This window comes from Phalangium opilio, unplaced genomic scaffold, assembly GCF_054372755.1.
Source record: "Phalangium opilio isolate 3A_F unplaced genomic scaffold, DU_Popi_V2 ptg000009l_1, whole genome shotgun sequence".
Taxonomy (NCBI): Eukaryota; Metazoa; Arthropoda; class Arachnida; order Opiliones; family Phalangiidae; genus Phalangium; species Phalangium opilio.
The window spans coordinates 15,938,138-16,010,226 of NW_028324146.1; the positions used below are offsets into that span (position 1 = coordinate 15,938,138).

General features: G+C 38.6%; 6 protein-coding genes across 6 annotated transcripts; 5 read left to right on the top strand and 1 right to left on the bottom strand.

Annotated features, from left to right (window-relative positions):
* Positions 1–7,354: 7,354 nt before the first annotated feature.
* LOC149716519 (uncharacterized) lies at positions 7,355–8,937 on the top strand. The gene is made up of 2 exons (XM_089849314.1): positions 7,355–7,613; positions 7,791–8,937. The coding sequence occupies exon 2, from the start codon at positions 7,836–7,838 to the stop codon at positions 8,676–8,678; it is 843 nt and encodes a 280-aa protein (XP_089705440.1). The 5' UTR covers positions 7,355–7,613; positions 7,791–7,835; the 3' UTR covers positions 8,679–8,937.
* Positions 8,938–23,896: 14,959 nt separating this feature from the next.
* Positions 23,897–25,378, top strand: LOC149716520 (uncharacterized). Its single transcript, XM_089844886.1, has 6 exons — positions 23,897–23,941; positions 24,252–24,366; positions 24,429–24,564; positions 24,620–24,691; positions 24,907–25,050; positions 25,114–25,378. The coding sequence occupies exons 1-6, from the start codon at positions 23,897–23,899 to the stop codon at positions 25,376–25,378; spliced, it is 777 nt and encodes a 258-aa protein (XP_089701012.1).
* A 247-nt stretch (positions 25,379–25,625) lies between these two features.
* LOC149716521 (uncharacterized) lies at positions 25,626–26,207 on the top strand. Its single transcript, XM_089843946.1, has 3 exons — positions 25,626–25,683; positions 25,746–25,802; positions 25,862–26,207. Exons 1-3 carry the CDS (start codon positions 25,631–25,633, stop codon positions 26,106–26,108), a joined length of 357 nt encoding a protein of 118 aa, XP_089700072.1. The 5' UTR covers positions 25,626–25,630; the 3' UTR covers positions 26,109–26,207.
* Positions 26,208–40,963: 14,756 nt separating this feature from the next.
* LOC149716522 (uncharacterized protein F54H12.2-like) lies at positions 40,964–42,721 on the top strand. Its single transcript, XM_089843947.1, has 2 exons — positions 40,964–42,456; positions 42,543–42,721. Exon 1 carries the CDS (start codon positions 41,050–41,052, stop codon positions 42,352–42,354), a length of 1,305 nt encoding a protein of 434 aa, XP_089700073.1. The 5' UTR covers positions 40,964–41,049; the 3' UTR covers positions 42,355–42,456; positions 42,543–42,721.
* A 261-nt stretch (positions 42,722–42,982) lies between these two features.
* LOC149716523 (uncharacterized) lies at positions 42,983–47,913 on the bottom strand. The gene is made up of 4 exons (XM_089849315.1): positions 46,084–47,913; positions 44,204–45,900; positions 43,845–44,134; positions 42,983–43,752 (listed from the first exon to the last, which is right to left on the bottom strand). Exons 1-4 carry the CDS (start codon positions 47,776–47,778, stop codon positions 43,289–43,291), a joined length of 4,146 nt encoding a protein of 1,381 aa, XP_089705441.1. The 5' UTR covers positions 47,779–47,913; the 3' UTR covers positions 42,983–43,288.
* Positions 47,914–58,148: 10,235 nt separating this feature from the next.
* Positions 58,149–63,419, top strand: LOC149716524 (uncharacterized). The gene has a single exon (XM_089844887.1). It carries the CDS (start codon positions 58,149–58,151, stop codon positions 63,417–63,419), a length of 5,271 nt encoding a protein of 1,756 aa, XP_089701013.1.
* Positions 63,420–72,089: the final 8,670 nt, after the last annotated feature.

Genomic DNA, 72,089 nt, shown 5'->3' on the forward strand with positions numbered 1-72,089 from the left:
TTTGAAGAATACTGAGTCAGAATGGTGAAAGAGTGAAGGTTTTATAGTCGAGAAAGAAATATCTACCCCGGGGAGGCGGGCTCGCCAACACGACACTTGTTTACTTTGGGGGCGTGGTTGTTTACTTTTCTCTTAAAGTACAGGGTTTAACTACTTCCGAGAACACATCAAGCGCAAAATCTAATTAATAATTAAATACAATAATAGGCTCTAAACTAAAATTGTGAATATAAAAGTATTTTTATTGTATTTATTCACAAAATTTCCTTCATTCCTTAAAACTTCCATATTTTCAGCCCCCGTCTCTAAAAGTAATTCCAATCGGAAATTTTCCACTGAAAATAATCTTATCAGCTCTTGAGTTTATATTCAACGAGACAGTCCGGTGCAAAGAGCAGCTGTCGACTCTTAAGAAATAATGTAGTCATTTCCATTGAAAACAACCTTGTCAGTTCTGGGCCTAAATAAATAATAATAAACACTTATAACTATCATAATTTTGAATTATTTATAACTATCATAATTTTGAATTATTTATAACTATCATAATTTTGAATTATTTATAACTATCATAATTTTGAATTATTTATAACTATCATAATTTTGAATTATTTATAACTATCATAATTTTGAATTATTTATAACTATCATAATTTTGAATTATTTATAACTATCATAATTTTGAATTATTTATAACTATCATAATTTTGAATTATTTATGTCCTTAATTATTGTAAGAAAATTTTTTACATGGTGGCCTTTTGGGAAGAGATATTTTGAAATTAAATTATGTTTGTATTAATTCAATAAAAACAGTTAATTGACGCGAGGTGTTGATCTTTGCAATAAATAGTATTTTAACTATAAAATTCCATTTATTTGAACTACAAACAAATTTAATTCTCCGGTTTCTAGGAATTGTTTAAACTTTGATTAAACGTGATAGTCCTAATTGGGTCGTTTGAACCAGAGACGTCGAACCTTAAGTTCTTTGATCCAAAATTTTTTAGTCAAATCGTTTGAAGTACATCTAACGATAAGTCTATTAGTTTGACCTGTTAAAAAGATGTTTTACTTATTTGTCATTTAGAGAGATTTTGTTAAGTTAATTTTTGCGTTCATCGGTGATTTTTAAACGGAGAAGATTATGTAAACAAAGAAAATTTATTTTTAACACGATATGGTAAAAATATATCATCTATCTCTAATGGAAAAGTTTTCTCTCTTCAGAATTTCTCATACTAAGCCCTCCTTAAAAAATTTCATATTTGACGCGGGGAAAGAACTCAAGTTGGGTGACTTTCAAAATTCTTTCTTTTTCAAACGCTTCTGTGCATAGCTCAGAATTTTCTATGGTTTTTTTAAACAACACTCTAAGAAATTGGGGTGTGCTTTAACACCTTTAAAAGTAGTTTATATGGGTCCAAATTTGACAGCGTTACAGGTGTTCATTTACACCCCTGAAAGGGTTTAATAACACTTATTTCAGCAATTGGTGTTAAAGATAAGAATAAAATGGTGCAATAGAGGTGTAGTTTAACACCTTTTTAACTCTTATAGCGAACTAAAAGTATTTTTTTTACTCTCATATGAGTGTTGTGCAATTCCTTAAAAGGTGTAGAATAGCACCCTTCCGAGTTTTAATAACGTTTTTAAGAGTGTAGCATAACACGTTTCTGACTGACGCATAACACCTTTCAGAGTGTCGTATAAAACCTTTCAGAGTGTCGCATAACACCTTTAAGAGTGTCGCATAACACCTTTAAGAGTGTCGCATAACACCTTTAAGAGTGTCGCATAACACCTTTAAGAGTGTCGCATGACACCTTTCAGAATGTCGTATGACACCTTTAAGAGTGTTTGATTTATTCGCGAATAGCGCTATATTCATAGCAAGGTTCCACCTTGAGAGAAGAGTTCTAACATATGCAGAGCTATACCCCTTTAGGCAAGGGTAGTTCTCTCATGCAATGTGAAACTGCATAAAATTCAGCGTGAATCTGCATGATAAGTTGGTCATTTTCGCCGACTTAATAACTTCTGAAAAGGCAGAAAGTTTTAAATTAGTATAAATGCATCGGGTGTTAAATTGGTTTTGGCGGCTATATTATCCCAGCAGTAGATACAGACGAAGTCGTTAAATTTAACAATCTCCTTTCACGAAGAGTTTTCGAACACCAGAAACGCGTTTGACCTAATCTACTCTAAAATATTAAAAAAAACCATTTTCTACACTAATTTTTCTCAAAATAAAGATAAGATATGTCACAAAAGCATGTGCCCCACATGTTGGCCTCTCAAGCTGGCGTCTATAGTCCATAACGGTGGAACGAATTCTACGCTACACCGTGGCCACAGGTCTCTTCAAGGCCTGAATATGTGGGTGCACAATATGCCTCTGGCATCGGTGCAAGGATGTGAGCCCCCTCTCCCCAATAGTAACAATAATAATAATAGTCGCCCTACTGTGAGGCCAGTACCTAACCTAGTCTCGTTTTTTTAGTGTCACACAATACTTTTAAGAGTATCGCGTAACACTTTCAAGAGTGCAATAGCGTTGCTAGGGCTTGAAATTTGGGGGGCTTAATCTTATTATTCGTATATTAAAGATATACAAACTTTCATTGATAAAGAGTACGGAACCGAGTTATTGACTATGAGACAATTGTGGATGAAAGAATTTCACTCGTCTTTTTTAAGTTTAGTTTTCGTTTGCTTTTATTGAAATTCATCTCTACAAAGATGAAACTTAACGCACTTTTCATTATAATTTTTATACACTATATTGTTAAAGAATTTTAGGGGGCTACGAGCAATTTTTTGGTATAGTTTACAGATTCTTTTGAGGGGGCTAACTTTGAAATTTGGGGGCGCTATAGCCTAGCGACGCCACTGCAAGAGTGTCGCATAAAACTTTTAAGAGTGTCGCATAAAACTTTTAAGAGTGTCGCATAACGCTTTTAAGAGTGTCACCTAACACGTTTAGCAGTGCTTTATAAAGGTACAATACTATCGGAATACCAATTTCCTTGTTAATTTTATTTAAAGGATAAAAATATATTCTTTCACGAATATCATCTTTAAAAAAAGTTTAAAAATTAACGTTTTCAATAATTTTTTACTGTTCGGATTGACTTTAATATTAAAACATTAATGAAAATGAAAGACCTTTTTTAAGAAACCCGCAGTACTAATTTTCCATTTTTAATTTCAAAACGGTGGTTTAAAAGTTCTATTTTACAACGAATTTACACTTTAAATTGGCCTCAAAAATAAAACTCTTTTGGGTGTTTTTACGGTGTAAAAAAAGTGTTTTCTTTAATTATACCCTTTTAACGCGTTTTTAAAGTGGGACTTCCGTACTTTATGTGTGAAGCATAATCCGCTTTTGATTGAACCCTCCCTCTAGTAGGTATTACGGAAATATTTTCATACTTCAATACCATTCAAACTGAAAAGTCTAACATTGTTTTTCAATCATTCAGAAAAACTCGTCTTTTAGTTCCAAACTCCAAAAAAAGATTGATCAAAACGGGTTCATTTACAATGATACTATTACGAGGTCTATACTTAAAGACATTTTTCATCGTGGCACTTCGGCGCTTTTTCAAGATCTAAAATACATTCAGACAGCAGTACTACATTTCGCTCAATCCACCCTTGTGAATTCAACTAGAAAAATTTACATTGGAAAAGAATCTTACGAAGCGAGATATTATCATTATCTAATAAACAAACAACTCCCTCGTGACATACTTGAAAACATCAACTATTTGTAAGTACTGTACATGATGTTATCTATGTGTCCAACATATAACACAATCTATAAAAGCCCGGAATTTCAAAATTAAAAATAAAACAAGAGAATGGAATTTCAGTCCAGTGGGATGATACCTTTTAAACTACCTCATTATTTATATCCCAATAATGACTTTTACAGATTGTCACTCGCAAATGAGTGGAGATGGGGAATGGTATCATGGCGTAAATTATCAGATCTTGTTCATTTGGATTCAGATAATCACGCATTGGTTAGATTGTAAATAAGTTAGATAACTGATAACATTTATAGATTTACTATTACGGAAAAAATATCATAAGTTTATCATGCATGAGGCATGATAAACTTATGGTAATATTAATTTTAAAAAAGTGTGATTTAGAAATGTACACTATTAGAAGGTTATAAGGCAATTTGGTCGAGGTGAATAGGCCAGGATATTACAGATTTGGTTACGAGATGGGAATAAACAGGGAACAAGGTTAACCTTGGAAGTGACGGAAGGGGCGTTGGGCTCCGGTATGACAAGGTGCAGTCGGCACATATAGGGTGGGATTGCCGGAGTATGTCGTATTCCTTCAAACTTAGTTTCCTATACTTATAAGAGTGCGCCACAATCCAGGAAGTACACGTACTAAAGATATACTTTAACATGTATTCCTTTTTTAAATGCAAACGTTTCTATGTACTATTCCTGTAATGCCATAGGAAAAGTAAACAGCAAAGGAGCCAGGCTGCCATATTAGGCTATAGTTCCCTCCCGCTGAGATGCACCGCACGCGGCAGTGTGAGTCGCCTAGCCTCCCACACGTAGCGAACGGGAGCTCCATCTGGCGTTGCCTCTTGGCGTGAGAGAACTCTCCTAATATGGCGTTGGTTTTACGGCAAATATTTAATGGAATTGTCTATTCGTTTCAAATAATAATAGTAATAATAACCTAGGCTTTGTCTATGAAAGGATGTTCACAATAACCACTACTACTTGATTTGATGCTAGATGGTTAATTAAAGTTTTTAATTCAGATCACTAAGGTTTTTGGAGACTCGTCAAGCAACTCCAAGAGAAAATCAGGATGCCTTTAGGTTTCGGAAATTGCTTTTGACGGACTTCAATCAACTGCAAGAGACGACTTCGTTGTCTCTTGGGTTTCTCAGCCCCGTTTTCACCATATACTTTTACGGAATTTCAATCGCCACTCTGGTCGCTATTTGTGAGATTTTATCCATTTTCAAGATGTTAAATTAAATTCATCATAAATGGATTACGCACCAGAGAATAGAGCGCCAGTATACGGTAATTCAAGATGGCGGGCACTCAAGGGGGAGGAGTCGGATTTTCCCGATCTCCTCTCTTTACCTGTCAATATTTGATTGATTGTATAGGCTTATAACAAAAGATGGTTTTGTAGGAATAAAGACCATAATATAAAGTAAAAAATAATGGCAATTTATTTTAATTACTAATCACAATTAATAATAAAAAAAGTCTGCAGACAAAAATCCCCAATTAATTAAATGCTTAAAAACTATACAATTATATACAACTTTACAAATTTAAATTTACTTAAGATATGGAGCTGTGGTGTAGTCTGGGAAAACTCTGACTTTGTCGACGACTACTTGATATGTTTTAGTTTGATCAATTGTAATTAAAGTATGATTAGGTAATCGTCGAATTTGGGGGCCAATGGGTACTTGGATTGAATTCATTTCGGGTTTCCCCTGGTTGTTTACGCCTAATAATTTTTTCATTCTATCAAAGTTGACGTGATTTTCCGTTGATGAATTTAAATAAAAACCTTTAACTTTAATTATGTTGGTGATTTTTTCTGATGCAGGATCGTATATGTTCATAGAATAATTTTTTGCCCCCGCGCTTCCAAATTCGCAAATGTAAGCGTCTTTGCCGTAAGGCTCTAAAGCTTTGTCCACATTGAGCTCGCGCTCGCGTGTTCGCGCCTTCGTTTATTCGCATCTTCGTAACAGTACATGAAAAATATTTGCCCTACTGTTCAGATACACGCAAATATTTTGCTTTTCCTATTCTGAGAGCCAATGAAATTTGAGAAATCATTGCGCCATCTACGTTCACCATATTTATTAATAGTGACTCGACTGAGCTGCATGCTGCTTCCGCCATTGTGAAAAAGTGATAAAAACAAAACTAATCGCCACCCTCCACACCCCACCCGTACTCTCGTCTGTGATTGGTGCTTATCTCGCGAAGGCGCGAAATTCTTGGCCTAGTCACAAGAAATTTGCATCTTCGCGATATGAGGACGCAAAGTAACGAAAACCCAATTTGGACAGCAGAGCGATGTTGCAAACAAGCGCAGCGAAGATGCAAACGCGCAAAATGTGTCAGTCTGGACAGGCCTAACTCATTCTTTAGCTCACCAAGATAGTCACCTGTTGGGAGTATAGGGACGCCATCTGGCGAGAGGTAGATAAGGCTATCGGTATCCATATAAAAACATAGATCTCCCACCATTTCGAGATGTTTTAAAAGGTGAAGGCGTGCCATAGTTGTTGTATAGCACGCTATAACTACATTTGTATGCTTGTGAGCGATCTCGTTTTCCGCAATATCTTCTGATTTGACGAGAATAGTATTGTCATTTAGTGTCAATAGCGTTTTCACCTCTTTGTCAGGGTTAAGCAGTAACTCATATAGAGTCTTGGCGTCTTTTATTATATCTGTTGAGACGTGTCGGGTGTTTTGTCCAAACTTCCCCCAAAAAGAGTTAAGCATGAGTTTACTCAGGCATCTTAAGCCTTCATTCTTTTCTATTTTATCTATGTCTAAATCGATCCCTTCAACTTCTTTGTAATTTTTGACATAGTTCTCTTTATCCTCTTGGGTGACGCAATCAGCAGGAAAACCGCTAGCTATCGTTTTATACTCCAGAAAGGCGTTTACATAGTCTTTAAAAAGCCCGCCTTGTTTGGTCTTGGGATCGTATTGGGTTATTTTGTACGACCAGGCTTCATACATTCGAGTAATTTTGTATCCTCGCTCCACGGCGTACCTCAACTCATCGGTTACCCACGTGCCCCGCAGTTCTCTTTGATCAGGTGTGTTTGTGCAGTCCCCCTGGAATTGTGTCTTACAACAAGTGTAACAAAGGGGAAAGGTTAACTTCCCGTTTATCCTAGCTGGCAAAACCGGATGTATCAGGTTTTGAGCCGGAAGTACGTCACATTTGAGAAGCCCATCGAATGAGAAGATGTCGGGGAAATTATCCAAAATAATTTTGGGATGACCAATAGGAATTTTTCCCGTTTTGTTGACGAATGGGTATAGGCTAGTGAAATCCACGTAGTGCATTTTTTCTGTACCCGTTGTTTTATGGTAGAGCTTGTTAGCGCAGCAACGTCCCCCGAAGAAAGCGTCGCGAGGGTTCAGTCTTTTGGATGTTTTAACGCGGATGTCGTTCCGTTTTAAAAATTCATTAATTTCGGGGTTATTTGTTTTGTCTTGTTGCCACTCACATTCCCATTTGACGTTTACTTTATATTCTAGTGACTCTAGTTTACTAATTTTCTTCTCAGTTTTTGTGTATCTTGTGTCATTGCCGCCTCTATTGTATAAGGCCGGAGCGCGCGATATTTCCCCTCTCAAAATCTAACATTTTAATTCGCCGCTTTCTGTCGCGAGAGGCGCTCGTTTGGACAAAAATGTGACGTCATAATTTTTAAACCTGAGGCTTTTCGCGCGGCTTCAACCGTTCAACGGCAGGGCCGGTTAGCTTGTTGGGTCTCTGGGGACGTCAGTACAAGGAGTGTGCGAAGTCGGTTCGTTACCGGTTACCGTTCCTCAATTCATTAAATGGTAAGATTAATTTAAATGTTTAAAACTTGTGTGATTGTAAAATCAATGTAGGGAATTGGGCAATATAGATTATAACCTAATTATTTGGTAACCTTGTCTTGCTTCGGGTTAGGGTAGCTATTATTCACATTTAACCAAGGCTTAAAATTTACTAATTTAGTTTTAATTCAATGTTAGGATGTAATTCAAAGGAGTAATTAGAATTTGAAAAATAACTACAAAATGGTAAAATGCGCTGCACCAGATTGCCATCAGAAGGGAAGGAAGAGACTTTGTGATAATAGACGCATTACCTTTCATTCATTTCCGAAAGACCAAACATTAAGGCAAAAATGGATATATACAATATTTGGAGGGAATTCGGCTTATCTTGTAACCTTCCTGCACGGAAGTTCTGAACTGAAAATTTGTAGCAGGCATTTTAAAAGCACCGACTTCGGATCATCTAACTGCAGCCGGCGATCAATTTCAAGGCCAGTTATAACCAACGAAGGTCGAGGAGAACTGTGTCAATCACATGCTGTTGGAGGAAGTGAACGTGGCATGCAAGTTATTGTCTTGACAAATTCTTTAAAGATGATATTAATGAGAATGGGGAAGCTAACTATTACTGACAACACGGTAGTAACAATAAAATCAATTTCAACCGCCATGATCGGAGGATACATTGTTCGGATTGCCGAAGAAAATTCCGAGTGCTGGGATTGCCTCAATAAAGTTATTACTGCAGCATCTAATTCACGACAGCACGCGCTTATAAGTGCACTGGATCGAGGAGGGCTTAAATATCCCACGAGACTGTTGATTGCTTTATTAGCTAGTGTCGATGAATTTGTTCAGTTGTCTTTACATTTATTCCCACGAAGCCATGTTCTAGAGAGATACATGGATATTTTATTGCCTTATTTCTGTCAACCATTACAGTGCAATTGTGGCAATATAAAATTTGCAAAGGTATTGTTAGAAAAGTTTTTGAGACCACTTTTAAATAATTATGCTAAAGATATTACTGACCAATACGGAGCTTTTAAGAAATTAAATTCAAAACCTTTATCCAGAAAGTAATCAAAGTTTAAAATGTACTCTTATAAATCAAAATAAAAATTGTCACTCTTATAAATAAAAATAAAAATTGTTACTCTTATAAATCAAAACAGAAATTGTCACTGTTATAAATCAAAATAAAAATTGTCACTGTTATAAATCAAAATAAAAATTGTCACTGTTATAAATAAAAATAAAAATTGTTACTCTTATAAATCAAAATAAGAATTCTTGTTACTCTTATAAAACAAAATAAAATCTTTTAAAGCTACTCTGTTTATATTTAGTTTTCTAATTCCTAGAGAAGATAAGGCAAAAACTTATATAATTCGTCTTTCTTGCAAAGGAACCATTACAAGACTTTGAATTTACGCGCCATTTAATTTTTTAAATTCTTTCCAAACGAGCTCCGTCTATCGGAGAAGTGAGGTTTCATCCCCCCCGCGAATGTTCCCTACCTCGGGAGCCGCGCGCTCCGGCCTTATAATAGAGGCGGCAATGCTTGTGTTTAACGTTTCAGTAGGGTCCCCCTGTAAGATCTGGTTTCTATTGATGGGAAAGTGTATTTTACATCCATGATAATAGCAGCCCATGTATTCAAACACTTCTTTGTTGATCGGGGAATAGCCATCTACCTTCATGGTCTGTATTTTAACTTCCTTACCCCTAAAAGAGGATTGAATGGGGATATTTCTGTCATTCGAAGTCCATTCAAGCCATTCAATGACGCCTAAAGATTGGTTCTCACCAAGTCTGTAGTAGTTTGAGGGAATGATACTAATGGTATTCGATTTAAGATAATTTTTCCTGAAAACGTAAGAACAAACGCCAGGGAGAGTAACTGAGCCGCAATTAAAAGGATCTACATTGGTGACTTTGAGGAGAAGAGACCGAAAGGTTATACACCCTAGAAAGAGAAGTAGAGTGTCGTTCTCGCAATAATAATTCAGCTCGTTTAAGAAGTTAAATCCTTTCTCTTTACTGCCTTCGGCATTGTGCCATTTCATAAAGGTGTCCAAGTTTTTCCTGGTGAAGTACTGACAACCATAGGCTTCTGTAGGTGGTAGAGTGTTCTCCAAGACGTAGTTAGTCTCCTCCTGTCTGTCAATATCGAACTCGTGATCAACTATGTTGAAAAGGAAATGAGGAAAGTACCCCTTGGCGGCATTAGGGAGACCAAAAGTGCCGGGGAATTTAGATAAGGCGACAGGAATAAAATTGTAGGAGTCTAGGAACAGTAGATTAGAAAGTTTCATTTCTAAAATGCGTGTGCCGTTAATTTTCAGAGTTTCGGGGACAAATTTCTCGTCACGATTGATTATTTCTCTAATCAGTAATTGATTGTCATAGTTGCTGCAAAAATGGGATAGCACGATAACTTTCTTCACGTCAAATAAACTGACCAAATAATCCATGAATAGAGCTATGGGTTTACCGGTTGTGAATCGTTGTTTTGGGGCCCAAATTGGTTGCATTAAAGACAATTAAAATCTAGGGAATTTTCGTCTATACAGTCCTCACAGATTGAGATACTGACGCATAAAATAGGTTGATGTTCGTAAGCCCCCAGCTTCTCTTGACATACTTTCGTCTGTATACATTCTACATCAAAGAAAACGTACATGTGTTCAGGTATATTACGACGAGGTTTTTTCGAAGGGATAAGAGCGGGGTTTTTATCCTTAATCACTTGAATGTAGCACAAGTGATCACTAGGTTGATGCTTTCCACAGACCTGACAATATATTTCCCCGCATGTGTGCCTAGTAGTACGTTTTCCATAATCAATTATTTTAAAGCAACTCTTACAATGGCAAAGGCGTTCACAAAGAGGTTTTTTGTTGTTTTCTGCAATCAAGTGACTGGTATAACGGTCGTCGCCCCAGAATTTTCGCAAACATGACCCGCATGTTTTTTCGCGACCATGACAAACTGTCGGACGCATACATTTAAAACAAAAGTCGTTGCATTTGTGGGACTGAATATGCCAGTAAGGGGTAAGACATTTCTCGCAAAAGTGATCATGACTAAATAAGGGTTTTAAATTCGTAATTACATTGTAGTGATTACTCTCATTAAGAAGAAAGAGACGGGGCCTAGTATCGCTGGGTTCATTCTCTCCTAAAATTAAAATGGGTACCCTATTTTCAAATTTATAGACAAAGATAGAGTAAGCCGATAAATAAATTTTAAATTTCTGAAATGAGTCGGGGGTACCGCATTCGTCTAGGGTGACTCCTGCCTTGCGACATAGGTCTAAAGCGGCTGTTTTTTGCATTTTGTTGTGGGGACCTATTCTGGATATGGATTTGTAATGAGCTTTTAACTCTTTGTTGTTTTTGTTGTTCATGTAGTCACGATGAGAAATAGCTACACAAAGACTTCGGGCCAGGCATAGATTATCGGTACTCATAATCCGACGTATTCCTCGTCTATCCTTGGAGAAAATACTGAATGGTTTAAGTTGACGACGGTTAGATCGACCATATCCTTCAGGGATTCTCACTATATGGAATATTATTTTCACAGGTCCTTGAAAAAAAATGTTCAATTTCATCGTCATAAAGTAGTTCGGCTAGTTGACCAAAGACGATGGAGGGGTCTACTTGGTCTAATCTTTTAAATGATAGTTCTATTTCAGACCTGCAATTTATACCTAAGCTTCTCAACGTTATTTGAACATAATCCGTTGCTCTGTACTCGCTTAATACGTGATCCGTAATAGTACATATACTATCTACAGGGTCATCAGTGATATTTAGAACTAATTCTCTACCATACATATTAAACTGTTCATAGAATTTTTCGCTTTGTTCTAAAATCTCGAAACATGGGACATCCTCAATAGGCGAAGGGGGCAGCCGCCACCTTATTGGGCGTACGCATTGGCGTCTTCCGAATCCACAAGAGAGTCCTTTTCGCTGGGTAGGTAGTCGGAGAAGTTTAGAGAAAGGTACTCAAAAGGGTCGTTTTGTTGACATTTCTGAGCCAAGAATGCCGCCATCTCTATATCGTATTGTGGGTTATTGAATTCTGCGATTAATGTTTCTTCTACATGGATATTGGGTAGTAATTCATTCCGGCGTCTTTCGATGCGTTCGGCATAAGAAATATTTAGAGGTCTAGGAATTAAGTTATTTAGGTGGTCCAATTCGTCTATTGTATGGCAGTCCTCCGGTGTTCTAGGGACGGTTCTCATGTACGTGATAATATCAAAGAGGAGGGAAATAGGGAGAGATAATCGCATAGGCAGCCGTGATCCGAAAATGTGTGAGACGTGGCAGCTCTTAACGCGCCACTTATTCGCGCACAGTTGACGCTATTGGTTCTCCTCTTTCGGGCTACTACGTCACCAAAATTGCTCGGAAAGGTTTAAACGTTAAAACGTACGCTTTAAAAATAAAAAGCCGAGGCTTAAGTGAAATGTTCAGCCAAGTGGGCTTTTTTAAGCAAAGAGTTATTAATTTATCAGAGGTAATTTAGATAGATAGTATAAGATTAGAGCCGTGTAATGTTTCAGGAAAATATTCAAAATATCTTACTTGTAAACATATAACACCAAATCCTGCTAATGGATCACTATCACCATTAGAAAAATGGCTTGAGCACACGAACCCACGAAATGATGTTTTTTAATTACACATTTTTGATGTTTGGTTATAGGTTTTCGAAATGGTTTAAAAGTTATACCGTTCATTTTTGGATTACTTGAATACCGCGTATTGCTACTACAATTCAAGTAGCAGCATTTTTTGTGGTAAACCATTTTAAATTACCTCTGATAAATAAATAACTCTTTGCTTAAAAAAGCTCACTTGGCTGATCATTTCACTTAAGCCTCGGCTTTTTTATTTTTAAAGCGTACGTTTTAACGTTTAAACCTTTCCGAGCAATTTTGGTGACGTAGTAGCCCGAAAGAGGAGAACCAATAACGTCAACTGTGCGCGAATAAGTGGCGCGTTAAGAGCCGCCGCGTCTCACACATTTTCCTCTCTTCTCAATACGGATAAATCACGGCTGCCTATGCGATTATCTCTCCCTATTTCCCTCCTCTTTGATAATATCCAGGAAAGTTTCGATTATATTTAAACCTCCGTTCGTAATAAAGCTGGGTAAAATTGAAGGTACATTAGCAGGGTCGATGTGTAAATAGGCACACAGGGAAAAATAAAACTTGTATAGTTAAGTTAGGGGCCAAGGCCTATTTACAGCTAATTCATCCAAATTCCAGCGAAGTGATTCAGGATCCATCTTGATGTTACGAGATCTAAAGTTCGAATGCGATATTCTGTTGTTCTCTCTCGTTATTTTATACTAAATTTCTCTAGGCTTATTAGTAGGGGGAGTAAAGGGGTGGGTGGATGGTTACCTAAGCTTCTATTGGTCAATGGTACGTTGTCCTTTCGGACGAATTTAAACTACTATTGTTTGCCAATCAACAATGAGTGACATAAGATTGACATCCAGGTGGCAGATGGTAACAAAAGGATGAGTCGTCAATAGATTTTATAATTCAACAAAAGGATTGTAACAAAAGAGATGATGCGTCTTTCCATTAGCGGGGTTTTTACGACATTACATGAAGATGTAAGAAAATAATTTCTTCAATCAATCAATCAAATATTGACAGGTTTGGGTTGTCTCTATATAGGTCAAGTTTACTATTGTATAACATATTTACTCGTAAGTCGTTATGGAGTCAAGTACACAAAGGATGTCGATAATTCGTCAGATCTTGGAGATTAATCCCCAAAAAATACTTATCGTATTATTTATTTTATTGATTTTGGGGGTGCTGGAATTCCTTAATCTGTGGTTTCCGAACTTTGACATAAAAATACGCTTACAGTCTAACAATGGAACAGTCAAGGACAATAGATATTTCGCAATAGCTACGTAAGAAATTTTGGTATAAAAACCCCTGACTCGACAGAGGAGAGTATCATTATTCGAGAGACTTTAAACTTGCAAGATGGAAAATCAAGAAGGAGGCAAAAGGAAGATTGGCGTAACTAATGAACGAAAAATTAACGGGAGATTCCACATCTCGAAAGAGTTGTTCTTAACAACGGGGTTCGTGAACGGTACGCTGGATCCTGAGGTTCGACTATGCCGAAAGCACTCGGTTAAAAGCTTTGCCATTTCTACGGAAACCTGGGAAAAGCTGATTCCCCGTTTGCCCGTATTAGCGGGCTGGACTGCTGCCCATGAAGCCAACAATTTTGAAATCGTTTTAAACGATACCCCCAATGAAAAGACAATGCTTGTGGCATACCATAACACATGTCATATTAAAGATTTGTTAAATGAGGATTCCATTGTTTTGACCAGTATGGAAACAGCGGTCTTGAATCGAGTTTCAAGCGCCGTTAAGGAGCATCTTATCAAGATCAGTAACCACCAAATTGTATTTACACGTATGGCCGATATTATTATAGAGTTCTATAACGAAATTTATGACAATTTATACGGGGACCACGATCGTATACCTTATTTAAATGGACAACACGAAAAATTTGACGTCGTGGTTGGGTACTTCACCAATTTTATAACGTCGAACCAGGTGGTGATGAAATTTAACAACGTGCTTCAAGAAGAAAATCTTGAAAACAATTTTTATAATTATAATTTGTTCTCTGTAATTTCGGGTCAAATAACTTTATTTAAAAAATAGAATGCATATGTTAAGTCATTTTTAATTTTATACTTGCTAAATTTTTTTTTATAAGTTTTGAGTTTACAATAAAATGAATTGAACTTAAAATCTGTTGCATTTTCTATAAAATTCTACTCTTTTTTAATATCTACCCTATTTTTAATAATGGGGGGAAATCCTATAAAAAATTTTTTTGTAGGATAGGGGTAAGGGTGGTCTCGCGCGCGCGCCGGTGTGGAGGGTGGCAACAACGCGGGCCCCGTTTCGCGAAACCGCGCGCGCGACCGCGTGTTAATTATACGCGTTTAAATATGAATATCTATTATAAATTAGTGTCATTCGAGTATTGAATATGATACCATTCACAACTCCCGGAAATTTAATTATTTTCGGTCCTTCGGGATCTGGCAAAACAGTTTTATGTAAACGAATAATAGAAAATAAGGATAAAATGTTTGAACCTAAAGTCGATTTATTTGTTTGGCATTATAGTATATATCAACCTAGCTACGATGAATTGAAAGAAATCGGTGTAATTATGCGTCAAGGTTTACCCGATGTCACTGTATACGACGGCTCTCAAACAACATTAATCGTATTAGATGATCTCATGTTAGAAAATAAGAATAATATTTTATCAGAAATTTTTACTAAACAATCACATCATAGGAAATTATTCGTAATTACCCTTTTACAAAATATATTTGAAAAAAACTTGAGAACAGCATCCTTAAACGCTCATTACATGATTCTTATGAAAACCGTAAGAGATCTTATGCAATTAGTGGCTCTCTCTAAACAATTGGCACCCAACAATTCTAAATTTATAGTGGAATGTTATTTGGATGCAACTGAAAAACCTCACGGGTATTTACTTTGCGATTTAACCCAGAAATATCATTCCGATTTAAGGTTTAGAACAAATATTTTACCGGGAGAACAAATAGTCATCTATACTCCCAAGAAGAAAACTATATAATTAAACAAAATTTCCTAAATTCAATCATTCTTTACGATGTCACCACCAAGGAAGGTCAAGAAAACATCGTTGAATAAAAAGAAAAAAGTTTAGCCGCTAAAAATATCAATTTAATAGCCGCTTTGGGGCAATTAAAAAAACCTCAAAGACTAGCTATTCTTAAAAATTCTAATCGGGAAATTATTGATTCAATTAGCGAGTGTTGTCACAACGCCTTACAAGGAGCCGTCAATTTGAAACCAGACGTATATAATAAACTGTGTAAGCATAAGAAACATATTCGAAAGATTGCTTGCAAAAATACTCATTGGAAGGACAAAAGAGCTATTTTATCTAAATAAACCGGAAGTGGTTTCTATAGCGTCCTTTTTCCAGCAATTTCGAGCCTTTTAGGTGGCTTATTCTCAAAATGAACAAAATGTTAGTTTACGCTAATAAAATGACCTTAGTGCCTTTGGAACAGCAACACGAACCCAACCCTATTCCTCAACATCAATCAATAACGCAAAATAATGAAATTCCAAAAGCCAATACAGTATTATCAGACTTGGATAAAGAGATGAATCTAATTATCTCTAATCCGTCTTTAGACGAAAGAACCAAGTGGGTTTTTACGAAGAAATCATGAAACGATACCAGAACATCTCGAAACCACGCCCATCGAATAAACACGACAAATGGATTAATATGTTTCCACTGAAATATAGGGCAGCTGCGAGAAAAGTATTCGATCACTTGGCAGATAACGCCCATAGTATACGTTGGGACGACGCGGGGGCTCTTTTTGTAAATAACTTTAAGATCCCTGATTCAGATATAGTGCAACTAGTATATTTTACTATACATCCTACATTGTTCAATAACAAAGGCGTGCCCCCGTCACTCATCGCCATTCCCCCTACGGGATGGACGGAATTCCAACCCTTTGTCCAAAACTTTATCGTCCCGCCACCAGTTAAACCGTCGCCACCAGTAGCACCTGTGTTTATAAAGACGTCACCCCACTCTGTACCTCAGAAGAATAAACTTCGACCACGAACTTATTTAAAAGCGAAGAAAAGATTAACATTTGACAATAAAACGAGCCCTTCAATTTTGAAGAAACAACCTTATAATAAGACGTTATGGGAGGTCTATCGCGGCTCCAAAAAGAAGAAACCTTAAAGAACACTTATCTCAATAGTAAACACAAAGCCGCCTTCACTGGATTAAACCCTTTGTACCAAGCAGTCCGAGATCTTGACATTTCGAGAAACGAAGTTAAATCTTTTCTAGAATCAACGGACGTATACACTTTACATAAAACTGCTATAAATAAATTCAAAAGACGTAAAATCCCTGTATTTAACATCTCGGATAGAGTCGAAGTAGATCTTGCTGATTTGGGGTCAATCGCCAAATACAATGATAACTACAGATACCTTATGGTAGGCATTGATTGCTTTTCTCGAAAAGCTTTTGTGGTACCCATGAAAAGAAAACACGCTGCTGAAGCTACGAAAGCTCTCGAAATAATCATCGAACAAAGCAAACCTAAAGCCATCTGGTCCGATTTAGGAAAAGAATTTATTAATTCAAGTACGCAAAAACTTCTAAAGAAAAATAAAATCAAATACGGTTCTATGACGTCAGAAAAACTCCACTGTCCTTTTGTAGAAAGATTAATTAAAACTTTTAAACATCGAATATTCAAAATGTTGACTCATTTCAATTCACATAGATATATAGATCATTTGACAGACATAGTTAAAGGCTACAATGGGGCCAATTCTCTAACTTTTTAAGCGAGTTATCGCATGTGATAACTATCGTCTAAAGGGTTGATGCCAACCTCGTGAGTTCTATGAGAGCACGCTATCTAAATAGGTGATTAGTCATAGGTGTCATCAAACCTTGAACGAAAATCGGTGTATGTCTCGTGAATTCCGCTCGTGCTAATAAACAACAAAGTGGGCAAGTTTATTTTTTACCGTCTTTAATATTCACGAGAGTGATAACTTATCGAAAGGGTTTAAACTGGTCGATAAGTTATCCCTTGCTTTATAACCAAAGACGGTAAAAAATAAACGTGCCCAGCTTGTTTTTTATTAGCACGAGCGGAATTCACGAGACATCCACCGATTTTCGTTCAAGGCTTGATGACACACATAAATAATAGCCTATTCAGATCTCGCGCTCTCATAGAACACACGAGGTTGGCATCAACCCTTTAGACGATAGTTATCACTTGCGATAACTCGCTTAAAAAGTTAGAGAATTGCCCCCAATGCCTCTTATCATTCCGTAATAAAAATGGCGCCCGATAATGTTTCCCCATCTAACGTTCTGGAAGTATACAAAAACATTTACAAGCCTGAATTGAGTAATAACCCTACTAAAAAAGATGTCAAATTTCGTGTTGGTGATTACGTAAGAATAAGCAAGCTTAAACCAGAATTTTCCAAAGGTTATGATCCTAATTTCTCGACGGAAGTATTTGTCATTTCCTCTATTCTGAGTTTCAGAAAACCAGTGTTATATCGTCTGAAAGATTTGGACGACAAGCATATAAGCGGGTTGTTTTACTCTGATCAGCTCATTCGAACAGTGGAGCCCAAACTGTTAAAGATAGACTCCATACTCAAGAAACGTAAACGTAAAGGAAAATTAGAATATTTTGTATCGTTTATCGGTTTACCTAAATCACAGAACTCTTGGGTAATAGCCGAAAATGTCGAGAAAATCTGAATTCTATTTAACGCTACCTAGCGACGCTAGTATGGATATCTACCCTAATAACACTATGGGTAGTTACATCACTAAACTACCGGATCCTATTAATTTACAAGGACAGTGGGAAACGTCGTTAGTAGAGATAATTTATACAAACAGCTTCTACAATGTAATATACAAAACCAATAAGAGAAAAACACTTGAAGATTCATTGGATGAAGGCAACTTTAAAAAACCTAAAAATCCCAAGTCATGTGACTTAACATACCAGGTTGAACGAAAAGATGCAAAACTGACCAGATACGAAATCTATCGGCTGGTCATTACAAATCACTAAACCACGTTGTGGAAACTATCAATACTTCCAAAGTATGCGATAAAACAGCTTCTTTATTTCATATTAATGAAACGACGGGACATGCAAAACTAAATACCGATGCTTCTAATGATACAAAAATTATCTTCAAGACCCACAAATCATTAGCCGACATCTTGGGGTACAAAGACCATCTCAATATACAAGGTTTGAGCGATAGACCAGCCAGGCTAAACTACCACGTACCATCTCAATTATATATTTATTGCGACCTGGTAGAAGGGGAAATTGTCGGTAACATCCACGCCCCCCTCTTACGTATTATACCCATCCAAGACAAGAAAGACGGGGATACCGTGTGCATTACTTTTGTCTCACCCCATTACGTCCCTTTGTCAAAACATTATATTAGCGAGATTGGCATTTATATAAAGGATCACATGGGTGAACCGGCTTTATTTCAGTATGGACTGTTGCACTGTAAAGTTCATTTAAGATGCGCAAGTCAAACGCGTTAGATAACAAAAGATGTGTCTACACGGATTATTATACCCAACAAGCGATGTCAGGTGGTGGTGGTCTGAGTTTTTACGTCGGAAAACAAGGACAACACGGTCACGGCATAGGCTCGTTCTTGAAATCTTTCGGAAGATACATATCACCGTTCTTAATTAAAGGGGCAAAGTTCCTTGGTAAACAGCTTCTGGACACATCTTCAGAGATTATAAACGATGTCGCCTCTGGAAAGGATCTGAAAACTTCCGCTAAAAGAAGGTTCATCGAAACGCTGGATGATGTACAACAACAAAACGGTAGAGGGGGTGACAGACAAAAGAAAAGACTAGCTAAAAAGAAAAAAATACCAAAGAGAAAGAAATCTATAAAACAAAACAACACAAACAAATTTAAATCAGATAAACGTAAACTTTCGCTCAAAACGGTTCGCGATATTTTCTCTCCCTAAAAAATGACCGAAGCTTGCAGTACTGGTATCGATATTTTCGCCACCCCTCCCCTTCAGACAGCCATCGAAAATTCCAAATGGGTTCCGTATCAACCTTTGACTTCCTTGAAAGGCGACCAACCTATTGAATTTGAAGTAACGTCTAGCGGTAGCGAATACGGGGATACAGCCTTAACAATGCTGTACACCAGAACTAAAATTGTAAATGAAGATGGAACCGCTTTAACAGCCACTGACGAGGTTGAACCCGTAAATAATTTCCAACACAGTCAATTTGAGAGTGTCGAATTGGAGCTGGGCGATTGCGCAACAACACCCGCTGCTAGTAACTACGCGTACACGGCCTTGCTTTCGGCTCTGACGTCATACGGTCCGGCGGCTAAAGGATCTCATTTGGGCGCCTCCTTGTTTTACAAAGATACAAGCGGAAGCATGGATTCGCTTACTGAAAATATGGGTTTTGTTAAACGACAGAAACTCACAGCATTATCAGAGGAAGTTGAGATGTATTCCAGCCTTTACGTAGACATGTTTAATATCCCTCGATATCTGATAAACGGCGTTTCTATGAAATTAAAATTACACAGAAGCAAACCTAATTTTTGTCTTATGGGTAAACTTCCCGCAGCAGGCACGGGTTATAAACCAGTCATCGTGGAGGCCGTATTATACGTCTTAAAGTTGCAATTAGCCCCTAAAATTCTAATTGCTCATGAACAAGCCTTAAGTATTAAACCAGCTCCATATAGTTACACTAGAACGGAAACTAAAATATTTACAATTGCGCCTAATATCTTAAACACATCAATCGGAAACATCTACCTGGGTACCCAGCCCTCAAGGATTACAGTAGCTATTGTAAAGCATACCGCTTACAATGGAACATTGGATAGTAACCCCTTCGACTTTGGACATTGGAATGTCAATCATCTAGCTGCTTTTATCAATTCCGAACAATACCCTTCCAGAGCCTTAAGACCCAACTACAGTAAAAAAGCAATTTGTCCGAAGCTATTACACTTTAATTTCGGGGTCAAACTGCCACTACAATGACAAGGGGAACAATATCTCTATGGACGACTTTGCCTCGGGTTAAGCCATTTACTGTTTAGACTTAACACCTGACGGTTACGCGAGTCATTCAGATCATTGGAGTCCCACGAAACAAGGACAATTAAGACTAGAATTGGGATTTGAAAAACCCACGACCACTACTCTTAGTTGTATCGTATTAGCCGAATTCCAGGCTTTGTTACAAATAGATAAAAATAGAAACGTGTCAATCGTTTGTTAAACAAATATACTGAACGCCGATCAGATAACACGATTTCTAAGATTCACGCCACATTTCCTAGGTGTTTACCCAAGTGATTTATTACCCGAAAAAATTGACAAGTTTCCTTCATCCATTATAATAAATTTAGACAATCACTATAAAGACGGATCCCACTGGGTATCTGTTTACTTTGATGGAAACAGAAGGGGTTATTACTTTGACTCGTTGGCTTTAGGGAACTTTCTCCCCTCGATTAAAGAATTTGTTAAAAGAAATTCAAGAAAATGGTCCTTTAACAAAAGAAGACTTCAAAACTTGTCAAGTTCGACATGCGGACTATATGTATATAATATGTATATAATATGTATATAATACAAAGAACAAAAAGAAAGAGCCACAAATCATTCATGAGACAGTTTGGACGAGATTGCTTGAAAAATGACGTCATTGTTACAAACATGTTGAAGCTCGCCCGTAAAGATTAACTTAATCCTTTTGTTAGAAAATACTCTTTGTAATCTCTTTTGTATTTTTAAAAAATAAATGTGTCACCTTTTTTTTAATACTGCTTTCTTTTATTTCGTATATTAAGGAAGGGGGGGAAAGTAAAAAAAGGGGGATAGTAAATTTAGGGGGATATAACTCAGATAATCCTATCATCATATTCATTCAGTATCATGAACTCCGAGCTGCAAAGATATCACTCTTTTTACTCCTGGCCTCAAGATGAAAACTATTAAAAAGCTTTAAGCAGAGCGGGGTTTAATTCGTTACATGTTAATTCGTACAATGTTTCGAATGCAACGCAATTTTACTATCGTGGAAACCGACCGATAATCCTTACGAAGAACATTTAAAACATTTCCCCAAATGTAATTTTATCAGAGGTGGGCGTACTGAAAACATACCCTTTACCATTGATGAAACAGAAGCGTACACCAAAAATATAAAAGTCAACCCTGAAGAAAAAACGCCTGAAAAACCTCAAGAAAACACGGAAGAAACTTATCATACCTTTAAAGTCAAAACTAAAGATCTCGAAAGATTAGTTTTGGAACTCTACGTTAGAAAACAACTTAACGCTTTGTATATCAAATAAAGGCTTAATGACATACGTAAGATTTAAAAATAATATTAAAATTTATCTTCTTCCTTACGAAGATAGAAGGAATTATTTTAGAATAAATCAAATGCATTTTAAAATGAAAATTGAAAAAATATCTTTAATATTAGAACCTATACTTTTAAAGAAAATAAAATAACTTTTTTACTTTATATTATGGTCTTTATTCCTACAAAACCATCTTTTGTTATAAGCATATACAATCAATCAAATACTGACAGGTAAAAAGAGGAGATCGGGAAAAACCGACTCCTCCCCCTTGAGTGGCCGCCATCTTGAATTACCGTATACTGGCTGCACCCTCTCTGACGCACGATGATTTAATTTGGTTTTTGGCAAAAGTAAGAGAAATGCTGCTTTGTATAATTCTGTTAAGAAATTCACTTTTCTTAGTTTGGAAAGTTCCTTTTTCTGTTCTGACATTTCGGTGTAGTTTTCGTCGTCGGACGAATTGACTTTACCTTTCTTCTCAGACCTTTTGACATAGGTTAGCCATTATCTTAATCTCCTGAAGAATTATCGGCATCTTCATCTTCTGAAGAATCATCGGCATCTTCATCTTCTGAAGAATCATCGGCATCTTCATCTTCTGAAGAATCATCGGCATCTTCATCTTCTGAAGAATCATCGGCATCTTCATCTTCTGAAGAATCATCGGCATCTTCATCTTCTGAAGAATCATCGGCATCTTCATCTCCTGAAGAATCATCGGCATCTTCTTCTGAAGAAGAATCATCGGCATCTTCATCTTCTGAAGATACATTGTGGTCAACATAAATTCGGTAGTGAAATCCAGATGCCCAGACTAGCAAATTGGCCCTCAATACGTGGGAAAAGTTAAAAAGAAAACTTAATCATCACTTAAATGTTAGAACAAACCTAATTCTGACAAATTTGATCGATTAACTTCCTCGGACGTATCAAAAATGAATGGCATGAAGTTTACTTTTGTCAACTTAAATAAGGAGTAAATTACAGAGAACTAGTTCGAGAACGACGCTCGTCTCTTGAAAACTCGTCTGCTACTCTGCTTAGTTAAGCTAGCAGTCCACGTTTACAAGTGAGATTAATGATAACTTTATAAATAATGATGTAGTTTAATTAAGTTTAAAATTAACCGATTGAGGAAGTTACAATAGTTCAGTTGTAAAGTAATTAAAATTCAATTACCATTTTCAATTATTGAAAAATGCCAATTAATTAGAATTTTAAATAGCCGACTAATTAATTAGCACAGCTCGGATTTCTTGTAACTATTTCCCCCGAGTAAAATCTTTGTTTAGCAACTATACTCAGAGTTTGAGCGAAATCTCAAGAAATCTCTGTTTGGAATTCATCAATATATTTTTGAAATCAACGTAACTAACGTCTCATCATAATTTTATAGTTAAAATATTGATTATCAGAATGAAATTTAAGTAATCAGTCCTATTTCTAACTTAACACCTAAGTGTTGAGCTAATTTCTGCTTTACAAGTGGGGACCTAAACCGTCTTCCAACCTTATATCTGGGGACATTTGTGTATAAATTATTAGGTTTTTAACTAGTGTCGAAGCCTATATGGTTCCATCAGGTATTTCAAATTCATTTTTCACACTCAATAAATTTACAAGTGGGGACCTTCACTATCATTTCAACAGACAAGTGGGGTCTTTTAAACACACATTTTATAATTATAAATAATGATTATTATAATGAAATTTAGGTAATCGTAACTTTTAAAGGCTTAACACTTAAGTTTTGAGCTGATTTCAGGTTTACAAGTGGGGACCTAAATCGTCTTCCTACCTTATATCTGGGGACATTAGTAGTAAGTTACCACACTTTTAGCCATGCAAATTAGCCGAAAATGATCCAAATTTGCATAATTCAGAAATCCCACTTTCAGCCATGCAAATTAGGCGAAAATGATCCAAATTTGCATAATTCAGAAATCCACTTTTGACTATGCAAATTAGGTGAAAATGATCCAAATTTGCATAATTCAGAAATCCCACTTTTAACCATGTAAATTAACCGAAAATGATCAAAATTTGTATAATTCAGAAATCCGACCTTAAACCATGGAAAATGAACCGAAAATTATCCAAATTTGCATAATTCAGAAATCCCACGTGTGAGTCACGTGTGGTGTGACGTAGGTACAATTTGTAAGATATTACCGCAACAGTGCTTGAAATTATATTAGTTCAGGACAAAACTTACAGCTATCATGAACTGGGAAAAACTACGGTTCGAAACTTTTAAAGATTATCCCGTTAGTAATATAAATCCGTCAGAGTTTGCGAAACATGGTTTTTATTATTTAAAGAAGGGCGACGCCGTTAAATGTTTTAATTGCGATATAACATTACATAGTTGGAAAGCTAATGATAAAGTAAATGAGGAGCATCGAAAATATTCCCCGGAATGCCCGCTTGTTTTCAACATAAAACATACCTATAAATTGTTCAAACGACGAGTCAGGGAGAGATGTACCACCAACGGAGAAATACGTTTCAAGTACAAGCAAATCCAAGACTAAAGAATATTGTAATAATAGATGTTGTATATTGCGGGTTTTACAGGTGGGAATCGAATATTCTTTTATGGCTGGAACATATATGATTCTATTTCCTATAACTGTACCATTAGGAATTATTTTGGGAATGTTGATGATGAATAAAGTATTCGTACTTTTTGGTTTCTATCCTTTACTTTTACCATATGCAATATTTCCTGACACATATATAAATGCACGAAAGTGTCAATCATCATCCTCGAGGAAGATGATATCCCAGATGGAGTGGAGGAGGAAATAAACGAATTAATCGCGAGTATTGATATGTTCGCCGAAGCGGACGACCCGGATGTGGTCTCTACGGAATCATCTGAAGAAACGTAAGTTTTTTTGTCTTATATCTAGCAAGATATATACTAATACTGTTTTATATAGCGCATCCGAAAGTGATGACGAGAATGAAAATGCATTTTATTCAGATACCGAAGATGTAGAAATTAATTTAGAGTAAGCTAAAAAACTATTTTGTTAATTTTAATCGAAATTAATATAGATTTTTACAGCGCCATGTATTCTTATATTACTCCCTGTTCATCCTGTAACCACTTCCAATATAATTTTCGTACCTTTTCCGGAATAATAAATACTAATACTATATCCTTTAAATTATTTTACTGCATGAACCACAACTGTATTCTCTACCATACATTAATTTGTCTCAGCTGGATGGAAGGACAATTCCATCCAGTTAATATCTATCAAACATCCACTAACTCTTACTACATTAACAACGCCCATCTTCCTAAATCCTACAATTACTTTCTACAAGAAGACCTACACGCCACGGATGACGAAATTGATCTAAAGTAAGTTAAAAAACCTTTTTTTGTTTTAAAAAACCGATTTTACTTATATATTTTTTATTATAGCTACATGTACTCTCGAATCACCCCCTGTCCTCGCTGTAAAAACTACTCTCCAACGAACTATTCTCTGTCAATCCAATATCAACTTCAAACTACACACTACAAGCTCTACTTCTGCAACCACGAAGACTGTCCTCTCTATCAATCAATTATCTGTCTCAACTACTATGAATATTACTTGCCTATTGACCTTCTTCTCAATTCTAGATTCGCTTCACCTCTCTATCTTAGAAATATTCCTAATTATGTCTATCAAATAAATGAATAAAATATATATATAAGTTTTTAAGAAAAAATGTCTCGTCATTTATATGAAGCTTAAACATTCTATTAAAAATCCCCACTAAAATACGAACACTGTAACCAATGTTTTTCAAGAGCCTCTCGAATATCAAAAATTAAAGCTAGGAAAGTTGTTATCCTTGACAACGCCTTATAATAATTCTTTAAATAGTAGATATCTAGGGGAAAACTTTATCATTTTCTTTTAACGCTTCATCCGAGAAAGTCTTAAAAAAACATGGGTCTCCCAGAAGATAATCCTCAGCCGCAGTTACAGGAGATGGACTCTCTGTAAGCTAAAAGTTTACTAGTTGTTTTTAAGCTTCTAGTTTCTTAAGAGTGTTTTTTTATAGAACCCAAGTACCGTTAGAAATTACCGCAGCTTTAGCGGTAGAAAGGGCATCTGCAGGGTAAGTGATATTTGTACCATTAAAAACTATAGTTAAGTAAAAGTAGCTATGTATTTTAGAATCTTCGAAACTCATTCATACGCATTCGTACCGTGCTGCGTTTGTAAAGGAAGAGAGGTGTCTGAAATCGATAGAAATATTTCAAAGGCTTTCTATTGTAGAACTCTATCCTGTCCCCGCTATAATAAGATAGTGGGTATTTGCTTCCCCGTTTTTATGGTTAATATTCATTACCCCTGTCGCGGCCATCCCGATGATATTAATACGGCATTTATGGAAATTTTTGATTATCCTTTAAATGTTTAACTCTTTTTCTAAAAAAATATTAACTTTTTCCAAATATATACCATTTATTATTGTTGTATTTTAATTTTACATGTTATTAAAAGATTTTTTAAAATTCAATTAAACAGTACGAAATCATTTGTTGAATGCTTAAAACACATTGAATATTTTGAGGATTACGTAAATTATTTTCGTAAGATTTTAACAGATCGGTTAAATTTAACGTGCTGCAAAATGCGTGTAAGGTAGTTTTATACTCGCGTTTAACATCCAATAGTTTTTTTTCAAAATCACCCAAAAGAATTCGAAAGGTGAGTAGCATATTTTTTATGAAAATTCTTTGATTAATAATAAAGTTAATATGGGTTGAAATAAACCCGTTCATGGCGTCTTGCATAATAAGCGCAAATACTTCGGGTTTAATTGTTACTGGAACGCTTTCGTCATACGTAAAGACAAGACCCAAATTCGTAATAGATATATAGATGTTTTGACAACGTAAAAATTTAATTGACGATTTCTGCATACAGGCCGCGAATTCAGATTTACGTTTGTTCAAGATGTACCATATTTTATACGGTATTAAAATAAAGTTTCCACTTTCAACAATAACTGTTGGTTCTACGTCTCTTCCCCGCGGACAAACAGTTACCGTTACACCGCTTTTTGTTAAGTGTAAGTTCAAATCGCGAAACATAGCCATATTTTTATAAAAATAGTATTACTCACAACACATCACGGGTATTTTTATTCAGGAACGAGCAGTGCAGTTTCAAACATTTACTTTCGATTGACTTTCCTAACAAAAACTCGGGGTCTTTTTATAGTAAAATATCTCCACTTAAAAATTCCATAATATTACCCTTAAGCGATAGAAATTCTTATACCTGATAATTACGAGAAAATAAAAACCTTGGGAGAATTCACACGTGATTTTTGAAAGTATAATTTTAACGCTTCGACCTTTTTCCAAAAATATCATCCATTTTAAGATCGGAGCACCTTTCCCCCGAAAAATCCCTGTTTAAATTCCCACACTTTTTCGTTTTTTATAAAACCATTAAATACCAATTAAAGCTTTCCATCTGTGTAGGACGTGTATTGGAAAGCGTCTTTTAGCCTTCTACATAAACTCCACCCAAATCGAAGCAAAAAATACTTCTCGGTAATTACACCCAGGTGCATCGTATAAAAAAGCAATTATTTTTTTGATACAATGTAATTTAAAAAATATATTTTGTAACCTAGGGGAATTCAGGTGTTCCAATCGTATATCTAATATCATTAAAAAGTATACCCGCAGCCAGATAAAAAAGGCAATTATTTTTGATACATTGTAATACAAAAAATATATTTTACAACCTAAAAGTATCATTAAGTATAATTAACGACTAGAATTCTCGGTAAATTACTTTTAAAAAATATATTTGATAACCTAGGGGTATCCAGGTGTTTGAAATCGTATATCTACCCATCATTAAAAAGTATACCCACAGCCAGCAATTATTTTTGTTACATTGTATATACCTAGGGTATCATTAAGTATCATTAACGACGAGAATTCAAAATATATTTTATAATCAAGAGGTATCATTAAATATCATTAACGACGAGAATTCAAAATATATTTTATAACCAAGAGGTATCATTAAGTATCATTAACGACGAGAATTCAAAATATATTTTTATAACCAAGAGGTATCGTATAATTATCCATGAGAATTCCAACTTTTAAAAAATTTTATAGAGGCTATAATTATCTACGAGAATTCCTATCGTAATTATTACTGGGAAAAAAAATATTTTTAACCGTATAATTAAGCGTTCCCCGCGCGCTAGCGCGCGGGGACGCCGTGTGTCACCCCCCTCCCCCGGGGGCGGCAGGGGACGGTGTATATAAACTCTCGGGATTTTCGGATATTTCATTCGTTCTTCACTCGACGTTCGTTATGGCATCTTCATCTTCACTCGGTAAGCGAAAACTTAATATATCTGATGATGAAGAGGAGATAGATATTTTTGAGCAAATTAAAAACGTTAAAGAGGAAAATACTATCGAAAAAACCGGCATTGTCCCTCGATACGATATTAAACGAGGTTTAGCTAGTTACGTGACTTCATTACCAGCGTCGCATGACGATTTTTATTTCGATATTCAAATATACAAGTACGAGGATATAAAAGATAGAGATAATAAAGATATTTGGCAATGCGATGGAAGAAGATTAAGATTTGTCGCGTCTAAAGATAGCGTCGAATGTAAACAAATTCGATCTATCGTGAACAAGATGGCCAAGCTTATCATCGATAATCCCGACAAGATCACGAAAAATTATACGTTTTTTAACAAAAACGAATAATTAATCAATATGGAATCCCAATATCTATTACTCGTATATCTATTAACGTATCTATATATACTATATACCCAATATATCAATTACTACTACTATTTAACATAAAAAAAGAAGACAATTATTACATGGTGGATGGGATGGATATGAGACTCGAAGTTAATAGATTATCTACGTTCAAGATATGGTCTGTCGAAGGTATTAGCGTGGATGACATGGCAGCTAGCGGTTTTTATTGCATTAGTCCTAAAACCGTTCGTTGTTTTTCTTGCCTTACCACCTTGACTGGATGGAGAGCCGACAATCATCCAATGGCTGTTCATGGCTACGAACAACCGTTATGCAGATTTGTTTTTCGGTCAGGAATGAGGTGTGGAAACGTTCCCATCGCTGGACGTAATTTTTTCGAGGAAATTGAAAGGGACTACTCGGGACCGGAAAATCATCCCACCAGAAAACAACTAGCACCTTGCCCACACATGTTACAAGCCAGATTCGAAATCGATTTAAAAGAAAAAGAAGAAAAACGAAAAAAAAATATATAAAACTCTAAACAATTTGATAAACTTACTCATTTAAAGATGAGTAGTTCGAGCGATTCCGAAAATGAAGAACCGCTAAATTTAAGCGTTAAAGCTAATCCTAAACAATTTTATACTTGCGAAAAAATATTAGATAAAAAATCAAGAAAATACAAATGTAATCAAGTAGAATGTAAAATTAAATTTAAAAATTTAGAACATATTAAATTAACCGAAGTAAACGAAACGTTTGTTAGTATAATTAATTCCATACTCTTTGAATTATTACGCAACCAGCAAGGATATAATAGAGTTAGATTTTGTATTCGTTCGGATGAGTTGGATAGTCCGATAAATTTAAGGTTTATGAATATTAATGAATTAACGGCTGAAAGAGTAATAGGAGCTATAAGTCAAGTTGCCCAATCAAATCGAAATTTCCATTTACAAAGCTCTTTAGTTTTTGACGTTATTTTTTTACATTGCGACGTACCCGTTGGACGTCGATCAAAATCATTAAAAAATAGAAATATAGTAATTTTGGATACGTTTATAAAAACGAGTCCAAATTATATTTACATTGACAATACCGATAACTTATGTTTTGGAAGAGCTTTGGTGATAGGAATTTATTTGGCTGATAAGAGATTCGAAAAGAATACGAATGAAAAGTATCAACCAACGAACGAGTCAATTAATTATTTTAGAAAGATAAAAAAATGTAATCACCCCCTCCAAAAAGAAAAAGCGGAGCAATTATATAAAAACGCTAATATTTCTCCGGATACCGTTAATTTATTAGATATTCAAAATTTTCAAACTTACTTAAACGAATATCAAATTATTATATTCAGAGCTGATAATTTAGAAAAATATTTTGTCGGACCTTTCAAGGAAAAACAAATTTTTCTATTGTTAGTTAATGATCACGTGCATGTAGTTAAGGAATTGCATACAATGTTTGGCGGTATATCTTATTGTTCTAAATGTTTAAAAGTATTTCACGGAACTAATCAAAAGAATAATCACTTTTGCGAAACTCGAGTTAAATGTAGTAGATGTAGAACTTTAAATGTATTCCACGAAGATAAACTAATTAAACCTGTTAAATGTCGAAAATGCCATCGTTATTTTAAAGGAGAAGAATGTTTGAATTTTCATATATCTAACGGAACGTGCGATAACTTTAAAAGGTGTTTAAAATGCGGACTAGAACTGAAAGAAAAACACTCTTGCTCGAAACCATGTAAAAACTGTTTACGCGTACACGAGAGGAACCGTTGTTACGTTATGCCTCTTTCGAGAACGTACGAAAAAACCAGATATTGTTATTTCGATACCGAATCGATCGTTAAAAATAACGAACACGTCCCTGTCTTACTCGTAAGCGCTATGCAAGAAAATGAAGGGAACAATTACGAGTACGAGATATTTCGGGGGTTCGACTGCGTCGATAAATTTCTAAATTATTTATTCCGGACGAAAGAAATGGTTTTCCAACACGCGACAAAACGGCTTAAAGCAACTAAACCGGTTTTTGAAAATATTACGTTGTTAGCTCATAACAGTAAAGGGTTCGATTCGTTCTTTATTCTTCGTGGGTTATTAAAATTGAACATCATACCGGATATTGTTTTTGACGGAAGCAAAATGTTGGCCATTTTTTTGAAAAATCAAAAAATGAAATTTATCGACTCTTTCAATTTCGTCTCGCAACCATTAAGATCGTTCCCCGCGACGTTTTCTTTGGGCGAAAATAGAAAAGAATTTTTCCCTTACATATTCCACACCGAAGAAACTTTGGATTATGTCGGTCCACTACCGCCGAAAGAGTATTTTCAACCGGAACATATGAAAGAAAAAGATTATAAAGATTTTCTCGAATGGTACGCGACGAAATCGAGACAATCGGTCTATAATTTACGCGAAGAACTGGAATATTATACTATCATGGATGTTAAGGTTTTACAACAGGGTATGGATAAATTTAGACAATTGTTCGAGAAGGAAACTGGTTTCGATGTTTTAAATATGAACGCTTTAACCATAGCGGGGGCCTGCACGAATATTTTCCTTCATAAATACTTGGAAGAATTTACGCTCGGAGTAGTACCGTGTAACGGCTACAGGAATAACTACAATCAAAGCAAATCCGCTTTAAAATGGTTGGCGTGGGAAGAAAAAGAACGCGGAATAAAAATTCAATCGGTTCTCTCGTTGGAAGGCGAAAAGAAGATTGGACGATACCCGGTAGATGGTTATTCTTCTCAACCCGAAATAATATTTCAATTTGACGGAGATTTTATTCACGGATGTCCGAAACATACGAAAGGAGGCGAATGGAATCCGTTATTGCAAGATACGTTTAAAAATTTATACGAGAGAACTCTGGATCGAGATGATGATATCATGTGTAACGCACCGAACGCTGAATATGTTAGAATATGGAGTTGCGAGTTTGACGAAATGTTGAAAAACAGAATCGAGGTAAGAAAGTTTTGCGATTCGTTACACTTTCGAGATCCGATAGGACCAAGATCGGCATTATACGGTGGTCGTACTGAATGCTTCAGGCTGTATCATAAAACCAAACCAAACGAAAAAATTCTATATTACGATGTTTGTAGTTTGTACCCCTTTGTATGTAAAAACAGAGACTATCCTAAAAATCACCCGGAGATTATTACGAGAGATTTTTCATTCGATTTGAATCATTACTTTGGGGTAATGTCTTGTAAAATATTAGCTCCGAAAGACGCTTACATACCGGCATTACCAATTCGAACCAGAAAAAAACTATTTTTCGCTTTGTGTCGTACTTGCGTGGAAAACGATATACAAACAGCCTGCGGGCATAACGACTCCGAGCGAGCTTTCGAAGGGATTTGGCCCACCCCAGAAATATACATGGCGGTCGAAACCGGTTACGTTATATTGGAAATCTTCGAGGTTCACCATTACCCCGAAAGGTACACCTATATCAAGGATAAAGATCCTGGTTTTTTCGGCAGTTACATTAATACATTTTTGAAACTAAAAATCCAAAACTCTGGCTGGCCTCGCAACGTTACCACCGACGAGGAAAAAACGGAATATTTAAGACTAATTAAAGAACGAGAAGATATCGAGATTAGACCCGAAGATGTAACAAACAATTCAGCTCTACGCGCGTTGGCGAAATTAGCTTTAAACTCGTTATGGGGTCGACATTGTTTAAACAACGATAAACCAAAATCGGTTTTCGTCAAGGATTATCAAGATTTCATTAAAATTATAATGGATCCGACATTGGAATTAACGGATATGCGGCCAATTAACGACGATGACGTTTGTTTAATGACCTACAAATTCAAAAAAGATTTTTGCCCGACATATTACAAAGGATCGGCAGTGTTGGGGAGTTTCGTTAGTTCGTACGGTCGGATCGAATTATTTCGAACTCTGAATAAATTAAAAGAAAGGGTTTTGTACTGCGATACGGATAGTATTATATTTATTCACAAAGAAAGTGACGAATTTCTTCCACCCGTCGGACAATTTATGGGTGATTGGACCGACGAAGTTCCAAATGGGTATATATCGGAATTCGTTACTTCGGGTCCGAAATCGTACAGTTACAAAACAAATACCGGGCATTGCGTTACGAAAATGAAAGGAATTTCGTTAAACAGGAAAAACGAACAGATAATTAACTTTGATTCGATCAAATCGGCTTTAGACACTCCGGGAACTAGTTACACTTTGGAAATCCCCTTTAACGTTGTGCGTGACAAAGCTCGCGCGAAACTACTTTTAGGAAATCTGAAAAAAAGTTTCGGCGTGACTTTTAATAAGAGAATAATCGCGGACAATTTTTTAACATATCCGTTTGGATACTCGTTAAAGCAAGATGCATCGTGAAAGTCTACGTTTAAAATCATTCAATGGTCATTGGACTTCCAATTCGTCGGAGTTGGAAGTTATCCCCGCGGAACTAGCAGCGTCGGGTCTCTTTTACTTGAACGACGGTTTAAAAACCATGTGTTTCAGCTGTCATAACTTATTCGATTGGGGAGGATCGAATGAGACTAATCCTCACGAAGTGCATCAAAAACAAGCTCCATTTTGTAATTATATTCTCGGACTCGATATTACTAACGTGAGTCTGGCTGATGAAGAAGGGGAAAAGAGAAGATTAAAGGAAGAAATCGTGGAATATTTTGACGAATCCATCAAAACGTTTACGTCTAGTTTCGTCGATTTAATTCTCGAATCGTCGATAGATGCTTTCAACACGGAATTTCAACTCTAAAAGAAAAAAAGTGACTTTCGACGATATCCCCGTGGTTTTTATTATTCCGTACGAAGATCGCGTTAATTGGAGAGAAATAAACAAACTCCAATTTCAAAAACGGATTGACGATTTTAATAAACTTTTTGAGAAATGTTTGATGCTTGTAGAATAAAATTCCAAGCCCCCATGCAAATTTTACTGGCCGGTAGTACTATGGCTGGTAAAACGACGTGGATATTTAACCTTTTGAAACACGCCCATTGTTTGATCGAACCACCTCCGGACAGGATAGTGTACTGTTATAAAGAATATCAACCGAAATTTGACATTGCGAAAAAAGAAATTAAAAACATTGAATTTTTGGAAGGACTCCCCCCGGATGATTCTTCCTTTTGGGATGAAAGTATTAATAATTTTCTTATAATAGATGATCTGGCATTCTCTTGTTATAATAGTTCCCATATCGCTAATATATTTTGCGTCGGCTCTCATCATAAAAATTTATCCGTCGCTCTTTTAACTCAAAATCTTTTTGGTCAAGGTAAAGAGAGTCGAACCATTAGTCTTAACTCTTCGTACATAATTGTTTTTAAAAATCCGCGAGACGGGTCTCAAATAACTTACTTGAGCAGACAAATATTTCCGAATAATAAAAACCTCGTAACTAGAGCGTATGATTTTGTTACCAAGGGTACTCCCTATTCTTACTTGTGTATCGATTTAAAACAAAACATTCACGATGATTTGCGTTTAAGAACAAATATTTTTCCGCATGAAGGAAATATGATTATTGTATGCGATGACAAATAAAATTTGTATATAAAACTATTTATCGTTTCCGTATGTCTTTTATTTCGCGTTGGAACGTTCGAGGAGTTGGAATGGTTAAGAGAAAGCGTAAATCGAGTTTGTTAAAAAAAGTATTAAAAAGAAATTTTAAACGAAAAATTCGAAAGAGAGGACGTCATCCGTTACACAGACATTTACCATTTTTTCGTGGATTGGTACGCGCCAGTCAAAGTGGCGGAGGAAAATTAACCAAGGTACTGAAAAAAGCCAAGCAAAGTCAAATCAAAGCCGTTCACAACACGTTTTATAATTTGTTAAAGGGAAATATTCCTTTACCCGAAAAGGATAGAATTTATATTAAAAAACATCGAGTATATATAAGAAAAATCGCTAATAAAAGAGGTCTGGCTAAAAACAAACGGAAACTTCTTATAAAACAGGCGGGAGGATTTTTACCCGGGTTAATAGCTGCTTTGGTACCGACATTGATATCTACCATCACTTCATTAGCGAGATGAAACGAATGGTCTTACTACCCGAATCCGCTGTTTTATCGGGAGCTGAAAAAGAAGCGACAGAGTTGGATCGTGAAATGAGTCGGATTTTAAAACAAAACACCTCTTCGGAAGATAAACTTCGACATTATTTATTAACTTTACAAAAGTATTTGACTATGAAGAGCCTGATAGAACCTCCTAACGTCAACGTTGCAAATATTCCACCAGTTTTCCAAGTTCAACAACAACAACAACCCGTTCAAACACCGCAATTTCCAACACCTAATCCGTTTTCAGTATTGCAACAGCCTCCTTCGCAACAACAATCACCTCAAGGGACCCCCCTGGCCCTCTCAAGGTCAACACCGAGGTCACCCTCGAGGTTGCTCTCGACGATTAAGAAGTCATTCCCACGACCTAAACTCACGTCGACTCCGAAAACGAAGAGACATTATTTAAGAAACAACTTCAGAGGAGATGGCTTCTATGCTAGGAAGGTTCGCTACGCGATTGAGCTTCGCTAAACGGAGCCTGGGGTTGCCTATAGCCTCATGCGTATAGAGCAAATGTCAGGCCATTGAAAAATTTTATTTTAGAGGTAGGAATAGGGAACAGAGTAATCTTGGCGCGCGTCAAAGTCCCGGACCCCTTTCTCGGGACGGTGGGATATGAAAGAAGAGGCGGGTCATAGCGACAGAGGTAAAAAATAATTACGTATTTTTGCCGCCCCAGTCAGTAACGTCATAAAAACCTAGTTTAAGTGAGCCAATCTGAAATTTTAAACTTTTTATTACGTTTTGGAAGGAGGGGCTCTATACTGGGCTATGAGTCGGACTGAATTAAACACTAACCGTTCTCTATTCCTACTTCTAAAATTAAATATATCTCTGGTGAGGCTTAATAATAAAGCTGACCACAACCAAAGCATGGGCAAAGGCATATCTCACAACTGACGTTCAAAGCTACCGATGGAAAAGCCTAAAAATTAAATGAAAAAAAAATTAATGCCGGTAAGAATGATCACATCTGAAAATAACAGCTAACAGCTAAAACGAACCCGAACGGTAAAAACTTGAAGTTAGTCTCTGCGCTGCTGGTCTGCTACTCCTTTTGTTTATTTTCTATGGCAAAAACTCTAACTTAGGTAGGTATTGGGATATTAGGGCATTTTGTGTTTTAAAAAATTTATTGTGAAGGAAAGAAAACAAGCCTGTTTAAAGATATTTCGAATAACTTTTAATATCTTTAAAAGTTGAAAAATATCTATAAAATTATTTGGACGAAAATTTTCAAATAACAAGACTTCCTTCGAGTTTCAAATTGAAGAATGTTCGAGTAGATAGTAAATATTGCTTTGGGGCCACTGGCGTCAACCAGTGCCAGCATCGTGCCAGATGGCACCAATAAATATGGCGTCAATGGACGCCCACAGAATTTTTCTTCTTATGGCGCCAGTGAATCAAACATTTTTCACCCAATCTTGTTGTCAGTGAAACGTTCATGATGTGTTGGCGTCAGTGAATCAATCATGGCGTCAATGTTAGGCTTAGGCGTCAACAGTGGTAAATAACCTTTGTCACACGCGTCATGTTCGCTATAAGAATGTGATTGGTCTAAAAGTGCGCCATGTTTACATGGTCAGATGGTCACGTGACATTAAAGTATAAAAGACGTGGACGGCTTAAAGATAAGACATTCTACATCCATCCTTGAAGTACCGATTCAGCTCCGAAAAATGTAAGTATAAATTTCTTTTAAATATAAGTTTACGGTAGTTAATTCCCGCATTTATCGATATGGATTTAAGTATGCAACACCCCTTTACCGGACTAGTGGCCGGAGTCACCGGCTGTGGGAAAAGTGTTTTCGTAGGAGAATTAATTAAGCATAGGGATATATGTATTTCACCCACCCCCGAAAGAATAATTTGGTGTTACACAGAGTATCAGTCGAAACTATACGGTGCTATACTATCCCATACTCCGAGTGTAGAATTTCACGAGGGCTTATTAGATGTTAGCACCCTAGATGCTAGTGTGAGGAACTTCGTTATATTAGACGACTTACTATGTGAAATAGCGAATAATAAGGACGTGACGAATCTTTTCATTAGGGGTTCGCACCATAGGAATACCTCAGTTTTAATTTTAATGCAGAATCTTTATTATCCCGGGAAGGAAATTCGTACCTTAAACTTAAATGCCCATTACTTAGTTATATTTAAAACACCGCGTGATCAGTCCGCCATTATCCACCTTGCGAAACAAATTTCACCGGGAAATAGTAAATACGTGGTAGACTCCTTTAGACAGGCGACGTTGGAACCTTACGGTTATCTATTTGTAGACCTTAAGGCTAACACCCTAGATAAACACCGTCTAAGAACAGGTATACTTCCAGGTCAACAAGCAGCACTGTTCATACCGAAATGACGGCCATCCTTGAAGCGAATTTTTTCCGGATTAAGGGACGATGGGTAATCAAGGAGCTGACGATGTACTTGAAGGAGACCGGCGTCCACGAAGTCTGGATCTTCCAATCCCCATGCAAGTTCTCCGAGTTATCCGTCAAGGATAAAAGGCAGTGCAGGTGGCTCTCACGGAACACTTGCGATCTGGCATTCGAGGAGGGCGATTACCCATACGAGACGACGCAGGAGGCTGCCGACTACATCCGAGCAAGAGCATCGTCATACGTGACGAAAGGAGCGGGGAAGGCCGAAACCCTATCAAAGTTCTTGGGCTGCGAAGTTATCAACGCCGAAGACTACGGTTGCCCGAGATTATCAAGTATCGAGTGCGATACCCCCAGAGCTTGCACTTTTCATAGGGACATCAACAACTGTACCCTGGTGAAGGCGTCCAAACTAGCGGAATGGCTCCGTCAAAACGAGTCGACGATAATTTAAATTTTTTAAAATATATTGCAAATTGTAACTCATGTCAAAGAAATGCCGCAATTAAATTTGCCAATAAAGAAGCGATTAAATCTATTGTCGAGTGTTGTATAAATATCCTACGGGGCAATGTCCCTCTTTCAGTGGAGGAGAAGGAGCGGTTGAAGAAACATCGACACGTTATAAGAAAAGTTACGTCTAACATCCGCCCTTCAAAGAAAAGGAAACTATTAATTCAAAACGGAGGTTTCATCCCTTTACTTCTCGGACCGTTACTATCTATCATTAGTTCAGTAGCAGGTGCGGCTATAAGTCGAGCTATAAAGTAAAAATGGCGCGAAAAATGTTATTAATTTCCGAAGAAACGTATAATAGGTTAAATTCAAATAGCGGTTTAAAAGTCAACACTTCAATGGAGTTGAATAAGGAGGATAAGTTGAAATCCATCATAAACGATGCCAAATTAAACGATACCGATAAATTATTAAGATATAACCACGTACTTTCGAGGGAGATTAGTAAAACGGTGAAAAGGGCGAAAGTAAAACCAGCGAAAAACCGGAATTGGAGTCCTGAAATCGTCTCTTCGGTTCCGTCCTATAGCGCAGCTGATTGTTTGAACTTGTACAAATGGATTGACCATATATCAAAAATAAGATGGACGCACGCCGGAGAGTTAATATATGAGAACCGTAAAATCATCGGTTCAAATATAATTGATTTATTAGCTTATACTGCGACGAGTTCTAAAAAACGGTCGTCTGTCATTGGCGCCCCACAGTTTTACCAACTTTTGTATACGGTTAATGTGCCAAGAACATTAATTAAAATTAGAAAAACAGACCTACCCCCGCCTGAAAAAAGTGAAGCGAAGAAGGAAAAAAGTGAAGCGAAGAAAGAAAAAGCGGAGAAAGAAGAAGTGGAGAAGGAGGATTATTATTTCCCCGCTCAGACTGGTCAAGGTTTCGGAAATTGGATAAACTTGTAGCACTTGTTTTTAATAAAATACGAATCATTTACATTCCACGTTTCATTCATTTTAAGTATTCCGATATGGAAGGTTGTGATAATCAGGTGGGCACTTTTGCGGTGTTAGCCAACCTAGTAGACACATTTTTTAAATCTCCTAAAATTTTAACTGTGGTTTTAGTAATTGCCATATTCCTAATTATAGAGGTTAGCGATTTTCTCTTCAGGCACTATCATAGTGTAACCAACTGCACCCTTAATGGATAGACTAAAAGAGATTTATTCTAATGTTTCTGACCCGGGTTCATATGGAAGTGTTCTTGGATTATACCGAGCGGCTAAAGAGGCTGGGTTAAAGGTTACGGTAAAAGACGTGGAGACATTTTTAAAAACCCAAGATACGTATACATTACACAGGAATGCTAGAAAAAACTTTAAGAGAAATAGGACAATAGTTTATGGGATCGATGAGCAGTGGCAGATTGATTTAGCCGATTTGAAGAACCTAACGCGTCACAATAAAGGGTTCAGATACCTCCTGTGCTGCATTGACGTTTTCAGTAAATACGCCTTTGTGGTGGCTACCAAGGACAAGAAAGGACCAACCATCCATAAGGCTTTTAACGCTATTCTCGAGTCTGGTCGCTCGCCGAAGCGAGTGCAAAGTGACCACGGTAATGAGTTCATATGCAGGGATGTTCAGAGAGAGTTGAAAAGAAGGGGAATTGAGTTCTTTGCCCCGGATTCCGAACAGAAAGCTACGATAGTTGAAAGGTTCAACAGAACTCTAAAAAGTCGCATGTATCGGTATTTCACGGAAAACAATACCTATAAGTACATTGACGCTCTTAAGGACATGGTTCAAGCTTATAATAACAATTATCATCGATCCATAAAGTGTAAACCTGTCGAAGTCACACCCGAAACATCGAGACGGGTATGGGAAAACCTTTACGGCGATATAGACTTCACCCCACCATTAAAGTATCCTTTCGATATTGGTGACGTAGTCCGGATAAGCAAACATAAGAATATTTTCGAGAAGGGTTACTTGCCCACGTGGTCGGAGGAACTTTTCAAAGTGGTGGAGAGATTACCTCGTAGTCCGCCGGTGTATAAGATCCGGGATTTGAATTCGGAACCAATTACTGGTATTTTTTACAAGGAACAATTACAGAAAGTGGGTAAAGACCTAAATTCTAGCGTGTTTAAAATAGAAAAGATCTTGAGGAAACGTCGCAGACCCGACGGAACGCTAGAGAAGCTAGTACGTTGGAAAGGATACTCTCCGTCTTTTGACAGTTGGGTTCAGGAAATAGATATAGTATGAGCTTTTACATCACTTTACCTTCCGACTCGTCGATGAGGTATTTCCCCGACAATACGAGAAGTAAATTCAGGACGTACCTCCCCGAACCCGTAAAATTACAGGGATTTTACGAAGTAGGCTTAGCGGAAATTAGCTACCCGCACACTTGGGATAATTTGAGTAAGACATGCTCGCTTATACTCGTGAGTAATGGTAGAGTAGTATATTCTACAATCATAGAGTTACCCTCCGGATATTATGGTAATATCCAGGATCTTATCGAGCAACTTAACTACGTCGAGGATGACGTGGCGGGCGTTATTACGCGTGAACCTTCAATTCCCGCCCAGCTCAAGTATTCCTTTAGTTATATAAAACGCATACGACGAGTACAAATTTCTCTCAAAGAGGATTATTTGTTAACTATACCGGGGGAGTTAGCTGTTATTCTCGGATTTTCGAAAGATTCCACGGAATCAACGACTTTTTCCCAGTCTACCATAGCCACGTACCCCTTTGACCTCGACGCGGGACTTCATTCACTCTTTGTTTATAGCGACGTGGTCGAGTCTAGACCCGTGGGAGATGTGCACATACCTCTACTAAGAATCGTTAGCGTGCAGGGTAATGACGGAGAAACGGTAGACAAAGATTTCCCTAGACCGCACTACCTCCCCCTCGCCTGCAATACTTTCCAGTCAATTGAAATTAACATAATGAGTGAGCTTGGTACCCCCATAGATTTCGTGAGAGGAAGAGTTCACGTTACTCTACACTTTAGACCCCGTAGAATGTGGTCACCATTATAAATTAGAAGGTAAAACAGGTCCTCGTGTCATTTACACTTGAAGTTTTAGATGAAGAACGTCGTCAAATCGAATATGTCCTTTAACCAATCGGACTACGATCAACACTTTCTAAACCAGATCGGACATGGTGGAAAATTTGATTATTATAAACACTTTCATTCTCAAATTGGTAATTCTTTAGCGGTATACAGGGGACTTCCGGTGCAACACGGGTACGGATTGGGAAACTTCATTTCATCGGCCTTCCGCCGGGCAATACCTCTACTCAAAAGGGGTGCCAGTTACCTCGGTAAAAAGTTTTTGAACACAGGTGCGAAGGTCGTGACGGACGTAGTTAGCGGGATTCCTTTAAAAGCATCTGTAAAATCTCATGGAAAAGCCGCGGCTAAGGACGTAGCCCTTAGTGCTGCGGAAGAAATCCGAAAAATGACGGGGAATGGTAATAAAAGGAGACGTAGGTCTAGGTCACTCGTCAGTTCAGTCGTGGCGAGAAAGAGGAAAGCAACATCCTTTAAACGTCCAGATATTTTCACCTAAAAAATATAATGACACATGTCCATCCCGGTTCGCATGGGTCAATCAGTAGCGAAGTTGAACTTTTCGACGTACCCCTTACCAATACCAGTATTCTGAGTGGAGAATGGGTTGAATACAGCCCCATCTCTAACATTAACGAAAATTCGACAATCACGTTTACCGTAGCTGGTAGTTCCGACGCGTATTTGGATTTGTCCAAGACTTTACTACATCTCCAAGTCAGGATTGTCAACCCGGCCGATGGAAAAACAATTCCGGCCGCTGCTGATAAAGTTGGACCGGTAAATAATTTCCTGCATAGCCTTTTCAGCGAAGTACACCTTTCGGCGCAAGAGAGATCAGTTACACCTTCACCGCAAAACTACCCTTACAAGGCCATGTTTCAAACGGCGGTGACATTCGGAGGACCGGCCAAAACTAGTTTTCTTACTAGTTCCATGTTTTACAAAGACACGGCCGGAAAATTTGACGATTTGGACGAGAACGATGGGTTTAAAACACGAGCGGCCTTTGCTAGAAAAGGAACAATAGATATGGTAGGCACTGTACACTTGGATCTTTGTCAACAACCTCGATACTTCCCAAATTTAACGGATCTCCAATTCAAGTTTGTTAAAAGTCCAAACGAATTTTGCGTGCAGGCGGCCGGTGCAGTTAAATGGAAAGTAGTTTACGAGTTAGCATCCCTGTACGTCCGTAAAGTAAAATTACCATCGGAAGTGTTAATCGCTCACGCTAAATGTCTGGATATGGCAACTATGAAATACCCGATTATTCGCACGGAATGTAACTCATTCTCAATTAACAGTGGTACAAAAATATGTGTTAGAGATAATTTATTCATGGGTCAACTACCCAAAAAAGTTCTTTTCGCTCTTGTAGATCAAAATGCATATTTGGGTGATTACGGAAAGTCACCCTTCAATTTTCAACCTTATGATTTAAATCATATCGCCTTGTACCTTGACGGAGCTAGCGTTCCACATAAACCTCTTACCCCAAACTTTTCTGGTGGTCAATATATGAGATCTTATACTAATCTTTTTACTCAAACCTCTCAATGGTTATTGGACGAGGGAAACTACATTTCACGGGAGGAATTCCCCAATGGGAATTGCATATTTGCTTTTGATTTAAGTGCCGACCTCAGTAGTTCAACTTCTCAATTTCAATTGATAAGGAATGGTAACTTGCGATTGGAATTAAAATTCGCCAAGGACTTGCCCAAGACTATCACAGTTTTATATTACTCTGAGTTTCAGAATTTGGTTGAGATTGATAAGAATAGAACTGTCATATACGATTACAACTAAAAGATTATGAACACTACGCAATTAACTAAAATTATGCAAAGAGATAAATTCACCAAAGATCTGTTTCGAGGTGTTTTTGCAGCTGACCTGCTACCCGAGAAAGTAAAGTTTTTCCCTTCACTGTATATTGTAAATACTGGCTCTTCAGAAACTGAAGGTCAGCATTGGACTGTTATTTACTTTTCTAGTAACAAAAATACCGAGTTCTTCGATAGTTTCGGAAACCCGCCGGACATGTTTCAATTCAACGATTTTGTAGAAAGAAACAGCGTTACCGTAACTTTTAATTCTAAACAACTTCAAGGAAATTCCAGTCAGACATGTGGCGGATTTTGCGTATATTTTTCTCTGCATAGATGTAGAGGTATTAAAATGTATGATATTTGCTTAAAATTTGTAAAAGATAAGAATTTGAACGATAAAATGATATCGGAATTTATGTATAAGAGATTTTTAATAAAGTTTTTTTGATTGAATTTATGTGTTTTTCTTTAAATCGCGCGCGAACTTATTCCTACACGCGGGAAATTCAAATACGCGCACGCGGCTGGCCCACGCGGTCGAGCCCCTCCCCTTAACCTGAAAAAAAAAATGTTTGCCTAAGTTGTATGAAATAAGAGAGAGAAAATTTGCATTTAAAAAATTTTATTTAGAATGAGAAACCGTAGAATCACGGAGTAAAACTCATTCGAGAAAAAACAACTTAAAACTATACAATTAAACATTGAAAATATATATACATTAAATTAAACTTATAAACTATACATTAAATTAAACTTATAAATTATACATTAAACTATGAAATTTTAAAGGAAAAGGGTAAGGAAAAGGGTTGGGCGTGGACCGATTCGGCCACTTCGCACCAAAAGGGTATGGGAGGAGGGCGTGGACCGGTTCGGCCACTTCGCCCCAGGAGGGAATAGGGTTACAGAAATTATTCCTTAATTTTAAAATGACCATGAGCGTATGTTGACACTCCATCGATGATGAATCTCTTATCATCGCATGGGTTAAGAGCGAGTTTCTTCTGAGTGATGGAAAATAGTTCGTGTTTAACACTGACTATCCTCTTCATCTCCTCAGTGGTGAGTTTACGTTGAAGCAGGCATTCCTTGTATTGAGCGTGACGTATCTTCTTTTTGACAACACGACGACAGATTCCCTTCGCCGTCTTCTTTTCACCTTTTGCCGACAGGATGCTGTACATTTTCGGCCGCAAGCCGCAGAACTCTTGAATCTGGACACCGTTGAGTTCGTCCTTGAACTTTCCGAGGGCCTTCTTGTTTTCCTCGCTGAAGAGAGGATGTTCCTTGGGGTAGGCGGAAAAGTCGAACATCTCCTTCATTTGGGCAAAGTCCCGGGGCAAATCGTCGGTGAAAATCTGATAGGTCAGGCTGTCTGTAATTATACGTAAAAACATTTAATTAGTTAAAATTGAAAGTGGAAAAAAGGATTTAAATCTAGTAAACGTTTTAAAAAAAAAATCGTACCTGTGTCGGTAAAAAGAAGTTTGAGGTCGTCGCCGTATTTCGCCTTCATAGTGTTGTAATGGAAGTCGTACATGACCAACTTTGAGAGGTCCAAGATGGCGAAACCGGTGTAAATGGGTCGGTCCAACTTGAGTGATTTCTTTAGACGATGGATCCCAACCAGTTCGTTCCTGAAGATGGTGAACCTCTGGAATGTCGGCGAACTGGCCTTCTTAACTGCCATCTCCCGGGTCTGGACAAGATCAAAGTTGATCCTGTTGCGGAGGTTTTCCATCGTCTTCCCGAAAACACTGTTAATAGATAAAAATTTTGATTAATTTACGTGTTAAATAATAACTTAGCGTAGCGTAGATGCGTACCTATTGTTGGCCAACTTGAAAAAATCTTTCTCAAAGTCGTTCACTGCCTGCTTCCTTTTCTCCGTGTTGAACTCGATAAATGGTTTTAACCACGCACCCTGCTCGAATGTGAGTATTCGATGGATTTTCCCCAATTTCATCCCCTTAGCGATGTAAAACTTGAGATTCCGGTAGTGGAGAACATATTTCTCCCTATTGTAGAGCGAGGGAACTAACTTTGGGAGGCTATCATGTACGTTAATTTTCAGTTTGTTCAACTGTTCAATCGAATACGGTGAAAGCTCATCCACGTTAATAACTCTACGTTCGGGTGCTAACGGTAGACAATTATGTTCTTCGTGCAAACTTTCCGGGTACTCAAGATCCACCTCCAGGATAAAACCCTGGGGATCATCGTCTGGGTGATTCAAGATAATTTCACGAGTGAAATCTTGACATGGTTGAATCCATCGAAATCCTCTCATCGGCAGGTGATGACACATGACGGTACCGTAAAGGTTATTACAGTCTAGGTAGGTAATGTAAGAGCTACGTTCTGCCGGGTTGAATGTTTCAGGGAGATCCTTATTATTGGCTATGGCTAGTCTATGTGTAATTAGAGAAACACCCCCTCTTATACCCTTCTCAATAAAGAGATGCATATCAGGATCCTGGAGTAGTTCCAATTTCACTTGGGTCATGTGAAGTGCGCTTTGCCAAGCGAAACCAGGACCTGTATATGCGTGCGCGCAATCTAACTTGTAATATTCTAGACACATAGCCCTGAAACTTTCAAAAACATCCGCTAGGAGCAGAACGTCGGTCTGAACGTATAAATCATGGTACTCACCGAGGTTAGTGAGTTGGAATTTTTCCCAAACCTTTTGAGCTTGAGAATAATCTGCCTCACTAACCTCTTCGTCAGTTAAGGAATTGAAGAAGGCATCCTTGGGAGGCAACTCGGTCTCGTCGAATTTCGTCTCGCAGTCGAAGTAGTCATAGGGGTAAACCTGTTTCCTCAGCAGATGCGGTACCTCATCAGCGCTGAAGGCAGAGTTTAAACACTTGAACTTATCGGCTCCTCCGCGAGCCAAATTCGATACGAGTGTCTCTAGCGATGCCGGCATGAACCTAATTGAGTCTAAGAATCGTAAATTACCCAGAGAAAACGAAATGTATGTTTCGGAATTCGTGGGGATACACTTAATCTCGTGATCTTTGAGCAATCCAATTTTGTCCATAATAAGGTGAGCATCGTAACGAGATAAGTTATGCATGAAGACCGGAACGAAATTCCGGGTCCTCAGTTTCAGGTTACACGAATTATGAGCAGCTCCCCTGTAGGCTCCGTTAGTGTGGTCATGGTCACGAACTTTACAGTCATTTACAGTGAAAGGCCGGTTACATAAGTAACAGGATTGGGCCGAGGCGAATTGCGCCTTTTCTAAGTCTGATAGATTCATGGGGGCGTTATCTTTAATCTTACGCTGAATAATTGCGTCTTCACGCAGAAGGTTTTCTAAAAACTTTTCCGTGGCATCTATCCCTCGATAAGTAACTGGTTTTGAGACTGTACCTTCGTGACTAACAATGACATAACTAAACCCACAGGAGATATGCTGCGAAGTTTTCGTGGTTGAAGAGAGGCCGGCATCGGGATCACATCGGTGAACTTTACGGAGGATAGACTCGAAATCGGCATAGATGACGTATTTAACCTGTGAAAATAGAAATAAAACTATATTAGATAATATGTAAACAAAACATTCTCTCTCCCTCCCATGCATCTTATCGTCTGCTTTATTTATCTTGCTATAGGCGCCGTCTGACGACGGCCTTAGTAAACTATTTTTGGCGCGCTATTCAAAATACCCGGATAAATAACAAAAGTTTTAGTTTACCTTCTGCTGCCATGCGACGTTTTTGAATTCCAGAATAGGCTCCTTTACCGGCATCTCGATCTTCTGGGGTCCGTGTATGCTACACTCCTTGATGTGTTCCCTGTAGTTCTTCTCCGAGTTTACACCGGAGAATCGATGCAGGCAATAACGACAGTAATAGTTCGTGTTTGTGCATGCGGTGAATGACTTTGCTAAAAGTCGACTAATGCTTCGGATTAGGCAGAAATGCTTCTTCTCCCCCTCGGTTAGTAGCAATAAATCTACTTGACGTGGTTCCTCAACCCTGTTGGAACTCACGTAAAGGGGGAAGACCTCTTTCTCGTATCCGAATACATTAATCGAAAGGTTATTCACCCGTTCGAAATTCGCTAATTTACCGGTATTTAATTCCACGGGGAACGTAATACCGGCCATGTCCAATTCATTACTATACTCTAGGTACTTTGTTACACGATTGGGGTGGTTTCCATGGTTAACAGGGTGTAAATGTGCCAAAATTGACCATAAGAAACACTTATTGTCTGTATTTTGCACATTTAAAAGGGCGTTTTTAGCTAGGAGATTTTTCGGGGTTTCAAAGTACGTACCCCCGTGAAGCGGGAGGTACGCTATGATATTAATTTGCAGGAAGAGAATTTTATCTAGAACCCAACCGCTACCACTCGCCTCGAACTCCTCCATTAAACGTTTCAGGGTCCTAATACTAAAGTCTATCTGTGCGGGGATAACGTCGGGGTTCAAAATAGCAAGGTTTTGGGTTCTATGATAAATTAAATTTTCTACTTCCTCGTCAGTGTCGGCTAACTGACGGGTGTAGCGAGCCCTGACAGTTAAATACCACTTAATCCCTCTATCCCTAGCCAGTTTATTGCGTAAGTAATTTTCAATCGCTACCCTATGTCTACCCACGTACAACTCTACGTCTGTCTCGGTCGCTACGGGTGTGAAACGTGCGCAAAAAATAGCCCTACCGAGTACTTCCAGTTCCTCTAGCTCGTCGTGAAGGGGAACTTCCGGTGACGCAACGATGGGTTCCTCCTCCTGCTCTTGACCTTCACCATCCTCCTGCTGATCCATAAAGCGATGGATGTCGCGGTTCTCCTGGCTGGAAAGGGCTGGGAAGTCATCCTCCTGGTCCATGAACTCGTTCAGGGCACGATTTCCATCGTCGGACAGTTCATCCAGATTTTCGCAAACGGTAGGTGGAGGAGTTCCCAGTAGAGATCCATTGATGGAACCCTCCTCTCGGTTCATGAACGCGTCCAGGGCACGATTCTCATCGTCGGACAGTTCATCTAGGGAAGGAATAGGGATGGACGTGGACCGTTTCGGCCGCTTCGTCTCAGGAGTGTATGGGTCGGACGTGGACCGTTTCGGCCTCTGCGTCTCAGGAGGGATAAAGGTGGAGGTTGAGGGGCCCGAGAATGGGATAACAGGAGGAACAAAGGTAGAGGTTGATGGACCCAAGAATGGGACAAAGGTAGAAGTTGATGGACCCGCATTGTTCATGAGGGGGTGTGGAACCTTAAAGTTAGAGTGTCGGGCAGCCGCGTGTAACGTTAAATTCGCAAGTCTGGTATAAACGGCCGGACATTGCGAGCATGGGTATTTAACATCCTCGTGTTTCTCCCTTTTATGTCTCAAAAGTTCCCGGTTCCCTTGGTAGGAACACTCACAAATATTGCACTTAAACATTCTCAAAGAATGAATGAGATAAAGACAATCTCAGAAAAATCGCAAGTACTTGTAAAAATACGCAAGTACTTGTAAAAAATACGCAAGTACTTGTAAAAAATACGCAAGTACTTGTAAAAATCGTAAGTACTTGTAAAAATCACAAGTAATTTCGGTACTAGCCCGTAAACGTTTTTCTTACCCTCTGCAAAATAACTTCCAACAGCAAATGTTACCAAGTATTGAAAAATACTATAAAGCAACTAGGGAGCAGGCTGGAACTCGTCTGAAGTCAGGAACAAAAGTGACTGAGTTTGGGCGCGTGCCGGGCTTTTATACTTTTGGCGTCGTCCATTTAATCTTTGCCCGAACTATCATATGGGTTTTTCCGTTGGCGTCAAGTCGAAAACCGTGCCATGTTTCGAAATTCACGCCAAGTTTCAATCTAGTTTGTTTACTTACAAGTTTCCCAGCATAAACAAACATTGCAACCTCGACTATGATTCCATGTCGACACTCGGTGCCAGAGTTTCCTACAAGCGCTTATCGTGATTTCTAATTATTGACATAGACCGTTTATTTACCGTCCGAGTTTCTCTATTCACGTTCACCGACCTCGAAAACCACGCCATGTTTCGAAATTCATGCCAAGTTTCAATCTAGTTTGTTTATTTACAAGTTTCCTATCATAAGCAAACATTGTAACCCCAACTATCATCCCATGTTGACACTAACCGCTTTCCTACTAGCGCTTATCATGATTTCTAATTATTGACATAGACCGTTTATTTACCGTCCGAGTTTCTCTATTCGCGTTCACCGACCTTTTTATTTACATTTCTTATCACATTCTTATAGCGAACATGACGCGTGTGACAAAGGTTATTTACCACTGTTGACGCCTAAGCCTAACATTGACGCCATGATTGATTCACTGACGCCAACACATCATGAACGTTTCACTGACAACAAGATTGGGTGAAAAATGTTTGATTCACTGGCGCCATAAGAAGAAAAATTCTGTGGGCGTCCATTGACGCCATATTTATTGGTGCCATCTGGCACGATGCTGGCACTGGTTGACGCCAGTGGCCCCAAAGCAATATTTACTATCTACTTGTTCGTGTGCTTTATTGAACTATTTTTTACAAACAAGGCCGTCACTTTCAGTTTTAATTATTGCTTGATTTTTTATTGGACCTCCCCTAGCCTTTAAAGGGAGGATGAAGAGGAAAATAAAGTGATTTTTTATCGATTCTTCTTCTAATTATAAGTCCATTTTGCATAGTGAAACTTCCTGGAAATAAAGTCTCCGAATGATTTTAAAATTCAAATTAGGCTCAGATTTTATAGATAATTTGAAGTAAGCAAGTCTGACCAATCGCTTAACGCCCTGCCTTCCTGCTAACAAAATTTCCGTTGCCCGCTCTATATCACGCACAACGATTGTCACATCGTGAGAAACTTTTATTAAATCTCGCGATAAATTCCATTGGGCATGGAGAATTTTGTCAATAGGAAGGCAGGGCGTTACGCGATCGGTCGGAGGTTATTACTTTAAATTATCCATAAAACCTAAACCGAATTTGAATTTTAAAATCATTCTGAGATATTTCCTGGATGTTTCACTATGCAGAATAGTCCCATAATTAGTAGAAGAATCGATAAAAACACATTTTTTCACTTCACCCTCCCTTCAAAATCATTCTTAATCTTATTCTTAAAGACAGACATAAAGCCTAGTTAATAAAGCAAACGAACTATCTTTAATTTAAAACTCGAAGGAAGTCTTGTAATTTGAAACTCGTAGGAAGTATTGTTATTTGAAAATTTTCCTCCAAATTTTATTAATATTTGTCAGCTTTTAACTAATTATTAACAAAGATAATAAAAGTTTTCGAAAAATTCTTCAATAAAAGGCATGTCTTCTTTCCCTCATAATAAAAGTCTTAAAACACAAAATTCCCTAACTGCATTTATCACGCCCGAAGTATTATATTTATATAAATAATCGAGCAAGTAACTGCATTGATGTTTTTTTTTTCACTACCCCTCGATGCCCAAAAATAGTGTTTTTGCCATAGAAAATAAACAAAAGGAGTAGCAGACCAGCAGCGCAGAGACTAACTTCAATTTTTTACCGTTCGGGTTCGTTTTAGCTATCAGCTGTTATTTTCAGATGTGATCATTCTTACCGGCATTAATTTTTTTTTCATTTAATTTTTAGGCTTTTCCATCGGTAGCTTTGAACGTCAGTTGTGAAATATGCCTTTGCCCATGCTTTGGTTGTGGTCGGCTTTATTATTAAGCCTCACCAGAGATATATTTAATTTTAGAAGTAGGAATAGAGAACGGTTAGTGTTTAATTCAGTCCGACTCATAGCCCAGTATAGAGCCCCTCCTTCCAAAACGTAATAAAAAGTTTAAAATTTCAGATTGGCTCGCTTAAACTAGGTTTTTATGACGTTACTGACTGGGGCGGCAAAAATACGTAATTATTTTTTACCTCTGTCGCTATGACCCGCCTCTTCTTTCATATCCCACCGTCCCGAGGAAGGGGTCCGGGACTTTGACGCGCGCCAAGATTACTCTGTTCCCTATTCCTACCTCTAAAATAAAATTTTTCAATGGCCTGACATTTGCTCTATACGCATGAGGCTATAGGCAGCCCCAGGCTCCGTTTAGCGAAGCTCAATCGCGTAGCGAACCTTCCTAGCATAGAAGCCATCTCCTCTGAAGTTGTTTCTTAAATGGAATAGTCGAATATGTCTATTTGAAGGGATCTCGTGAAGCGCATATGCCTTCATGAGTGAGATTTTCACAAGGCTGCAATGAGTCGGGCTGAAGACCTAGACGTAATTAATATGAGTTCTAAATATTATGATATCATGGCCCAAATAACAATATTTTCAAACCGCTTATCCTCTTCAAAAGACGCGAGTTTTCTCTTAAAGGGAGAGGGAAGTGGAAATTAAAGTGATTTTTTATCGGTTCTTATAAGACCAGTCTGCATAATGAAAAATTTAGGAAATACCTCCCATTGATTTTAATATTCAAATTAGGCTAAGATTTTAAGAATAATTTTAAATAAGGACCTCCGACCAATCGCGTAACGCCGTGCCTTTTTGTTAACAAAATTCTCGTGGCACGCTCCATGTCTCGCGCCACAATTGTCACATCGCGCAATTTTTTTCAAATCTCGCGATAAATTGATTCAACACGGAACGTGCCACGAGAAAATTGTTTATAAAAGGACGCGATTGGTCGGAGATCCTTATTTAAAATTATCCATGAAATTTCAAACTAATTGACGTATAAAAATCGTTCGGTGTTATTTCCTGGATAATTCACTATGCACTGTATGCAGATTGGTCTTATAGAAGAATAAAAAAAAATCTTAATTTTCCACTTCACCATCCCTTTAATGAGCGTCTGAATTGTTTCAAAGTATCGCGCCACAAGACCAATCATTTATATATGCATAAAGTGCCATAACATCTAACAAGCATTATTACGACAAAGATTCGATACTCGATTATGAATTATCGCCATTTAAATCCAAGTTGCCAGATTTTGAATAAAGGCTGATTACTCGTGACCTATTCATCCGAATTGAATTTGGTGAAAACTTTTCAAATATGAATCGACCCCAAGGAATCCGAAAATCGCATTTATATCCTCGAGAATCCAATATTTTCAAAGTTGATAATTTTGACATTTCCGGTTTCCGGTATAAGTATGCAAAGGACAACTGTGAAACGGGTAAAATATGAAAGAGAAATGCAAAACTTTTATAACGCACTTTATTCCAGAGCGCTAGCTTGAATAGTTTTTGAAATATAGTAAAATATGTGCGAAAACTGCAACGCGCAAAGACTTTTTTAACAGTCTGTACTTTCCGATTGGGAACTGTTACAAATGGTACCGTGCCCGTCTTTCTAAGCCTCGGTCCCTTTTTTCCGTCTGGGTGGTCGGGCCCGATTCGCGTACTTAGTTACGGGTTAGTTCAAGTTTAGACAGAACGCCGCCGTATTGGGTCCCTTCCTTCTCAAACATTCGAGGCAGAATTTTTCGATTTTTATTTCAAGCGGGTTGAATCATATATTTTATTAAATCTACAACTGATATCATCAGATTAAATTATTTGGAATAATCGGATTAAATTGGAATTAAACGCTTGTTAGAGGATAGATAATTTTGAATTAAATTATTTAAAAATTAAATGAACCCTCTCGAATCGTGCCCAAATTCAAATTTATACCGTGAAAGACACGATACAGAATCCTCCTCAGCTTCGGGAAATATTTCGGAATCCTCAGGATCAACGTTACCGTTAGCTAAGCCTTACCTCGTGGCCGCGGATATTATACGCCCGCCTCGATTAAGTGATTTAAATATGGCATATGCCCAAAACCCAAGATCCCCGTGGGATGATAATCTCGATTTGACGCCGTATTTACATACAAGGGACGTAAGGGTAGAACAGGTCTCCCCAAATTATAGTATTAATAATTCAAGAGAGGAAGAAAGAATTAGACATGAGAATAATTTAGCCCTCTTTAACAGCATGAGCCAAAGTTTAAACCTCCAGGGGAATAGCCTAATTAGAAACAGACAAGAGCGAAGTACCCCCGATTTAGTCAAATTAAATGAGATACCTAGACCCTGTCCATCCAAACAAAAGGCAGAGGCTGAAGTAAACTCATATGCAAGGGCCAAGCAATTTATGAATAGTTGGGGTCCCCCAAAGCAAGTTGAACCTAAGACCACATCAACTGCGAACTTTCCGACAATGCCAATGCAAATTACCTCCCCCAGTGGGGCTATTCCACGTAGAAGCTCGGTCGGATATACCAGTGCCCCTAGTAGGCCAAATAGACCCAGTTCAGTAAACCCTGGACAAACCCAGAACCCTATAGGACAGACTCCACAGGGAATTTCTCAGTCCCCACCTAGTTTTTGACCTCAAAGTAAACAAGGTGCTAGTCAACCCCACGGGACATCAAACCCTCAACCACAGAGTAGTCCAAATACTGGAGGTGCCCACAGGCAGCCTTCCTAGCGTCAGTCTTGCAATCGTTTTCGAACCTAGCGGTATCTAACCAGGGCAATGTGAAAGGCTTAGAACCCCTGAAAGGTTAGCATTCTATGGTAGAAAAAATGAAAGCGTTCCTGAATTCATAAGAAAATTCGAGGAATACGTAAGCTTCCATAAAATCAGTGAGGATGATCAAATGCTCTTCATGCCCCTCCTGTTAAGAGACAATGCTCTATATATTGGTATCGTTCCCTTCCCCAAGGAGTACATTGGGCAGAATTTAAGGGACGACCAAAACGTCATTATAGGATTAAGGATGAGGGAGCTAAGGCCCGAATAGCTTTACATAATAGAAGACAAAAACAAAATGAATCCATCGACGAGTTTATTGGCTATTTCGTGAGGGTAAGGTGCCCTTCTATTCGCGCTAAGGTGCCAATTCCATGTTTTGAAATATAACCCCACACTGGCACAGAAAACCGTCCGCTATTCTGGATTGAATGAATGTTAGCCGCATTATATCGGCTCTCTCCACACTCTTACGTGATGGTCCGTAGATGAACAAAATGTTGATTCGTCGCTGATGACAACTTCATTCCATTCGTTCCTCCAGTGAAGGTGAGCGCGCGCAAATGCTAGGCGTTCTTGTTCGTGCTCTGGTTTGAGATATGGCTTATCCGCGGCGATACGACTGTGTAGCCCAACGTCACGTAATCGGTTTCTAATCGTTGTTTCCGACGCTTCCAATTCCATGATGGATTTTACAGATCGAACAGTGGTGGTAGGATTATTCACAACAAGAGCAGCAATAACGTCGTCTTCTTCTGCAGTGGTAACACGTGAAGTTCCAGGTCTTGGTTTGTCTGTCAATCGCCCATTTTCACCATAAGCGGCTAGCCGTGTAGCCGTGACCTCACGGTTAGCTTTGAACAGCTAAATATATATATAATTCCGATAAATATATATTGGAACATACGTTTTTCCCTCATGTCGTAGACAATCATTATCCGGACGGTAAATTTATATTTCCACAAGATAATTCGAGTACACACAAGTCACGTGCAACCATGGCGTATTTGAATGAGAATCATCCGGAAATAGATCTAATGAACTGGCCAAGAAATTCACCCGACCTATCTCCAATCGAAAACGTCTGGGCGATTATGAAAAGGATTGTATCCCAGAACAATATAATTCCCAATGATAAGGACGAATTATTCACCATCATCCAGGCCGCATGGGAAGAGGTTGGTGAGCGGCCCAATTATATAAGCAATCTGTTTTCATCAATGCCGCAGAGAATGCAACAGGTTGTAAACGCCAACGGTAATATGATCAAATATTAATCTCATAATGAAATAAAAATGAAAACGAATAAATGTTTTTATCCTAACCATGTTCATAATTAAGAATAAATGTTGGATAGTAATTAGCAAAGCGTCTTTATTCTTTATTTAACTTGTTATGTTGGTTGGGTTGTTCTCAATAAAATATATACACACTCTGCATTAATTGCGTCCTTCGTGCAGCTCAGCAGATTCCATTGATTGTCAAAAAGTCCATCATTTGCCATCGTATACACTGCTAAGACTAGTGGAACTTTAGTGTAATACTAATTTCGCATTGTAAATAAAGTGTTTCTTGAGAAAGGTTTGTCATCTTGACTATGGCGAATCTCAATTAGTTGAATACAATGAACACAACCACTTTCTCAAATGTAGGCACCACTTTGTGACCCATGCTTTACTTTGAATGTGGGTATTCTCCTTTTCAGTGAACCTTTATTTCCTCCACCAAGCGGTTTTCAATGGGTGATATATTGAGGGAATTGGTTGGCCATTGAATTTCTAGATGGTTCTCTCCGAAATGCGCTGTTTTCAACCAAACGTTCGTGCAGACATATGTTGAATCTGACATCAAGAATCGCCCACTAATCTAGATAGAAATCTTTCTCCACCCCTGGCATTTGCGAACCATAGTGGAACACAATGTCGCACCCGTGGCCATATCTTCACCGGAGGAAGATTTGAAGTGTCATTCCACAATTGTTGATTATAACTTTGTGCAACATTAAAGGGTATCTCTATCCATAAGAATATGGCTCAAGGCATTGATTCCGTGGGAGACGTGTATTCAGAAAATTGCAATTGACATCACTCTCCCTTTACTGGAATATCATTCGGTAATTCGGACGAGCTATGCTCAACTGTTCACCTTCTTTTTAAAATCATCCCAATCATTCAAAACCCCCTATTTAGCAGTTGGAAATGGAAAGTGAAGAGTGAAAGAAAAGCTTAGTAAAAAATTTATTGAAACAACAATATAAGATACGTTTTTTTATACCCATTATATCAGGGGCGCGTTCAGTAACGCTCAACGGAGGCTGCGTTGAATTCGCATTCGCCACTGAACGATTTTCGGACCTTCCGGTTTGACGTCACGATTGTAAGCGAACAGGCATCGAAGTCATCGGCTATAAAGGCCGATTACTTCGTTGAGCAACGCAATTAGTGACGTATCAGCGATGGCAGCAAGTTATCTCCCGGAGGGATTTCGTGTAGTTAACTTAACAGATAGCTTCGGAAATGTATGTAAAATCGGTGTTGCAGAGAATGAATGTGAAAGAATAATGTCTGGTAAGTATTTTATGAAATTTTTTCGATTATATCTATGGAGCTTAAAAGGTTATTGGGTTTTAAAACTTAAGCCTTGGCTAAGTTACTGGTCAGTTTTGTATGTGCTATCCATTTTCAGACCCAACTTTTGCCATGTCCTGCTTAAATGAGGCTATTAAGCTTGGAATTATAGCTGAGAAAAATTTAAATGAGCAGTCAGAAAAGGAAATTGAAAAAGAACAACATAGTGAATTAGCTAAGGAAAGTTATGAGGCTAATATTAATCATCAAAAATGGCCAAAGAAGTGTGTGCTATTTCTTATTGAGCTTTTCCAAAACTACAAGGAAGAATTTGAAGCCAGTAGAAGAAAAAAAGACGTATGGGGTAAAATTAGTAACGAATTTGCCAAGTGCCGATGACTGTGATATTAAATGGCGGAATTTAAAGTTAAGGTAACGAACTTAGAATTATAAATAGCTCATTATTCTCATTAAATATTGTTTGATTAGCTACAAGAAAATAAAGATAAGAGTGGGAAAACAGGAAAGGGAAAAATATCTTGGGAATTTTACAGCGAAATGGACGAGGTTTTATCATCAGATCCCTCTATCGAACCAGTTAAATTACTTCATTCGAGTAAATTCTAATAATATGCTCATTTTATTCTAGTAATATACTTATGTATCAATCTCTTATTTTCAGACATATCAACCCTGGATGAATCCGAAGAAATTTTTGGCCAATCAAGCGTCTCTTCGGCCACATCAAATTCCTCATTAAACGCAGCTCAAAGCTCATCAGCATCATCTTCAACTTCCAATTTGTTAGAAAGTGAAATAACTGAATGTGTTGTTGTACAGAAAAAGAAGAAAACGAAAACAAGAGATTCTGATGCTCCAAATTGGTTCATTAGTTGGACTGAACAAAATAGAGTATCAGAAGAAACTGCACAAAAACAAAATCAAAATGTAAATTTATTTGACAAAATGTAAATTTATTTGACAAAATGTAAATTTATTTGACAAAATGTAAATTTATTTGACAAAATGTAAATTTATTTGACAAAATGTAAATTTATTTGACAAAATGTAAATTTATTTGACAAAATGTAAATTTATTTGACAAAATGTAAATTTATTTGACAAAATGTAAATTTATTTGACAAAATGTAAATTTATTTGACAAAATGTAAATTTATTTGACAAAATGTAAATTTATTTGACAAAATGTGAATTTATTTGACATAATAAAGTTTATGCCCTTTACACATAAAACTAGTTTTAAAATTTTTTTAAGCCTGCATAAGTGTTATGTACACTTACTGAGTATTTAATTATAATCTTCGAGCTATTTGGTCACGCTTGTTTTTAGCTACTGTTAGGACCTCTCTTGGATCAGGTTCTTGGAAAATTTCAGCAGTATTATTATTGGGTCCTTCAATAAATTCTTCAATATCAGCATCCCCATCGTGTATCAATAGAAAGTTATTTAATACGCAACAGCACATAATAAATTCGGAAATTTTGGAAATTAAAGACATGTCCAAAGCTTTTAAACGTCGAAATCTCCCCTTAAGGTGACCAAAAGCTCTTTCAATTATTTGCCTGGCTGAGTTATGCCTTTCGTTGTAATGAAGTTGTTGCGCAGTTAAATGTCCATTGTTTTTATAAGGAACCATTAGAAATAGATCAAGTGGGTATGCTGAATCCCCTAATAAGTGGCCACCCATAGTGTTTTTCAATACTCGCTTTAGCTCTTTGAAAATTGGACTGTTCTTCCATACCCGTGCGTCATGAACAGATCCAGGATATCCAATACACAAGTCAATGAAGTATAGTTCTTCATTGCATATACCTGTTTAATAAAACCGATATATTAAATGGAAAGCTTAAAGGAACTTATTAATTAAAAAATATAAAGGAAAATGTTATACCTTGCAGTAATATTGATGTTCGCTTCTTTCTATTGTAATACGAAGCTTTATCCAAAACTGGCTCCTTAATGTCAATATGGCAACCATCGACAGCACCAACTACACCTGGAAATCCGTTTCTTAACCTCTGAATATTCAATGGTTTTTCTCATGCTTGCATTTGAAGGCCAGACGACATACGTGTTCCTTGCTTCGGATATCACTTGGATAAATTCAATGAACACAAAATGGGCGTTTCTTTTGGAAAGGTCAAAACGATCTCCCACACTTCGATAAGAGTCGGGAGTTGCCAGCAGCCACAGGGATACCAATACCCTTTTCTCGATAGAAATAACAATAAATGCTTTTAAAGTCGCCATAGCATTTGTTGCGGATCAGAGTTAAAAAACGGACTACATAAATTAAATGTTTTAACCTTAAATCTTAGATCAAAAAATGATATTTTTTGTCAGTATTATCTATAGAAATAGACTTAAATTAAACTTAAATTTAGTATATAAGCAAAAGACTAGCTGTGATAAGATTAGTGGCAATAGAGTAGTTACAGAGTTGTAGAGAGCTGCAGTTGTTTCATTTTACCTTGTACAGTTTAATTGATAGAAACGATAGTCATGTCCTGACCTAAATAAATAAAGTTTTTAATTTATTTACCGTGTATTACTGAGTTCGCGAAATACGTAACATTTCTTGGTGCCGAAACCCGGGAGACAGAGTTAATTGAGTGAAATTAGTTGCGTTTTCTGTAGTCCGCGATTGAGTTTGAGTATTTACGGTTTGAGTTTTTTAATTGAAAACGAAGAGGTAATGGATAAGTTGAAAAGATCAAGAGGAACTATTCGAGCGAGAACAACGAGGATCTTAAATAAACTGTACGAGCTTCTAGACGAAGATGAAGTTGACAACGAGACCGTAGAGCAGTTAATTACTCAATTAGATGCCAAGTCTACCACCCTGAATGAGCTGAACGAGAGTATAATGAACCTAATTCCCGAAGATAATGGAGACGAGATCGAGGAAGAGGCCAATAGTTCGGAAGAAATTAACGAGACCATCATCGCCGCGAAAACCCGAGCCATGAAAAAAATCAATGGGAGAGCCAATTCAGTGGTAGCAGAAGCAAGAAACTGCAGCATCACAGAGCAAAGGGGAGCTAACATAGAAGTTAAATTGCCTCGTTTAACTATACAGCCATTCTCTGGAGAAGCAACACAATGGCAGAGCTTCTGGGGCCAATTTAAGAGTACGATTCATGACAACGCCAAGTTAGCTGATATAGACAAGTTCAACTACTTACGGTCTTATCTGCAAGGAGCAGCCGCGAAGGCGGTTGGAGGGTTTGTCCTAACCAACGAGAATTATCAAAAGGCTATCAATACGTTGACGAACCGTTTCGGAAGGAAGACAGTAGCTATGCAGAGCCATATGCACAAACTCACGAGTCTTGCACCAATCAAAAGGTCATCTGATGTACAAGGTCTTCGAGAGCTATACGACAATTGCGACACCCAGATAAAGAGTTTGGATTCCTTAGGAATTCCACTGGACAGTTATAGTAGTATGCTATATTCCATACTAATGAACGTATTACCATCAGACATATACCTGGAGTTCAGCAAGAAGTTAGAGAATGACGATGAATGGTATATATCGGATCTGCTAGAGCATCTGAGAATGGAGGTGGAGAGTCGAGAACGAGCCGCACTATGCAAGCCTGAAGACCACGGAGATGATAGACGTCCAGAGATCCAACCATTCCGAAGCAAGATAAACTTAGCTAATAATGATTCAAAGTTTACTAGAAGGCCTCACACAACAGCCGCACTGAGTACAGCAGTGGCCTACCTTTGCCTTTATTGCAAGGAAGCAGGACATACACCAGAGAAATGCGAGGCATCTACAATGGAGCAGAGGCTGGATGCTATCAAAACTCAGAATCGGTGCTTCATCTGCCTGAAAGTTGGACATCGAGCACGTCGATGCAGATCAAGTTCAAGATGCACTGTGTGTGAAAAGAGACATCACACCTCTGTCTGCAGAAACGAGCAAGAAGAGCAACGGAACACCAAAGAGAAGACAACCGAGTCAACGACACCTAAAGCATTGACGAGTATGACTACGGTTCTACCACCTGTTTCTTCAGCATACGAGCTAGTATTACTCCAAACTGTTCTTCTGTACGTGGAAGACCAAGATAACCAAGTTTTAGCCAGATGCCTTTTGGACAATGGAGCCCAACAGTCATTTATCAGAGAAGATATATCGAGAAGCCTTCAGCTGCCAGTCATTGCGAAACACTCTGTCGTAGTAAATTCATTTGGATCTAAAGAAGGAGTCCTGCGAGAACAAAGGAGAGTCAAAGTCACCCTTCGGAGTATTATTGAGCCTGAGAAAAGCGTTCAACTAGAAGTCCTTGAGATCCCCACCATTTGCGGAGCTCTAGTGAGCGTACCTGGCGATAGAATCATTCAGGAAATGAAGAACAAGGGAATTACCTTAACGGATCGCCCAACTGTCAAAGGTGTAGCGGCGCCGTCGGAGCTTGGAATTCTTATTGGAGCCGACCACTATTGGTCTGTGGTACAAGGAAATACAATGAGACTGGGTGGTTCGTTGGCAGCCGTGGAGAGCCTCTTTGGATGGTCGATCCAGGGTCCTGTTCCTGTATCGATTAACTTGGCAGTCCGATCTTCAGCCGTCATGGTATCCATTGTAGAAGATCAGAGTCTATCAGCGTGGTTACCTAAGTTTTGGGAGCTGGAGAGCTTGGGAATTCAAGAAGAGAAATCCTTGTGCATATCAGACCAGGATATGATTGATAGACATAGCTCCACTATCCAATTCAAGAATGACCGCTACGAGGTTCAGTTGCCATGGAGGAGTAATCACCAAGAGATCAAGAACAATCTTTCAAACGCCACCCGAAGGATGAAGAGTTTGATATGTCGTTTCTGGAAAGACAGAACGCTGTACCAACAATACGCTGACATAATCGACGAATATCTGAGGCAAGGGATTGCTGAGCCGGTACCAATGGAGGAGAAGAGTAACGAGGAGACCTATTACTTTCCACATTTTGGAGTCACAAGAGAGGACAAGCTAACGACCAAGCTCCGAATTGTCTTTGATGCCTCGTCACATGAGAAGAGTACCTCATCCCTAAACGCATGTCTTGAGTCCGGACCCAACCTTAACCCAGATCTTCTGGTGATATTGATACAATTTCGAAGACACCGAGTAGCATTGATGGCAGATGTGGAAAAAGCCTTTCTGCAAATATCCTTGGCACCCGAAGACAGAAACTATGTTCGTTTCTTATGGATCAGAAGATTGCCCGAGGTTGACAAGCCTGTGGAATTCATTCACCTTCGCATGGCCCGCGTATTATTCGGTGTAACAACGAGCCCATTTCTACTTACGGCGACACTAAAATATCATTTCAAGACGCTCCAAGAACAATATCCAGAGACCTGCGACATTCTAAATAAAAATCTATACGTGGATGATTTACTTACCGGAGCTAAAACGACTTCTGAAGCTAATCGTATCCGTCAAGACTCCCAAATTATCATGAAGGCAGCGAGCATGAACCTGAGGAAATGGGTTACGAATTCCAAAGAACTAACTCGACAATGGCAACTAGAAGAAGACGACAGCCCACATGGAAACGATTCGCAGACCCTTAAAGTACTGGGGGTAACATGGAGCCCTTGTAACGATACATTCACCTTTGATGTCTCCACCTTGCTGGATCTCCTACTAGACCGGAAAGATACTAAGAGAGGTGTCCTCCAAGCGGCCGCCCGAGTCTTCGACCCAATTGGATTCATCTCTCCGTTCCTGATAAACGTAAAATGCCTATTTCAGAAGCTATGGGTCCTCGGTATTGGATGGGACGAGCAGCTCCCCAAAGAACTACAAGACGAATGGGACCAATGGTGCCTTGAATTAACTATGGTACCGAAGATCACGATTCCAAGATTCTATTATCACCCTGAGGAAGAAGAACCTGTTGCACAAGAGATCCACTTATTTTGCGACGCTAGTACCAAGGCATATGGAGCAGTGACCTACCTGCGTTATGAAAATCACTCTGGAGAAATTCGAGTAGCTCTAATCGCATCCAAAACGAGAGTGGCCCCGTTGAAGAAATTGACACTACCCAGACTGGAGTTGATGGCGGCGTTAATCGGAGCGAGATTACTTAAATATACCTTGGCAGCATTGGAAAACAAAATCTCAAATTATCGCTGTTGGTCGGATTCCGAGATCGTGCTGCATTGGATTCGAGGCAGTTCGAAAGACTGGAAACCTTTCGTTGGGAGCCGCATATCAGAGATCCAGAGCCTGACTGATCCGCTTCGATGGGCACATTGCTCTAGTAAGGATAATCCCGCAGACTTGCCATCCAGAGGCTGCAAGGCGCAGGAACTAGTTGAAAATCGTATTTGGTGGCACGGTCCAACGTGGTTGACGAAGAAGGATGAGCTTTGGCCCAAGAATAAGTTTCCGATGGCTGAACAACAAGCTGAGATCCTGAACGAGAAACGTGCAGCTGCTCAACTTGCCTGCATTATCAGAATTGCCGAACCACTGCTCGACCTTCAAAAATTCCACTCGGCCAGTAGAGTATTCCGTATCACAGCCTGGGTATTACGATACATCAAGAATTCCAGAAGTCCGAAGATGGAGAGAGACAAAGGCCCGCTGACGTCAGATGAAATTCATAGAGCCAAATTACGATGGGTGAAACAAGCCCAAGAAGAATCATTCTCGGAAGAATTATCACTCCTAAGAAGAGGATGTCCTCTACCCAGCTCATCAAAATTGGCACCATTCAATCCATTTCTTGATGAGGGAATTGTCCGAATGGGCGGCAGACTTCAATTCTCAAACTTGGACTATCGCAGCAAGCACCCTTGCGTACTATCCAGTAAACAACGACTCTCAGAACTATTAGTCATCGATTGTCATTGGAAGATGATGCATGGTGGATTAAACAGCACGATCACTCAGCTAAGAGAAGAATACTGGGTAATTAAAGGTCGTCAACTAGTCAAGAGACTTGTAGAGAGATGCCGTCTCTGCAAGCGATTTCAAGCGAAACCAGGCGTCCAGGTCATGGCGCCATTGCCATCAGATCGCATAACTGAGTCACCTCCCTTCAACATAACTGGCGTCGACTTTGCTGGCCCACTGTACATTCGAGAAACAAATCAGCCTAAAGTCTACATTGCCCTGTTCACTTGTGGGGTCACGAGGGCAGTACACCTGGAAATAGTCACCGACCTGAGCGCAGAGAAATTCCTTCTGGCCTTCCGGCGTTTCCTTTCTCGTCGTGGCGTATGTAGCACCATCTACTCTGATAATGCAAGAACCTTTAAACGTTCCGACAAGGATATAAAACAGCTGTACCGAGCGGTGAAGGAGACCAAAGTCCAGGAGTATGTCGGTGAACGAGGCATTCGATGGGTCTACATAGTCGAGCGTGCTGCATGGTGGGGCGGGTTTTGGGAGAGACGCGTCCGTACTGTCAAAACCTGCCTCAGAAGAACACTAGGAAGGATCTCCTTAAATTATGAAGAGTTATGCACCACGATGACCGAGATCGAAGCGGTAATTAATTCCCGACCATTGACGCACGTCTTTACCGAAGCCGGTGAACCTGAGGCACTTTCACCAGCGCAATTCCTGTTGGGCCGACGTCTTACCTCCTTACCAGACCGAAATTTTCAAGTCGATCCCGTTACTACAAATAGAGACCAGATAACAAGAAGGCTGAAATACAGACAGACTCTACTCAACCAGTTTTGGAAAAGATGGACCAACAATTATTTAAGGGAACTACGCTCGGCACACTCAAGTTCTCCGGTCTCCAAAGTAACAGCCTTTAAACCAGATGACGTCGTTCTGATCGGGGACCAGAACCTTCCGAGACAATCATGGCGCATGGGCAGAATAGTAGAGACATATCCAGGGCGAGACAACCTAATAAGATCCTGCTCAATCCGATTACCAGATGGCACCGTCCTAAGAAGAGCTGTTCAAATGATCTACAACCTAGAGGTCTCTCAGTAATTAGTGATGACAAGTCATCGGCGGCGAGGATGTTGCGGATCAGAGTTAAAAAAACGGACTACATAAATTAAATGTTTTAACCTTAAATCTTAGATCAAAAAATGATATTTTTTGTCAGTATTATCTATAGAAATAGACTTAAATTAGACTTAAATTTAGTATATAAGCAAAAGACTAGCTGTGATAAGATTAGTGGCAATAGAGTAGTTACAGAGTTGTAGAGAGCTGCAGTTGTTTCATTTTACCTTGTACAGTTTAATTGATAGAAACGATAGTCATGTCCTGACCTAAATAAATAAAGTTTTTAATTTATTTACCGTGTATTACTGAGTTCGCGAAATACGTAACAGCATTCCCAACTACCTTGATCAATTCCTGGAAATAATAACCTTTAGTTAATTAATCCAAATGGTGAAAGAAAAATTTACCTCAACTGCGTGTCGGCTCATACGAAAATGGCTTTTAAAATCACAAAATGTATAGTTTGGAACATTAGTTTCAACGTAACCCTCAATTCTTACTGCACCACATTTTTGCTTCTTAAATGGATGAAGGATCAAGAATGTCACCAAAACTTTCGGCGCAATGCATTTTAAATATAATACTTTTGTTGGCAGGATTTCCAATTCGTCATCACAAAGTTCATTCATTAGTATAAATAAGAGTTTTCTCTTATTTCGGTTGGAAGGCCCTCTCATATCCATTTCCATGATCAGACTGAACAGTAAGTACTAAGCAGACGACACAACGCAAACTTTGCAAAAAAACCGTTCAGTAGCCTAATACATCACATGACGTCACGTTGATCAACGGAGCTCAACGCGTTTAGTCTCCGTTGAGCGTTACTGAACGCGCCCCAGATCAATAATTTGCGGCTTATGATTGAAACAAGACGTCGCGAGATAGAAAGTTTTTAATTGCGGCGACTGTACTAGTGGGTAATTGTCGGTGCTTGTAGGAACTTCTGGGTGCTTGTAGGTACTTGTGGGTTCTTGTAGGTACTTGTGGGTTCTTGTAGGTACTTGTGGGTTCTTGTGGGTACTTGTGGGTGCTTGTAGTTGCTTGTGGGTACTTGTGGGTGCTTGTAGTTGCTTGTGGATACTTGTAGGTGCTTGTGGATACTTGTAGGTGCTCTCGGGTGCTTGTAGGTACTTGTAGGTACTTGTAGGTACTTGTGGGTACTTGTAGGTACTTGTGGGTACTTGTGGGTGCTTGTGGGTACTTGTGGGTACTTGTAGGTACTTGTGGGTACTTGTAGGTACTTGTGGGTACTTGTAGGTACTTGTGGGTAATTGTGGGTGCTTGTAGGTACTTGTATGAGTTTGTATGTACTTGTGGGTGCTTGTGGGTACTTGTGGGTACTTGCCCCGGGTACTTGTGGGTGCTTGTGGGTACTTGCCACGGATGCCTCTGGGTGCTTGCCCCGGGTGCTTGCAGGTACTTGCCCAGGGTGCTTCTGGGTGCATAGACCGGGTGCTTGTAGGTACTTGTGGGTGCTTGTAGGTACTTTTGGGTTCTTGTGGGTACTTGTGGGTGCTTTCAGTTGCTTGTGGGTGCTTGTAGGTACTTTTGGGTGCTTTTAGTTGCATGTGGATACTTTTAGGTGGTTGTGGGTGCTTGTGGGTGCTTGTAGGTACTTGTGGGTTCTTGTAGGTACTTGTGGGTTCTTGTGGGTGCTTGTAGGTACTTGTGGGTGCTTGTAGGTACTTGTGGGTACTTTTAGGTACTTGTAGGTACTTGTGGGTGCTTGTAGGTACTTGTATGAGTTTGTATGTACTTGTGGGTGCTTGTGGGTACTTGTGGGTGCTTGAAGGTACTTGTGGGTACTTGCACCGGGTACTTGTGGGTGCTTGAAGGTACTTGTGGGTACTTGCCCCGTGTACTTGTGGGTGCTTGAAGGTACTTGTGGGTACTTGCCCCGGGTACTTGTGGGTGCTTGTGGGTACTTGCCACGGATGCCTCTGGGTGCTTGCCCCAGGTGCTTGCAGGTACTTGCCCCGGGTGCTCCTGGGTGCTTAGACCGGGTGCTTGTAGGTACTTTTGGGTGCTTTTAGTTGCTTGTGGATACTTTTAGGTGGTTGTGGGTGGTTGTGGGTGGTTGTGGGTGCTTGTAGGTACTAGAAGGTATTTGAAGGTATTTGTGGGTACTTGTGGGTACTTGTGGGTGCTTGTGGATTCTTGTGGGTACTTGTCGGTGCTTGTAGGTACTTGTGGGTGCTTGTAGGTACTTGTGGGTGCTTGTAGGTACATGTGGGTTCTTGTGGGTACTTGTGGGTGCTTTTAGTTGCTTGTGGGTGCTTGTAGGTACTTTTGGGTGCTTTTAGTTGCTTGTGGATACTTTTAGGTGGTTGTGGGTGCTTGTGGGTGCTTGTGGATGCTTGTAGGTACTTGAAGGTATTTGAAGGTATTTGTGGGTACTTGTGGGTGCTTGTGGGTTCTTGTGGGTACTTGTCGGTGCTTGTAGGTAATTGTGGGTTCTTGTAGTTACTTGTGGGTTCTTGTGGGTACTTGTGGGTTCTTGTGGGTGCTTGTAGGTACTTGTGGGTGCTTGTAGGTACTTGTGGGTGCTTGTAGGTACTTGTGGGTGCTTGTAGGTACATGTGGGTTCTTGTAGGTACATGTGGGTTCTTGTAGGTACATGTGGGTTCTTGTAGCTACTTGTGGGTGCTTGTAGGTACATGTGGGTTCTTGTGGGTACTTGTGGGTGCTTGTTGGTGCTTGTAGGTACTTTTATGAGTTTGTAGGTACTTGTGGGTACTTGTGGGTGCTTGTGGGTACTTGTGGGTGTTTGAAGGTATTTGTGGGTACTTTCCCCGGGTACTTGTTGGTGCTTGTGGGTACTTGCCCCGGGTACTTGTATGAGTTTGTAGGTACTTGTGGGTACTTGTGGGTGCTTGAAGGTACTTGTGGGTACTTGTAGGTACTTGTGGGTGCTTGTAGGTACTTGCCACGGATGCCTCTGGGTGCTTGCAGGTACTTGCCCCGGGGGGCTCCCGGGTGCTTGTAGGTACTTGCCCCGGGTGCTTGTAGGTACTTGCCCCGGGTGCTTGTAGGTACTTGCCCCGGGTGCTTGTAGGTACTTGCCCCGGGTGCTTGTAGGTACTTCCCCGGGTGCTTGTAGGTACTTCCCCGGGTGCTTGTAGGTACTTTGCCTCCTCCATAGGATTAACATTACACTAAACTTTGGAAGCTCGTAACTCTGGTTATATTAGAGATACGGGGATATCCTTTGATTATGTAATAGTCCTATTTGTTTCTTCCCTCCTTCGTTAACATTTGCTCCATAGGATACTCCATATACGGGAAAAACCTGGAAAACTCAGGGAAGTATATGGGGAAAAGCCTGGAAATTTCAGGGAAATTTGTTTTCCAAAAGTTGTATGAAGCATGTTATGGAACATATGTTATAAACTCATGGTTTTAGTTATATAAAGTTTTACAAAAGAAGCGATATCTAGTTTACTAGGGAGAAGGTATAAGATGACTAAGTATTCGCGCGCCATAGTACCAGTCCCACTTTCAAAATACAAGGGGGACGTAAAAGGAGGAAAATACGTAGTTTTCGTCATTCGCGTCGCGTTTACGTGAGGTTTCTGGTCCGTGACCAAATAAGCATTTTTTAAACTGGACATTAGGCCAGCGACTTTCCTGACTTGGAATAAATAAACTGGTCCGTGACCATTGACCAGAGCACGTCGTCTGCTAAACTAAAGAAGTGAATAATTAAAATATTGGAATTTTAATGTGTGGAGTCTGATAACCCTTGAACTTTCTTAGTAGTCTCGTGGACCACTGACCCCCCCTCCGATTTAATTTTTGAACTGGACCAGACAATTTTTAAACAGGTCATTTGCCCTGTGTCACCGCCTTATTTCCCACGCTGGCGCGAGTTGCTTTGCGTTGTCGAGTGCGTGATGGAGTTCCCTATGCCTGGAGTCCCAACCTTGAAGGAGAGAGGAATGGAGTAGAAACCCCCATACCTTTAGCGTTGCCTGTGTACCCCCACCTACGGCAACATAGTCCTCTCAGCGTTCTCAGCGGTTAGGTAGGGTCGTACTGGACGAAATTGTAAAGGGCGCTCCCTCTATCTTCAATATAGAAGCTAGTTCTCATACAAATAAAATGGCGCTCCGTGGCAGCACTTAGCAATCGCCTAGTGAAGGGTAGGGGCGTGCGCGAGGTATAAGGGGAGAGATACGGTGCCGCAGGTCGCCCATCATCATTTCCAATCCATCTCAACTCCCTTATCCCTGTCCCAACCCCCGCGACTTCCAACCACTAGCATAGCCCACTCTATCACGCTCTCTTTTCCCCGGCTACATATTTTGAAGATGGCACTTTTTAGGCGTATTAACAATCTTGAATCATCTTTGTGAACTTTTAGGGTAGCCCTGACTATATTTTGTTTAAGGTTTTAAGCTTAATATCAAACTGACGTTAGTTTATGCAACAAAAAATTTGAAATTGACAATCTCGGATCGTTTTTATGAAGTTTTGAGGATATCCGAATTTCATATTGGGCTTATGACAATTTTGAGCTAAATGTTAAACGGACATAAATCAGCATTTTTAAAAATTTTGTAAAATTGTCAATTTGGTCCTATTTCTGGAATTTTTAGGGGGGCGTCTCGCGTTTCAATAAATGATTGGTAAAAATTGTATTATGTTAATTACAATAAGAATACAAACTTTTATTGATTTACGTTTTTTTGAAGTATTATTACAAATAAATGTCTGATTGAGCTAAAGTTATGCTCCCCTTTATATATGTTTCTGCTTAGTGCAGAGTTTGAAAATGTAAAACAGTTTCTTTACATTCTTAATTAAAATGAAGACTGAAGGAACAGATATTAATCAAAAATGTCTTGATTAGAATCAAGACCTAACAAGTTGGGAAACCAATATGAACCTCTCCGAGCCGAGACGAGTTTACTTTCTAAACACAGGTCCACCAGCCAATGAGAAAACCCGGAAATACATAGTTCAAATTGGCGAAATATTGCTAAGGTCTTTAGCAAAGGCTTAAGCGTTTAACAATTTCCTTTGTATCCTCAATAGTTCTAATGAGCACCTAAAATATATCACTGAAGGGTGTATTTAACTTTCGGCTCACTCTGAACCGTTAACACCTCCTATAAGAGGACGCGAAACAAGGTCATTACTAGTTTACGTCTAGGGTATCTTATTTCACAGACCCAATCGTTTCAACACTCGTGGATAGATGAAGAATTACCATCCATATTATCTAATGAATATAAAAAATGCGTTTACGCTATATGTAAATGTAGTAAAGCTGAATTAAAAAGTAAACACCAAATTTGAAATGTTAATATCAAAAGATGTTCTTGGAATATTAAGATGAAACAGAGCTTAATAGCTACACAAGTACTTAAAGAATCGTAATGCAAAAAAATATTTAAAATATTTCCATTTAATATTCTGCAAAAAGGAAATGTTATCGCTTTGTAAGAGATCTTATCATCCTACTCGCTTTATATTAACTTTGATATGCGTGTAGTGTTTCGATTCGGATGCAATCTTCATTACTCGTTCAATATAAACTCTCACTTGTGTCATTACAGAGAAATAAGTTTATCTTAAAACATTAATTAAATATAAATGATATTAATTATTTTAATCGCCAGTAAATAACTTTAAAAATGGATAAATCGTTTAAAATAAAGTTGTTCCTATTATCTTTCGAAACTTTGCTAATATTGACGTTTTAAGTGAAGGGTACCCCTCTTGCCCGCTTTCTTCAAATTTTGGGGTATATATACGATTCGTTTCCATTGTAATAATAGATAAAAACGCATTCGCGTGAACCGATGGTGGAAGCCCTGCCATTGGGAGGCTAGACGTTTCTCGTAACCCTAGCCGATCGCCGCGTATATCTTAAAACCAAACGATAACGATGGAGAAGAAGCCGGAATGGACAAAGACCTGAAGATGGTGGTGCATAGAAGCTGGTGTCAATGTGGGATTGACGAAGAACAGAAGATGGTGGTGCTTACGAACCAGCAAGTACAGGCTAGTGTCCATGTGGGATGGGCAAAGACTAGCAGATTGTGGTCCTTAGAAGCCAGTTAGTAAAGACTGGTGTTGGCAGATGAATGGCCAAATTTCCGTGAACCGCGAACGCGTTCCGGAAATCGGGTATTTGTTTGCTCCCATTTGTAAACTGCGAACGCGGTCACGTGGGGTGTGACAGACAGACACACAGACAGACACACCCACTTGTCCAGTGTAATACCTCTCCGTGACGTCATCGTCACTCGGAGAGGTAAAAAGTATCGATTCGACTGAGGGTGTCACTTGTCTGAAGGATCAGATATTTATTTTTCTTTTTAATTGAAACTTGAATGCATGCCTAAGAAAAATCAACGTTCCATTACCGTTTTCCGTTGAAATAAATTATTTTACTGGTAATCAATTTCAAAAATTTACTTATCTCGGCCGGTATTCACCGAAACTGACAGAAGTCTAAATACAGGCAGAGACAAAGCTCTAAAGCGATCGTTTGGTGTTTCGACCGTCTGACATCAAAAATGCCCATTCAGACAAATATCAGTAGGGCGGGGTAAGCTCGATTTGTCGAAATTAAAAACAGATATTTAGAAAAAGGATTATTTCCGAGGTGTAAGTCACTACTATGTAATAATGCTAGCGATTTTACATAAATGCTTGTTGATTAAATTGTTTAAAATATAAAATCGTTAAAATTATAATTAATCTTGGTTTATTTTAATAATTCATACTAAAGTCGACTAAAATATTATCATGAAAAGGTTTTGCCCATCCCTTCGGATATAATATTTCCAAAATGTATATCTTTTACTGCATTGTATACCGGGACGTTTTTGAGGAATTTCCTCTCCCAAATTTGGTAAATTCAGGCCTCCTTCATCACAACAAAAAAACCCCCAAGACCCCTGTATCTTCTCAAGGTCAATAGTAAATATTACTTTTAGAGCGCCATCTATATGTTCCAAATTGCACAAAATTCATTTAATGATAATATAAAAAATATTATTTATATCATTCTAAAATAGTTCTTTAAACGTTTAGCACTATAATAATGTTCATTTCTCAACTTAAAACATTAGACTTTGATAGGTGTAGTTCATACATTAACCGTAAGGTTCGCGTCTGTACAGAGAAAAAAATTTCTGATAAGCAGGGAAGATATCTAAGGGGCATCGCTGGAGCCGAGACTTGCTTTAATGGTCGTTGAGTTTTTATGCCGTCATATCATATGAAAGCGGGACGAAAAGTTACAAAAGTATACAGCACCGCCGGATCGCTTTGGTGCTTGTAGTATATGTAAAGAAGTTCTTTACCATCGAATAAAGCAGCCTTGATTGTGGGATCCAAAAGAGATGCGATGACGTAATCCTCATCGTTTAATTCTTCCTTGAACAGCTCCGCCATAAGCTCCATTAAGGAACATCTTAACTTAGAAAGATATGGGCTTCTGGTCCCTCTTAACTCCTCGAATATCCGCATAAGGGTCGGAATCATTTTAGAGGCTACTGGAGCTTGTTGTTGGAACATTTCCGACGATATTTTGAAGGGGCGCAAGATTTCGAGCAGTTCTTTTAAAATGTGGACATCATTTTCTCGAGGCGTTTTAACCTTTTTCAAACTTGCGCCGGTTCTTTTGTCCGCCTTCGCTAATTCAATTGTTTTTGCTAGTGCCTCAATCATTCCAGGCTGTATTTAAATATTAAAACGAATCAAAAGTCGGCAAAGTTTCGTAGGGCCTACAAACAAGCGTATTAAACCCATTGGGTTAAAACCTGAGTTAGGCGTTCGGTCACCATAAAAATCTAATCCCATCTAATTCCATCAGCTTGAACCAGATCTTTGCGACCAGGAGAATAATATTTCATAACGCTTGTCCATTTGGGAGATAGACGAAGGAACGATATCCATTTGTTTATCTTTTTAAGAATTTTTTCAGTTCTTGGGCACTTTTTTATGCCTCCGTTCACCACCAGCTGGAGGCTATGCGCAACGCATCTCTTTCTAAATGAGGCCATTACGGTACTGGTTTCCTCAATGTCTCCATGCAGCTCCTCGGAGTCAGCCTAGTTCCTCCGAATTCCATCCAAGAATATTGCCTCCATTTGGTTCCAGTCTATAATTTCACCAGTTTATTTTCAAACTTATAATACGAAATAATAAGATAATGACCTTCGCGAAGTTGAGGAAGCTCGCCTTCGCTTTCCGAAGGCACATCTTCGGCATAGACCGTACTCAGGTCATTTGGCCAATTATCGTCAAATATGGCATCCATATTTAAGACCCGAGTTATGTTTCCGGCGTTGTCAGCACAGACGGAGTAAATCTAAAGATTCAAAAAATAAAACGAAGTAAAATTTTCGAGAATGATTTCTTACCTTCACGCTATCTATTCCCGCCTGTTCCATAATTTCATTTAGCTTCTCGCGAATGGCCTCTCCGTCATGCTGACCAGGAAAATGGGAAAACCCAACCAAGACGTTTCTGAACATCCACCTCTCGTCAATGAATTGGCATCTAACACCGAGAACCGATTCCCGAGCCCTACTACTGCAGATATCGAGAGTTTGGTGAATTTGTTTTTCACCGATGCTTCCTAACAATTTCTACTAATAATAACACGTGATTACAAATTCCATTGCATTT

Coding starts and splice junctions, on each gene's coding strand:
- LOC149716524 (XM_089844887.1), top strand. CDS start 58,149: ATGGATAAGTTGAAAAGATCAAGAGGAACTATTCGAGCGAGAACAACG.
- LOC149716519 (XM_089849314.1), top strand. CDS start 7,836: ATGGTAAAATGCGCTGCACCAGATTGCCATCAGAAGGGAAGGAAGAGA.
- LOC149716523 (XM_089849315.1), bottom strand. CDS start 47,778: ATGTTTAAGTGCAATATTTGTGAGTGTTCCTACCAAGGGAACCGGGAA. Junction 45,901..46,083: donor ACGTCGCATGGCAGCAGAAG/GTAAACTAAAAC, acceptor CTATTTTCACAG/GTTAAATACGTCATCTATGC. Junction 43,753..43,844: donor ACTTCTTTTTACCGACACAG/GTACGATTTTTT, acceptor GTATAATTACAG/ACAGCCTGACCTATCAGATT.
- LOC149716520 (XM_089844886.1), top strand. CDS start 23,897: ATGAACTGGGAAAAACTACGGTTCGAAACTTTTAAAGATTATCCC. Junction 23,942..24,251: donor AAACTTTTAAAGATTATCCC/GTTAGTAATATA, acceptor CGGGTTTTACAG/GTGGGAATCGAATATTCTTT. Junction 25,051..25,113: donor GATGACGAAATTGATCTAAA/GTAAGTTAAAAA, acceptor TTTTTATTATAG/CTACATGTACTCTCGAATCA.
- LOC149716522 (XM_089843947.1), top strand. CDS start 41,050: ATGACACATGTCCATCCCGGTTCGCATGGGTCAATCAGTAGCGAAGTT.
- LOC149716521 (XM_089843946.1), top strand. CDS start 25,631: ATGGGTCTCCCAGAAGATAATCCTCAGCCGCAGTTACAGGAGATGGAC. Junction 25,684..25,745: donor TTACAGGAGATGGACTCTCT/GTAAGCTAAAAG, acceptor GTTTTTTTATAG/AACCCAAGTACCGTTAGAAA. Junction 25,803..25,861: donor GTAGAAAGGGCATCTGCAGG/GTAAGTGATATT, acceptor TATGTATTTTAG/AATCTTCGAAACTCATTCAT.